This window comes from Phyllobates terribilis, unplaced genomic scaffold (genome assembly GCF_046119375.1).
Source record: "Phyllobates terribilis strain yellow unplaced genomic scaffold, ASM4611937v1 Scaffold_1__5_contigs__length_1240528914, whole genome shotgun sequence".
Classification (NCBI taxonomy): domain Eukaryota; kingdom Metazoa; phylum Chordata; class Amphibia; order Anura; family Dendrobatidae; genus Phyllobates; species Phyllobates terribilis.
In genome coordinates, this window is record NW_027362761.1 from 478,007,494 (window position 1) to 478,079,582 (window position 72,089).

At 47.2% G+C, this 72,089-nt stretch overlaps 1 protein-coding gene across 1 annotated transcript; it reads left to right on the forward strand.

Annotated features, from left to right (window-relative positions):
- The first annotated feature begins 8,326 nt into the window (after nucleotides 1–8,326).
- Nucleotides 8,327–39,065, forward strand: LOC141268638 (avidin-like). Its single transcript, XM_073680345.1, has 3 exons — nucleotides 8,327–8,436; nucleotides 38,540–38,750; nucleotides 38,941–39,065. Exons 1-3 carry the CDS (start codon nucleotides 8,374–8,376, stop codon nucleotides 39,063–39,065), a joined length of 399 nt encoding a protein of 132 aa, XP_073536446.1. The 5' UTR covers nucleotides 8,327–8,373.
- The last annotated feature ends 33,024 nt before the right edge of the window (nucleotides 39,066–72,089 follow it).

A 72,089-nucleotide genomic window follows, 5' to 3' on the forward strand; every position in this document is an offset into this window, starting at 1 on the left:
ACAAGTCCCACACACAGCTAGAAGCCCAAATATTTTTTCAGAGATAGATGCAGAAAAAAATTGTATTCAGTTTGCAACCTGATGGAGGTCAGTATAGATGGACTAATAGAACAAGTCCTACACACAGCTAGAAGCCCAAATATTTTTTCAGAGGTAGATGCAGAAAAAAATTATATTCAGTTTGCAACCTGATGGAGGTCAGTATAGATGGACAAATAGAACAAGTCCCACACACAGCTAGAAGGCCAAATATTTTTTCAGAGGTAGATGCAGATAAAAATTATTTTTAATTTGCAGCCTGATGGAGGTCAGTATAGATGGACTAATACAAAAAGTCCCACACACTGCTAGAAGGCCAAATATTTTTTCAGAGGTAGATGCAGAAAAAAAATATATTCAGTTTGCAACCTGATGGAGGTCAGTATAGATGGACTAATAGAGAAAGTCCCACACACTGCTAGAAGGCCAAATATTTTTTCAGAGCTAGATGCAGACAAAAAATTATTTTTAATTTGCAACCTGATGGAGGTCAGTATAGATGGACTAATAGAGAAAGTCCCACACACTACTAGAAGGTCAAATATTTTTTCAGAGCTAGATGCAGACAAAAAATTTTTTTTAATTTGCAACCTGATGGAGGTCAGTATAGATGGACTAATAGAGAAAGTCCCACACACTGCTAGAAGGCCAAATATTTTTTCAGAGCTAGATGCAGATAAAAATTATTTTTAATTTGCAACCTGATGGAGGTCAGTATAGATGGACTAATAGAGAAAGTCCCACACACTGCTAGAAGGCCAAATATTTTTTCAGAGCTAGATGCAGACAAAAAATAATTTTGAATTTGCAACCTGATGGAGGTCAGTATAGATGGACTAATAGAGAAAGTCCCACACACTGCTAGAAGGCCAAATATTTTTTCAGAGCTAGATGCAGATATAAATTATTTTTAATTTGCAACTGATGCAGGTCAGTATAGATGGACTAATAGAACAAGTCCCACACACTGCTAGTTTTATGTTCTGGTACCAGAGCTAAGGAAAGAGAGGAGATCTGTCCCTACGATAGAACTCAGCTTAATCCCTATGATGTAACAGGGGACCTGATCCTGCGATCAGACCTGCTAAAGTCCTAAGCTAGTCTGTACGGAGACCTATAGATGTGGGGAAGGAATCCCTACAAGTACTAAGGACTGGGAGGAATATGGGACACCTCCTAACAGAAATAGTAGCAGACAGACGAACAAACAAAATATATAGAACATAGAGGTCAGTAGACCAAGCAAACTAACAGAGCAAGACACAGAGCACAGGCTAGCTAGAAAGTAGATATACAATGAAGTCCAGCAAAGCCAGAAGGGCGGAGCAGGATTAAATAGGCCAACAAGGTCATGTGACCAGCAAAGGAAAAAAGACCTAAGAGCAAGGTTCTAACAGTACCCCCCCTTCTAAGAGGATCCTCTAGGACCAGGCTTATCAGGAAATCTCCTGTGAAACGCTCTGATAAGTCTGGATGCGGAAACATCATCCGACCTCACCCAAGAGTTATCCTCGGGACCGAAACCTTTCCAGGCCACAAGATACTGCAAACTACCTCTATACCGTCTAGAGTTAAGGATGCGAGAAATTTCATATTCCCCGTCCTCCACCACCGGAGGAACAGAGGCAGAGGCGTCACAATCCGATACAACAGCTTTTTTCAACAGAGAGACATGAAATACCGGATTAATTCTCCAGGAGGTAGGAACCTCCAACCTAACAGCAGATTGGTTGACAACCTGAAGCACCTTAAAGGGCCCTACAAACTTGGGACCCAATTTCTTTGAAGGAATCCTCAACCGCAGATTCCTAGAGGACAACCAAACCATGTCACCAACAGCGAACAAAACCTCCTGTCGTTTCCTATCAAAGTAGTCTTTAGATTTTCTGTTGGCCTCCTGAAGATTACCACGCACATCCGTCCAAACTCTCTCCAAATCACCGGAAAAATTCTCCTCCTCAGGCACGGCAGATCCCAACTTGGAGAACGACCCAAACGACGGATGTCTCCCAGAACAACAAAAAAAAGGCGAACAACCAGCAGAAGAAGATGTATGATTGTTCAGAGCAAATTCAGTAAGTGGCAGAAACTCAGACCACCCCTCTTGATTGTCTGCCACAAAACAACGCAAGAACTGCTCAACATCCTGGTTTTTCCTTTCTGTCTGGCCATTAGATTCAGGATGATATCCGGACGAGAACGACAAATGAACTCCCAACCTATCACAAAAGGCACGCCAAAAACGAGCCACGAACTGAGGACCCCTATCAGAAACAATGTCAGTAGGAACGCCATGAAGTCTGACAATTTCCTTGACAAAGGCCTTAGCGAGAGTTTTAGCGCAGGGCAGTTTGACGAAAGGAACCAAGTGACACATCTTGCTAAAACGGTCCACGACCACCCAGATGACAGTAAAACCCTCAGAGGGGGGAAGGTCAGTTATAAAGTCCATAGCCAAATGTGTCCAAGGAGCACTGGGAACCTCCAAAGGACAAAGCAACCCCGCAGCAGGAGTATGTGAGGACTTAGATCTAGCACATATAGTACATTGACGCACCCACTTAATGACTTCCTTCTGCCATCCAGGCCACCAAAAACTGCGACCCACCAGTCTCTTGGTCTCAGAGATTCCGGGATGACCTGCCAACCGAGATTCGTGACACTCAACAAACAAATCTCTCCTAAAGGTCCCAGGCACAAACAACCTCCCATGAGGAGTGTTAGAAGGGGCATTCTCCTGTGCTTTAAGAATCTCATTTTCCAAAACGGAGTCCAAAGCAGCTATCACAACACCTTCTTGTAAAATGTTCTCCTCTTTCTCAGCACCGACTATGGGAGAAAAACTGCGAGACAAGGCATCCGCCTTAACATTCTTAGTACCAGGGATGTAAGTAACGGAGAAATTAAACCGCGAGAAAAACAGTGCCCACCTAGCCTGACGGGCATTCAGGCGCTTGGCAGCTTCAAGATATATCAGATTTTTATGATCCGTAAGAACCTGAACGGGAAATTCCGCACCTTCCAAGAAGTGGCGCCAGTGTTCAAATGCGAGTTTAATAGCCAATAATTCCCGATTACCAATATCGTAATTCAGTTCAGTCTCCGAAAATTTTTTTGAAAAAAAGGCACAGGGATGTAATCCATCCCCGTTATCCTGAGACAATACTGCGCCAACCCCCACAGAGGAAGCATCAACCTCAACCAAAAACGGCCTAGTAACATCAGGCTGCATAAGGATGGGAGCAGAGGTGAACCTCTCCTTGAGATACACAAAAGCTTCAATGGCCTCAGAAGACCACTGAACCGCATCAGCACCTTTCCTGGTGAGATCAGTCAGAGGTTTGACAATACTAGAAAAATTTTTTATGAATTTTCTGTAGTAATTGGCGAAACCCAAAAACCTCTGTATTGATTTCAAACCAATAGGCCTAGGCCATTCCTGCACAGCCTGAACCTTAACCGGATCCATCTCAAAACCTTTGCTGGAGATAATGTAGCCCAAAAAACTAATTCTCTGTACAGCGAACTCACATTTCTCCAGCTTAGCAAAAAGCGAATTGTCCATTGATAACTGTAATACCTCACGCACGCTCCGCCAATGAGACTCCAGATCTGGCGAATAAATCAAAATGTCATCCAAATACACAACCACATTTTTACCGATCAAAGGTCTAAGGATGTCATTAATCAGATTCTGAAAAAATGCAGGAGCATTAGTAAGACCAAAAGGCATAACCAGATTCTCAAAATGACCCACAGGAGTGTTAAAAGCAGTCTTCCATTCATCACCCTCCTTCATGCGCAACAGATTGTATGCCCCCTTAAGGTCAATTTTAGAGAACCACTTGGCCCCCATTAACTGGTTAAACAGATCAGGAATCAATGGCAGTGGGTAAGGATTGCGTACAGTAATTTTGTTAATCTCACGAAAATCCAGACAAGGACGTAAACCGCCGTCCTTTTTTTTAACAAAAAAAAATCCAACCGCCACAGGAGACTTAGAGGGCCTAATGTGACCGGCGGCCAAACTTGTCTGTATGTATTCCTCCAAAGCCTTCCTCTCAGGAATAGTAAGGTTAAATAAACGACTTTTAGGAAGAGTCGCTCCAGGGACAAATTCAATAGAACAATCATAGTCTCTATGGGGAGGCAAAACCTGCGATTCCTTCTCAGAAAAAACTCTCCAAAAATCCTGAATAGGAACAGGCAATTCTCCCCTATCCAAAGCTGCAATACGCCCGTTACAACACTTGTCATAACATTTATGGCTCCAGGATTTAATTTCACTGGTAGACCAATCCAGTACAGGATTGTGAAATTTTAACCAGGGCAATCCCAATATTACTGGAGAAGGCAAGTTATTCAACACTACCAAATCCAATTTCTCATGGTGAACACCATTAATAGTGAGAGGAAATTCACAGACCTTGAGAGTAATATTCTTCAAAGGGGAACCATCCACAGAAACCACAGCAATGGGGGATGATAAAGGTTCAGGTTTTAAATTGAGTCTTTCCACGAATCCCCCATCAATTACATTCAGAGTAGACCCGCAATCAACAAACACCCGAAATTCCATTAATTTTTTCTGAGCAATCGTGGAAGCAGCTAAAAATATACCCTTGGAATTTAAACAGGCAATACGGGCGTGACTGACCATTTTTTTTTCTTTCTTCATACGAAGCTCACAGCCTTTAATCAAATGACCAGATTTTCCGCAATAGAAACACAAGCCTTCAGAAAATCGACGATCTTTTTCTTGAGAGCGAGGTGCCACCGATCCAATCTCCATCGGTTCACCACTGTTAGTACACACATTCTCATAACCAGAAACTGACATAGCAGAGGATTTGCTCTCATTAACCCTTGCACGCAGTCTTCTATCCACCCGTATAGCTAATTGCATAGCCTGTTGCAAATCTTCAGGTGTAGGATAAGCAATTAGCAGGTCTTTAACCCTTTCACTGAGCCCAGCAAGAAATAGACTTTTCAGAGCAGAATCGTTCCACCCTGTTTGAGTAGACCAACGACGGAAATGAGTACAATATTTTTCCACATTACCTGATCCTTGTTTTAAACGTCTCAACTCAGTCTCAGCTGATGCGACACGGTCAGGATCATCATATAATAGTCCCAAAGCAGAAAAAAAACTATCCACTGATCTGAAGCATGAATCACTAGGTTGCAAAGAAAAGGCCCACTCCTGAGGCTCTTTGCGCAAAAGTGACATTATGAACCCTACGCGCTGGGATTCATCCCCAGAGGACTTAGGTCTCAAACGAAAATACAATAAGCAAGCATTTTTAAATGAAAAAAATTCTCGGTGTTCACCAAAAAATAAATCCGGCAAACATACCTTAGGCTCCAAGAAATGTGCTCCAGGACAGTTACTCACGTGCTGACGGAGCTCGGCCACCTCCAGAGAGAGTCCCTGCAGGCGATGAACCAAATCCTGAACCGACACCATGATGGAACAGAAAAATCTTTCCTTAGAGAATTTGCGGGCTGGACTTACTGTTATGTTCTGCTACCAGAGCTAAGGAAAGAGAGGAGATCTGTCCCTACGATAGAACTCAGCTTAATCCCTACGATGTAACAGGGGACCTGATCCTGCGATCAGACCTGCTAAAGTCCTAAGCTAGTCTGTACAGAGACCTATAGATGTGGGGAAGGAATCCCTACAAGTACTAAGGACTGGGAGGAATATGGGACACCTCCTAACAGAAATAGTAGCAGACAGAAGAACAAACAAAATATATAGAACATAGAGGTCAGTAGACCAAGCAAACTAACAGAGCAAGACACAGAGCACAGGCTAGCTAGAAAGTAGATATACAATGAAGTCCAGCAAAGCCAGAAGGGCGGAGCAGGATTAAATAGGCCAACAAGGTCATGTGACCAGCAAAGGAAAAAAGACCTAAGAGCAAGGTTCTAACAGCTAGAAGGCCAAATATTTTTTCAGAGCTAGATGCAGATAAAAATTATTTTTAATTTGCAACCTGATGGAGGTCAGTATAGATGGACTAATAGAGAAAGTCCCACACACTGCTAGAAGGCCAAATATTTTTTTCAGAGCTAGATGCAGACAAAAAATTATTTTGAATTTGCAGCGTGATGGAGGTCAGTATAGATGGACTAATAGAACAAGTCTCACACACTGCTAGAAGGCCAAATATTTTTTCAGAGCTAGATGCAGAAAAAAATTATATTCAATTTGAAACCTGATGGAGGTCAGTATAGATGGACTAATAGAATGATGCTATGCCCAAAAGATTTTACTTCACTAGGTGCAGTAAAAAAATTGGTATTCTATACACAGGTGGTATATCTTGCAACACAGATAGGCTACTCCACTGACTAACACACTCTGCAATAGGCCAAAAAGGATTAGCTTTGCTAGATTCAGCCAAATGCTGTGAAAAAAACTTGCACAGCACTGACACAGACCTGCCTGGCAAAAACTGATAGGAACTGATGTAACCTAGTCCTGAAAAGGACTGCAATTACAATTAGTCTTTACTCCCACAATCTATCTATTTAAGAGCACAGACCTGCCTGATAAAAGTCGTAGGAAATGCTGTAACCTAGTCCTTAAAAGGACTGCAATCACAACTATTCCCTACTCCCAAGCTATCTGTAGATTTGTGCGAAAATTGGCTTGAAATTAACAAGGTATAGCGCACACAGCAACAGCGGTGCCGTCTAACACGCAGCTGCAGCAGTGAGAAAATGGTGGCGACGGGGAGAATGGCTTGGTCTTATAGGGCAAGGACATGTGACATACACTGCCAATGACACATGCCCTTGCTTGTGTGAAAAAAAGCACTTCGCTCCGTGTGTGCGCTGCTGATAGGCTGACAGATTGCACCTCCCCACTGTAAATGCGGGAAAGAGAAAAAAAAATAGAGATCTTCATTATTCCTGCAGAGATCCATCCCCTGCCCCTCCCCCCACCCCGCTGTACACTCAAACTGCGTATTAACATTAATTTTCATCATTACTGAGAAAAAATCCAGTTATGATTTTGGTGCACGAACAGTTATCGAACATAACCTCGAACAGCCGAATTTTTCTCAAATCATTCGTGTTCGCCGAACGGCTCGAACACCGCCCAAAACAGCTCGAATTTGAGATTGGCGAACAGTTCGAGTAGAACAACGCTCATCTCTACTCCCTATAGCCTTGTAGATTGTAAGCTTGCGAGCCGGACCCTCACTTTTAATGTAACTCTTTAAACTGTCTTACCTTGTATTGAATTTATTGTCTGTATATGCCCCCGCTTGATTGTAAAGTGCTGCGGAATATGTTGGCGGTATATAAATAAAAATTATTATTATTATATTATTAATATCTCCGTTTTGGCAATACAGATTGAGTAAATATAGAAGCACACTCAAACTAGATTGTTTTTAACTTATCCATAAGCACATAGGCAGTCAATGCTTTATGGTGAGCTGCTCTATATGCAAAAGTAGAAGCTCAAGTGTGTTAGCTTCCTGCTTAATAGTATAATTTACAATAAAAATTTGCAACAAGTAAAAATTTCAAACAGAAAAACATGGGCAGGATTTCCCTTGTCAACAAACGTTCTGATGACAACATTTATAAGAAAGCAGTGTGAATGTAATGGTGTCACACACTATAGAAAGACCCAGACGTTGGTGCCCCAGAAAATCATGGTGTCCCACAGTGGGGGTGACGGTTATGTTACTGTTATCGAGGGCGGTTGTCCACTCCGAGCTTCTATTCACATTCAATGAACAGTGTAACACACTGGGCTGTGGACAGCGACCTCATTAGCTGACCCATGTCTATCAATGAGGGGGGTTAATAATCCCCTACCACTTCTAAACCTACCAGAAGTAAGCGTCATTAAGGAGCGAGATGATGAGATTCCGATTCAACCCAGTTTTGTTCTACTGTTTTAAACAACTGAATTTACAAAACTGAGAACTAACCAAACATTACCCCTGAGTAATCTAAGGAAACATAATACTCTTGTATTATAGCTTTGGCTTATAAAACAATGTTAACGCCCTGTTTAGCTTTACAGTAGTGTATTTATATCCCCATATTTACTTTATGGCTTCATCATATAATTAACCATAATCTACAAGATGACTTTCCAAATGGCACATACATTCAGTTTTTGTTTAGCGATTAATTTCTTGACCGTTTCTCAGAAATGTTCCCTAAATTTAATCTCTTACAATAGTTGGGAATTTTGGCGACTTCCTGCCTTTTAGTTTCTGAGCTCAATAAATAGAGTAGCAGGACAGGCTCCAGTATATTGCAGGTAAATATTTTGCTGGATCCTGAAGAAGAGCTACAAGGATGGAGCAGATTTCGGTACTAGTCGGGCTTCTGTCCTGCTTGATGATGTCTACTGCTGTAGAGGTAAGAAAGATTATGCCAGGATTCAACCCTGGGCGCCTTCAAGTATAACAATGAGCGCATCTTGTCTGGTTAGATGCAATGCAAATTTATAGCTACTTAAAGGGATCTTCTCATTCTCCTTAAATAGTCATATTTGCATGAAGCTGACATTTATAAATGTTCTCTGACCATGTTACCAGTATTTATGAGTGAGTGTATTCGTTACTATTCGCACGGATAGTACGGTATTCGGGTTACTCGTTATTCTGCGAGTATTTGTGTACTCGCCTCGCTATATTCGGATGTCCTGCCCTGCAGTTTTGGCGCCTTCTTTGCAGCCACTAAACATGCTGGGCTTCTTAACCAATTACAGTAATGCCGCAGACATCTTGGTTGTGGCATTACTGTGATTGGCTGGCCGCCCAGAGTCATAGGGTCTATTTAATCCTTGCCACCGCCATTTTGTGCACATTGCATCTGGAGCCTGCGTTCTATAAGCATAGGGAGAGATCGTTGAGCTGCTAGGGAGAGTGTTTAGGCCTCTTGATAAAACAAAAGCCCTTTTAACCCCTTTACTCCCCAGGGTGGTTTGCACGTTAATGACCAGGCCAATTTTTACAATTCTGACCACTGTCACTTTATAAGATAAGATATACTTTATTTTATCCCGGAGGAAATTGCGGTATCACAGCAGCAGAACACAGATCTCGAACATGACACATATGATAACATAACATTTGGAATGCTTTAGACATTGCTTTTCAGACATTTGTTAAACACCCCCATAGCTGTTGGAACAAACGATTTCCTGTATTTTTCCTTTTTACACCTTAGTCGTATTAGGCGATTGCTGAATGTGCTCTTCCGTTTCGCAAACAGTTCATAAAGCGGGTGTGTGTTGTTGCCCATTATAGCTCTGCACTTCTTCTTAATCCTATCCTCTACCACCTCTTCAAAAGTCCCAAGCTGTAGGCCCACCGTCGCGCTAGCCTTCTTGATAAGTTTGTTGAGCTTGTTGGCGTCAGCAACACGCACACTGTTACCCAAGCATATTATTGCCGCAAAGGTGGCACTAGCCACAATGGATTGGTAGAACACCTCAAGCATTTTGCCACACACATTAAACGACCTTAACTTCCTTAGGAAGTACAATCTACTTATCCCCTTCTTGTAGACCTTCTCCATGTGGCACTTCTAGTCTAGCTTGCTATCCAGGTAAGCCCCCAAATATTTGAAACTGTCCACCATCTCCACATCCTGACCGTCAATGGTAACAGGTAGGCATACCTTCTTGCACCTTCCATAGCTCATCACCAACTCCCTGGTTTTCTTAACATTTAGTTCTAGATGGTTAGCCTGGCACCATACTACAAAGTCTGCAACCACCCTTCTATATTCCTCTTCATCCTGGTCCTTCCCAATACTGCCAACTATCACAGAGTCATCCGAGTACTTCTGGAGGTGACAACGGTCTGATTTATACTGAAAGTCAGCTGTGTACAATGTAAAGAGGAATGGCGACAGCACTGTTCCCTGCGGGGCTCCGACACTGCTCAGAACACTATCTGATGTAGCCGTCCCCCACCTAACAAACTGTGGCCTATCCGACAGGTAGTCAATTATCCAATTCACAAGTCCCTCATCCACCGCCATTTTAATCAACTTTCCACGCAGTAAGAGTGGCTGTAATGTGTTGAACGCACTAGAGAAATCAAAGAACAAAGCACGCACAGTGGTTCCATCATTGTCCAAAAAGGAATGTACTGTTTGTAGCAGAGACGCTACAGCATCGTCCACCCCCAGTCCCTGCCGGTACGCAAACTGAAGAGCATCAGTATGCGCCATCACCCTCAGACACAAGTGAGCAAGTACTGTTCTCTCCAAGGACTTCATCGCATGCGATGTTAAGGCCACCGGTCTATAGTCCCCCGGGGAAGCCGGGAAGGTAGTCTTGGGAACCGGCACCAGGCAGGAAGTCTTCCATAGCACTGGTACTCTCTTTGATTGTAAGCTCTGGTTAAAGAGATGCTGGAAGACAGTAGACAACTCATTTGCACACACTCTGAGGACACGTGGACTGAGACCGTCAGGCCCTGCTGTTTTGCCAATGGCCAGCTTACTAAACTGGTCCCTCACGTCATTTTTGGAGACCGAGAAATGATCTATTTCTCCCTCTGTTAATTTAGCTAGTTGTTCCCCGGCCTCCTCCCCCTTCCTTGCTGCTACCGCACCTTTATTGCTGAATCTATTGAAGAACTCATGAGGTAATTACTATTGAAGAACTTATGAGGTAATTACTCTGGAACGCTTAAACGGATCCCACTGATTCTGAGACTGTTTTTTCATGACATATTGTACTTCATGACTGTGGTAAAATTTCTTCCAAAACATTTGCGTTTATTTGTGAAAAAAATGGAAATTTGGCGAAAATTAAGAAAATTTCTCAACTTTCAAACTTTGAATTTCCATGCCTTTAAATCAGAGAGATATGTCACACAAAAAAGTTAATAAATAACATTTCCCACATGTCTACTTTGAATCAGCACAATTTTGGAACCAAATTTTTTTTTGATAGGGAGCTATAAGGGTTAAAAATTGACCAGCAATTTCTCATTTTTACAATAAAATTTACAAAACCATTTTTTAGGGACCACATCACATTTGAAGTGACTTTGAGGGGCCTTTATGACAGAAAATACCCAAAGGTGACATCATTCTAAAAACTGCACCTCTCAAAACCACATTCAAGAAGTTTATTAACCCTTCAGGTGCTTTACAGGAATTTTTGGAATGTGGAAGGAAAAAATGAACATTTATTTTTTTCACAAAAATGTTAATTTAGACCCCAATTTTTTATTTTTGGAAGGGTATCATTAAAAAGTGAACCCCAAAATTTATTGTGCAATTCCTCCTGAGCATGCTGATACCCCATATGTGGGGACAAACCACTGTTTGGGCGCACGACAGGGTTCAGAAGGGAAGGAGCGCCATTTGACCTTTTGAATGTAAAATTTGCTTGAATAATTAGCGGACGCCATGTTGCGTTTGGGGAGTCCCTGATGTACCTAAACAGTGGAAACCCCCCACAAGTGACCCCATTTTGGAAACTAGATCCCCCAGAGAACTTATCTAGATGTGTGGTGAGCACCCTGAACCCCCAGGTGCGTCACAAAAGTTTATAACATTGAGCCGTAAAAATACAATTTTCAGAATTTTCCAACAAAAATGTTTTTCAGCCCCCAATTTTGCATTTTCATAAGGATAACAGGAAAAATTGCACCATGCAATTTGTTGTGAAATTTCTCTTGAGTAAGCCGATACCCCATATGTGGGGGGAAAACACTGTTTGGGCGCACGGCAGCATTTGGAAGGGAAGGAGCGCCATTTGACTTTTTGAATGTAAAATTTGCGTGAATAATTATCGGACGCCATGTTGCGTTTGGAGAGCCCCTGATGTACCTAAACAGCGGAAACCCCCTCCAAGGGACTCCATTTTGGAAACTACACCCCTCAAGGATTTTATCAAGGGGTATAGTGAACATTTTGAACCCAGAGGTACAACACAGAATTTGATAACATTAGGTCATCATATTGAGTAAGTTGTCATTAGTCTTGAGTGCAAGTGCTCGCTACTTGAGTTTGCATCGGGTACTCGGGTATGCACCAAGTATCGCGGGTGCACAAGTGACATGCTCGAATCCCCGCCCCGCATGTTTTACGGTTATTAGACACCCAAAAAAACATGCGGGGATCGCTCGTGCACGGAAGGCAATCCTCACAAGGTTTTTTTGGCTGTATAACAGCTGCAAAACATTTGGGGCGGAGACTCGAGCATGTCACTCGAGCACCCGCTATACTCGGTGCCTATCCGAGCACCCGATGCAAACTCAAGTAGCGAGCACTTGCGCTCAACATTAGTCGCCATATCGTTGTCATTTTTTTTTCTTCACTTCTGAAAAAATCCCAACCCCAACACAAGTCTAACCCCAACCCTAATACAACCCAAACCCTAATACAACCCCAGCCCTAACCCAACCCCAACTCTAGTCCAACCCTAGCATAACCCTAACCCTAGCACAACCGTTACCCTAGCACAACCCTAACCCTAGCACAACCCTAACCCTAGCCTAACCCTAGCACAACCCTAATCCTAGCCCAACCATAATCCTAACCCAACCCTAACCTAAGCCTAACCCTAACCCTAGTCCAACCCTAACCCTAGCACAACCCTAACCCTAGCCTAGCCCTAACCCTAGAGTTTATTTTTTACACTGTTCCTCGTGCGGTATAAGTGATTAGACAACTTTATTCTTTGGGTCGGTGCAATAACAGCGATACTAGATACCCTAACCCTAGCACAACCGTTACCCTAGCACAACCCTAACCCTAGCCTAACCCTAGCACAACCCTAATCCTAGCCCAACCCTAACCCTAGCACAACCCTAACCCTAGCCCAACCCTAACCCTAGCCCAACCCTAACCCTAGCACAACCGTTACCCTAGCACAACCCTAACCCTAGCACAACCCTAACCCTAGCCTAACCCTAGCACAACCCTAATCCTAGCCCAACCCTAATCCTAACCCAACTCTAACCTTAGCTTAACCCTAACCCTAGTCCAACCCTAACCCTAGCACAACCCTAACCCTAGTCTAACCCTAACCCTAGAGTTTATTTTTTACACCGCACCCTGCACATAGCACCGGGTGTCAGCTGTGACAATCCGCTGACACCCGGCGGCGATCTCGTCCACACAGCTTGTGTGCGGGCGAAATTGCCAAGGCATATTAATACGTATCTGACCCATAAGGCCCAGGGCACAGATACGTATTAGTACTCCCTGGGCCAGAAAGGGGTTAAAGGCTACCTGCAGTGTATACTAGTTCTGTGTTTAAAGGAGCCGCTCACTAGCTCCATAATACTGACGCGCCACCAGGGCAGTGGGGTACTCGGTGTCCGGGCCTATGGATGCTGGGGGGAAATATGTCACAGTGGCTGGCCCGGTCCGTGGCCCAGGGAGGTCAACAAAAAGGGGATAGTTTATATGGGATTTGTAGTTTGATCGTGACGCCACCTGTGGTTTCTGGTAATTTGTACCAGTGCTGCTGTAGACCTCTGAGGCAGTTGATAGGCAGCTAGGATGGAACAGCTCCCCACAGGTGAAGCGGGCCTCAGAGCAGTGTAGAGTTTGATGGTGGGTGGTAATGCTGGGGCTTGTAGTGCAGTCGGGATGGCGCAGCAGGAGTAACTGACAGAGACAGGGGATTCGCTTCAATACCTTTACTGGTGCGGATGTCAGGTACGGTCCAGGGTACTCGGTAGGAAGGGTGCACTTCAGGACTTCTCCCCAGTGACCGGGTATAGGGCCTCCTGGTCCATGTCTCCCTCTCTCTAAGCTCCTGGCCAGCCTGCAACTGGGCCTAGCTTCTGTGTCGTGTTGCTCTCTTCACCTGTCGCTTGGTAGTAGGACCTTCCGCTGGCAACCACTATCCCTGGGCGCTGGGGCCTTCGTGGTTCCTGGTCCTGTAATGGGTTTAGCTTCAGGTCGGCCAGGGACTTGTAGTCCTCCTGGTATGCTGGGGATCACTACTGGGTATAAAGGGACCCTGTAGGCGCGGACCCGGTGTCCGGTTTGTATACTCGGGGGTGAGCCTATGATGCTCCTCTCCCTCTCAATTCCTCTCTCCTCTTCTCTTTGCCTCCGGCCACACTCGGGGCCCTCAATATAGCAGCAGACGTGCTGCATCTTCACTGGTCTCAGTGGCAGCACACTCTAAACTTCCTGACTGCCTGGCTCCACCCTCCATATATATATATATATATATATATATATATATATTCCTAACGGGCTCCCTCTGGTGGTATGAGGTGGAAGGGTAGAGGTGTTTGTATGTAATGAGGGCCTCTTGTGGAGAAGTCCATCCATGCACCCTTTTGGGTCCTGTGGTACCTGTGAACAGCAGGGTGCCACAATACCACCAAAAAATAGCTCTTTTCAGAGCTGAAGGCACACAACAAAATCAGAGTACAGGGAGGGAGAGATTTTGTATTAGGTAGGGAGTGTATTAGGTAGCGTTCTTCCAGTGTCCATCTCAAAACAGCTCTTGTCAGAGGCAAAGCAATATTTTTCCAGCACACAAAGAAGTAGCATATTGTGCTACCTTTTTTTTTAGCACCTCTCTATTTTCCCTGCTGTTTTAGGGGTCAAAGTCTGGCTTCTGCTGTCTGCATTAGTCCACTTAAAAAGGTGTTTGGTGCCCTACGCAAAGCAGTAGTCCAAACATTTCCTACTGCCTGCTACCAAGCACGCACCAGGCCATTTTAACCACTATTTTGGGGTGTCAGCCTGCCTTCTGTCCATATTAGTCCACTTTTAAAATCAGTGAGTGCCCTGCACAAAGCAGTAGTCCAAACATTTCCTACTGCCTGCTACAAAGCATGCATCAGCCCATTTTAACCACTATTTTGGGGTGTCAGCCTGCCTTCTGTCCATATTAGTCCACTTAAAAAATCATTGAGTGCCCTGCACAAAGCAGAAGTTCAAATATTTCCTACTGCCTGCTACAAAGCACGCACCAGCCCATTTTAACCACTATTTTGGGGTGTCAGCCTGCCTTCGGTCCATATTAGTCCACTTTTAAAATCATCGAGTGCCCTGCACAAACCAGTAGTCCAAATATTTCCTACTGCCTGCTACAAAGCTTGCATCAACCCATTTTAACCACTATTTTGGGGTGTCAGCCTGCCTTTTGTCCATATTTGTCCACTTAAAAAAGCGTTTTGTGCCCTACACAAAGCAGTAGTCCAAACATTTCTTACTGCCTGCTACAAAGCACGCACCAGCCCATTTTAAACACTATTTTGGCTGTCACAGCTAGCTTGGCTTGTGCCATCAACATCTGAAAATCTGTCAACAAAACCCAAAATGCTAAAAAAGCCTGTTGTTAAGGGACGTGGACGTGGTGCTGCCAGTGGTGGGCGAGAAGGCACTCAGTCTGTGTCAGGTCAAAATAAGCTTGATGCATCCGCTATGTTCCTGGAAAAATTAATCGGTCTGGAACGTAAACGTGTGTTGAAGCCAGAAGAGCAAGAGCAGATTCTATCTTGGATAGCAGACAAGGCCTCTACACATTTGTCAAGCAGGAATAAATCTTCCACAACCACAGAATCTACTGTGGATACACAGAAGGCTGGCCCATCCAATCCGGAAGCTGATTCTCCTTCATCACGCCATTATCAGTCACAGGAGACTTATGACCCCAAGCTCCCACTCCGTGGATCTGTTTGGTACATATCCTTTGGTTGGCTGTTGCCTATCACCTTGCAGCATTGAAGAGCGGCAAGAGGAGGTGGCGTGCATTGATGCTCAAGTATTTGAGGACCTATGGCCAGAACAAAGTCACTTGGCGGAAAGTCATTTACTGTCTCCAGAGGTGGAGGCTGATGATGAAGAGACACAGTTGCCATCAGGTCAGCCTACAATGTCAACTGGAAAGGAGCATGAGATGGAAGTCGAGGTGGTCGATGATGAGTCCACTGATCCGACCTGGACCGTTGGCATGCATAGCCATGACAGCAACACAGAGGAAGATGGATATGTAGCACTAACACAGGCACCAAGGGGTCGTGGTTTGCCCACAGTGAGAACTGGGTCAACTGTTCCCAAGAGCACCCCCACTGTGCACCAAGTCAGGGCAAGGGGGCGTTCAACTGCTGTGTGGAATTTTTTTTCTGAAAGTCCTTCAGAGAAAAACATTGTAGTTTGTACCATCTGCCATACCAAGTTGAGCAGAGGCCAGGGCAAAGGCAACCTAAGCACCACCAGTATGCAAAACCACATGACAGCCAAGCACCCCAGTAGGCGGGCGGAACACCAAATCTGCGTCTGCGGGTCAAACCAATGCCATGTCGCCTGGGCTATGTCCTTCTGCTGTTCAGGAAGCAGGCGCTCCTACCTTCTGCCCACAAGCTGCGGTTGCTCACACACAACAAACATCAACCAAATCCACTTCCTTGTCCCAGCAAAGCATCCAATTGTCCATGCCTGAGAGCTTGGAAAGAAAGTGTAAATACCCAGCCATGCACCCACAGGCACAAAAAATAAATTCGCAGCTTGCCAGATTGCTAGCTGTGGAGATGTTGCCGTTTAGGCTTGTGGGAACACAGTCTTTCTGTGATCTCTTGGCTGTGGCTGCCCCACGATACAGTGTTCCCAGCCACCACTATTTTGCCCGGTGTGCCGTCCCTGTGTTACACAAGCATGTGTTAAACAATCTGAACCATGCTCTCACCAACGCCGTAACAAGTTGTTGTGGACAGGGACGATACATTTCTGTCATGGCACACTGGTTGAACCTGGTGGAGGGTGGGACAAAGGCGCAAATGGGAACATCACACATCCTACCCACGCCAAGAATAGCGGGCTCAACTTCAGGGTTTCCGCCTCTTCATATTCCACTTCCTCTCTCCCCTCCTCCTGCTCCTCATCCTCTGCTGAATTAACCGCCCCATCACTGCCAAGCTGCGACCTGTGCAGCAGTGCATCAGCAAAGCGGTAACACGCTCTGCTGAAGATGATCTGTTTAGGTCAGAAAGCACACACTGCAGCAGAGCTGTGGCAAGCTTTAAAACAACAGACCAATCAGTGTCTCTCCCCCTGCACCTCCAATCCGGTCTGGTCGTCTGCGATAATGGGCGTAACCTGGTGACGGTTTTAAAGGTCGGCAAGCTGGTACACGTGGCATGCATGGCTCACGTGCTGAACCTAGTTGTTCAGAAATTTCTGAAAACTTACTGTGACTTGCCGTACCTACTTGAGAAGGTGGGCCGTATTAGCGCCCATTTCCGCCATTCCTCTACCGCTTTTGCTGCTCTTACAGCGCTGCAAAAGTGTTTGAATTTGCCAAGTCACCGACTCATTTGCAACCTGCCCACGCGGTGGTACTCCACCTATCATATGTTGGCGAGGATTAGTGAACAGCAGAGGGCAGTAGCTGAATACCAGCTTTAGCATGTCCATCAGACTGAGAGTCAGCCAGCACACATAACAACTGTCGAGTGGGTGTGGATCGCTGACATTTGTGAGGTTCTTGACAACTTTGAGTACTGCACCAACCTCATGAGCGGTGATCAGGCTATTATCAGCCTAACCATCCCGCTGCTGTGTCTCTTGAAACAATCACAGCATAATCTCAAAGAGGAAGCTTTGAGTTCCCAGTGCCAGATTTCCCAATGGGTGTTACTACCCAGCCCAGCCAATATTCTAAGGTAACAATGGATGATGAGGAGGAAGATGAGGAGGGAGAGAGCTTTTTTTTCTGCACTACTGAGGGGACTCATAATGCTACAGAGGGGACACCCAACCCAAGCTTCATGTCTGACCAGGCTGGAGAGGAGGACGAGGAGGTGGAGGAGGAGGCGACTCAGTGTAAAGAGAGGAGAGGATGGGTACTTTTTCTACTGTTGGGGACACAGAACATTTGCCTTTTTGCAGCTTGGCCCACATGGCGCAGTTCATGTGTAAGTGTCTGTGGCAAGACCCTCGCATGATACACATTTTATCCAACAACCTATACTGTTTGGCCACCTTTCTCCATACACGGTACAAGGAGACATTTCCTTCTCTCCTTTTTTAGTCACCAAAGAGTTTTACAATGGAATCATTCAAGAGAGCCGTTGTAGATCAGTTACTGAAAACATCACCCTCAGACAATGCTGGTGGCAGAGGTACCGGCTCTTTTCAACACCAAGGGATAATGGGGAGAGACCCAAACACCAGCTCCAACAGAGGTGGGGGGAAAATGTGCACAAATTGGGCAATTTTCAATAAACCAGCACAACAGCAAGGGCTATCTGTGCCTGTAGCAATGTCAAGTAGGGATAAGTTGCATAACATTGTCAAGGGGTACTTAAGTGACCAAATGTGGCACCCCTGAGGGTTCAGTCGCCACAGAGATACTGCACCTCACCCCGAGGAGTGGTGTCTCCCTTCTCTCAGGTAAGATGGGAGTGCCGCATGGAAACCCCAAAACACCTGCATCCATCACTACACTGCTCCAGGCCGGCTGGAGGGGCAACATGCAGAGCGCAGCTGCTGAGCCCTGTTCCTGGCTGGAGTGGGGGGAGCCCAAAGGTAGGGGGAACCAATAGTGGGTGTGGGTGGAGGAAGTAGATACAGTAAGCACTTATACAGTAGATATAAAAGGGAAGCCATTAGTGAGGGTCTGGAGTTTTTAGTGAGGGCTGTTCAGGGGAACAGTCCGGGAGCAGAGGCTCAGCAGGAGCTCTGCTCCACACGTTAGGGCCCAGGATAGAGGCCCCGGAGGGGAGCAGGGAGTAGGCTCTGTTCTAAGGAAAGGATCCCAGGGGGTACGGAGCGTGCAGGACGACACCCGTACGCCCCGCTCCTGCCAGGTGTCAGGAGGGATCGGTTGCTTCATTCTAATCTCCAGGGGGTCAGGTTGAACCCGGATCCGACGTACAGGAAGGACTTCAGCATACCTGAGCGGGATTGAGAGTGGGCAGCGTAGGGCAGAGGAGAGAAGGACCAAGTGTAAAGACGGTCAAAGTAGGAACACAAGAAAGTGGGGTTCCGCCAGGCATTCCTAAGCTGCTTGAAGAGGGATTGAACCCCTGTCCGGTGAACGAGGTGTGACGAGGGAGGCCTTCACCTGTAAAGTGCACTTGTGAATTGCCTAAGAACTGTAAGTAAAATCTTGGACGACTGCATCGAACGGCCTCTGACTGTTTCTTCACCGGCGCCATTCTTCCTCCCCGCACTGCAATGCCCAGTGCACCATTCATCTATTGTACACTGCCCTGAGGCCTGCTCCGCCTGTGGGGAGCCGTACCATCTTTAGCTGCCCTGACATCTGCCTCAGAGGACTGTTGCAGCGCTGGTGATCCTCACCAGACACCACAGGTGGCGTCACGAACTCTCTGAACTTTTTACTAATAAGTTTTGTGCTCTGACTGCCCTGGGCCAGCCACCGTGATTCCTCCCAAAGAGTACCCCACGGCCCTGGGGGCGAGTCACATACGTGCGTCATTTCTGACTCTTCAGTTCCCCTTAATTATTGGGTGTCTAAGTTGAACACTTGGCCCGACCTCTCCTTATATGTTTTGGAGGTGCTGGCCTGCCTTGCTGCTAGTGTGGTGTCTGAGAGTGTTTTCAGTTCTGCTCTGGCTATCATCACTGATAGGCGCACATGCCTCTCCATGGAAAATGCAGATAGACTTACTCTGATTAAATTCAACAAGGACTGGATATCTCCACAGTTTGTAATCCCTCCAGATGTCAGCAAGCCAACCTAAATTCACAAAAAATGCAGATTCATACTACTGCTGTTAACGTGACACCCTTCCCATAAAAACCCGTTTCCTTCCTTCGTCAACCATGACTCAGCCCATAGGGCTCATTTTTACAAACCCTATGTGTCTCGCCCAGGGGGAATATATGGGGGGGAGACTCGGTACCCGGGCCTTTACCTTCTTTGCAGGATATCACGGCGGTCAGCTCCCGGGCCCGTCCTCTGGGTCACTCTTTAAAAGGGGGGTTTTAGTGTTTTTAGTTTGTCTCGTGACGCCACTTGTGGTTTCCGGTAATAGTTACCAGTGCTGCTGCAGACCTCCGGGGGTGATGGAATGGCAGCCGGGATGTTTCTGCTCCCCACAGGCGGAGCGGGCCCCCGGGGCAGTGTAAGTGCAGATGGTGGTGATGCTGGGCGTTGTAGTGCAGGCGCGGTGGGGTGATGGAAATAACCAACAGAGACAGTGGAGTGCAGTCATCCGAGTTTACTCACAGTTCTTTTCAGGTTCCTCGGGTACACTGTCCAGGTGTCAGACCCCCACGTCGCGCTGCGTTTGCCAGGTAGGGGGTTCAGCACTCCTTCAGGTGTATCAGAAGCACTTTACGGGACTCCCTGTCTTTATGTTACTTCCTCGGGCGACTTCCCGCGCTGGGTCTCCTCCCTCCTGCCCTGCGCTCCCCACACACAGTCCTGATCGGGTACTCTGAAGTCCCTCTGGGCAACCTGGAGTTACCGGACCTACTTGATGCCCTTCACGGCGACAAGGGTGAGGCTGTGGCAACTGCACCATGGAAGTGCAGAAGCCTCCGGTTTTTCCAGCCGAGACCTGGAGTAACACGGCTGGTCCAGGGACCGGTTCCCTTCCTGCGGCCTGATCCCTCTGACGCCTGGCAGATTCGGGCGTACGGGTGCCGTCCTGCACTCACCATACCCCCTGGGATCCCTTCTGTTACCGGAGCCATCCTCCATGACTCCCCTCGCACTCCTGGGCCTCCATCTTACTAGGCCCCTTTCTGGAGCAGAGCTCCTGAAGAGACTCTGCTCCCCTCCTCTCCTTACTGCTCACTACACTGCACAGCACTGCACTGCCACCCTAAGATGGCTTCCCTTTATATATACCTCCTATAAAAGCACTCCCCTGTTCTGCGTCCTTCACCCACACCCACTACTGGTTCCCCCTCTCTTTGGTTCTCCCCACTACAGCCAGGGACAGGGCTCAGCAGTAACACAGTGCATCTTGCCCTTGCAGCCAGCTTGGAGTAGTGTAGTGTTGAATGCGGGTGTTGGGGTCCCGGGGAGTACTCCATCCTTACCTGAAAGAAGGAGATGCCACACCTCTGGGTGAGGTGCAGTACCTCTGTGGCAACTGAACCCTCAGGGGTGCCACATATGCACATTGTTCAGTGGACAAACTAGGACAGTGTTCCTACTCCAGCCTAACTACTATTTGTGATTGGAGGCCCTTGGGATGGTGGCTTCCTGCGTCAACCATGACTCAGCCCATAGGGCTAATTTTTACAAACCCTATGCACATTGTGCAGTGGACAAAAAAGGACAGTATTCCTACTCCAGCCTAACTACTATTTGTGATGGGAAGCCCTTGGGATAGTGGCTACCTACGTTAACCATGACTCAACCCATAGGGCTAATTTTTACAAAACCTATGCACATTGTGCAGTGGACAAACCAGGACAGTATTCCTACTCCAGCCTAACTACTATTTGTGATTGGAGGCCCTTGGGATGGTGGCTTCCTGCGTCAACCATGACTCAGCCCATAGGGCTAATTTTTACAAACCCTATGCACATTGTGCAGTGGACAAACCAGGATAGTATTCCTACTCCAGCCTAACTACTATTTGTGATTGCCAAAAGGAAGAACCAGGTGATGGTGCTATCTTTGCCACCAAGTGAGATCAAGGTGCAAGAACTTCAGGTTGCTCGTAAGTAAAAAAAAAATAACATTTTTATTAATCACACTAATATAAAACAATAAAACCTATATACACAACGCGTTTCGGCTGTTTACAGCCTTCTTCAGGTGTATGGAAAAAATTAACTTGACCCTTCTTTTGTAGCCTTTTGAGTGAGAGAGGGAGGGGTTACAAAAAGAGAAAGAGGAGGAGTGCTTCACCACTGGAACAAATCAATATAGAATCACTAAATAGAAAAAAGACATTGAATGCTAAAGAATCATTTTGGATTTTTAAATTGCAAAGTTTATCTCCGGATGGTCTGAACGATAAACTAGAACAAGTTTGATCATCATCACAATTACATTTTTATTATGGATCTTTGTTTTATTGTGCATCTCTGATTTTTATTTGTTGTTGTTGTTTCATTGTTTTTTTATTTAATACTTTTTATCACCAAAAGAACAGTTGTGTATTTTTATATTGAAGTGGTACTTTTTAGCTTTCTAGATAATGGGATGTTTCATTTTTTTATCCTAAGGAAAAGAAAAAAAAAAAAGCTGAGAACAATGCAGGATGAAGCACTCCTCCTCTTCCTCTTTTTGTAACCCCTCCCTCTCTCACTCTGGCAAAGGGCTACAAAAGAAGGGTCAAGTTAATTTTTTCCATACACCTGAAGAAGGCTGTAAACAGCCGAAACGCGTTGTGTATATAGGTTTTATTGTTTTATATTAGTGTGATTAATACAATTATTTTTTTTTTTTTTACTTACGAGCCACCTGAAGTTCTTGCACCTTGATCTCACTTGGTGGCAAAGATAGCACCATCACCTGGTTCTTCCTTTTGGCATTCTCTTTGTGGGATACTCCTGTCTCAGGATTCAATCCTTCCTCACCAGGTCGGCCACAGTCCTTTGCAATTTCATCCATACTACAAGCGGGAGTTGTGCCTCTGCTTGCACAACCGCATCAGGTGAGCAATTTCCTATAGATACTCACCCTTTTAATTGATCAAATCTTACTACGCTTAGATAGCGCCACGTTTTTTTTCTCCTTTAGGAAATCTATTATCGTTTACTATTTGTGATGGGAGGCCCTTGGGATGTTGGCTTCCTGCATCAACCATGACTCAGCACATAGTGCTAATTTTTACAAACCCTATGCTCATTGTGCAGTGGACAAACCAGGACAGTATTCCTACTCCATCCTAACTACTATTTGTGATTGGAGGCCCTTGGGATGGTGGCTACCTATGTCAACCATGACTCAGCCTATAGGGCTCATTTTTACAAACCCTATGCACATTGTGCAGTGGACAAATCTGGAATGTACAGTGGTCCTACTAAACTAATATTTGTCATTGGAGGCCCTTGTCACAGGTTGTGCCACATTGCGACTGAGATAGGGGGTACATATTCAATAGAAATGTACTGTCAGTCACCCTATTTGGCAAAAAACATGCCTGGCTTGTGCCACATTGTGACTGAGATAGGGGATACATATTCAATAGAAATTTACACTGACTGTTGATGACTGACTGATGGCCCTCAGAAAACTTCAATTGAGGGCCAAAACTACTACAGTACTCCATCGCAGATAATGTTTGACAAGGGAGGCCCTTGTCATGGCATCTCCCTGCATCTATGACACAGCCCCACAGGAGTAATTTTTGGAAATACAATGCACATTTTGCACTGGACCAAGAAGTACAGTATCAAGAAGTCTTGTCTTGCTATATAATCTGGGGAATATTGACAATCAAAATCTCTGAGCCATTTGGAGAAGCTTCTCCAACCCATCCTGGAGGGGGCACCACATATTCTTTGTCCTTTGACTTGCACAAATGATATATTTGAGCTCGTCATTCAGTTGACTAGTGTAGCTTTATTTTTCCGGTTCACAGAGTTCAGCCACACCTGAGGATCGCAGGCAGCACTCACTCCTACCTTCTAGTACTTCATGTCTCTTGGCCTTTTTCTCTGTAGTCTCTGCCCTTAAATGAGTTAAATAATAGAGTGAGGGCCCTACAATATGAATAAGTGAAGGCACTCTCAAATTTATTGTACACAAGAGGGACCTCCAAAATCTCTAGAGGAGGGCACTTCAAAATGTATGTTACAGGGTATTATGCTCACACCCGGACTGACTGGCGTGAGCGTGATTAGTGATCCCAATGTACCATGAACCGAGGAGTGCCTGGAGGGGCGTAACTAAGTATTAACCCGAGGTCGCACGGCGGCTGAGTCGACTCCGTGAACCAGGGAGGAACCGAGTAGAGGGAGAAGGTGCTACTCCAGGTCAGACCTCGGTCACAGCTGTTGACCCACACCGGGAAATGCAGGAATAGGCAGGTTAGCTGGTATGCAGACAGGTGGGTACTGGCAGGCATGGCTGGTATGACGGCAGGTGGGTACTTAGCAGGCATGGCTGGTATGAAGGCAGGAGGGTATTGGCAGGCGCGGCTGGTATGCAGACAGGCGGGTGCTGACATGCACGGCTGGAATGCAGACAGGCAGATACTGGCAGGTATGAACGCAGGCTGGATAGGGACCAGTACAGACTGGGATACAGGAACAGAGCCGCAGGTGCGGTGGACTAGCAGAGCAAAACTGCAGGAGCGGTGAACAAGCAGAGCGGAGCAAAAACGCAGGAGCGGTGAGCAAGCAGAGTGGAGCAAAACCGCAGGAGCGGTGAACAAGCAGAGCGCAGCAAAACTGCAGGTGCGGAGAACAAGCAGAGCGGAGCAAAACCGCAGGTGCGGAGAACAAGCAGAGCGGAGCAAAACCGCAGGTGCGGTGAACAAGCAGAGCGGAGCAAAACCGCAGGTGCGGTAAACAAGCGGAGCAGAGCGGAACCGCCGGAGCAGTGAACAAGCAGAGGAGAAGAGAACCGCAGGTGCGGTAAACAAGTGGAGCAGAGCAGAACCGCCAGAGCGGTGAACAAGCAGAGCAGAACAGAACCGCAGGTGCGGTAAACAAGCAGGAAGAGCGGAGCCGCCATTGCGATGAACAAGCAGAGCAGAACAGAGCAGAAGGAGAAGGCAGACAGGACAGGGCTCTGTTCACATGGAACAGACTGGAAAATACAGGAAGATGGTTAGAACACAGAAGGTAGATACGGAGGCAGGGAAAGGGGACAAGCAGAACCAGATACACACAAGGTACTTACAATGAAGTAGCGAGTGGACACAAAACTCACAAATAGAAGTACAGAGACAACGAGTTGGAGTTAGGTGCAGGTTCAGACACTGCAGGCAAAGGGAAGGTACGGACATAGAGAGAAACAAGTAACGGGCTAGGACACTGTTCAGACAGGAACTGAACCGGGAACAAGATACAGGAACGAGCCTGGGAACTCGGCCCACAGGGTGGCGGAAACAGACTAGAAGTCAGAAATACAGGTAGCGACCCTGGGTACTCGGCCCCCAGGGTGGCGGAAACAGACTAGAAGTCACAGGTACAGGAAAAGGCTCTGGGTACTCAGCCCCCAGGGTGGCGGAAATACTAGAGTCAAGACAGGACCTGGCACCTCAGTTGCAAAAGACAAACTGAGTGAAAGTGTTGCTCAGGCACCTCCTACTGGTTGGAGGGGGTTTAAGTATCCAGTGACTCACAGCAATAGGCTGGGGACACATTAGGACTGTGCACACAGTAGCTATAAGAAACAAGCAGAAAGCCGCGCCGACACCCTAAGCAATCAGCCAAGAGACATGGACACAGCAGGTACTGGAGCAAAGAGTGCAGCATGGACTGACAGGTAAGATCGCGGTCTTGCATGGTGGGAGGTGGTGCACCATGCAAGCATGCCGCCAAGGATGTTACACAGGGCTTTCACAAAACTCAGCTTTCCTGCCTACTGCAGGCCCTCTGAACATTTGAATTTAGGACCACAGTATCACATGATAGTGGAGAGGAAGGGGGAAGAGGAGGAGGAGGGTCAAGCCCAACGCTACAATGGGCACTGTAACGGGTCTGGGAGGTGGAACCTCTGAGCTATTATACAAAGGGGCAGTCTTTGTAAGGAGGCAGGTGGCTCCCAGGGAAGGCGGGAAGGTAGACACGGCAGGTGACAAGAACAGTCTCAGGGTAGAAGGACAGAACGGACACGGCAAGTGACGGGAACAGTCTCTTGACAGGCGGGTGGTCACGGCAAGTGACAGCAGAGCCTCCAGGTAGGATAGTAGGCAGGTAACAGGTGAGCGCTCCCAGGTGAGCGGGCAAGAGTCTCTGGACAGGCAGGTGATCACAGCAAGTGACGGCTGAGCCTCCAGGTAGGCTAGCAGGCAGGTAGCAGGTGAGCGCTCCCAGGTGAGCGGGCAAGAGTCTCTGGAAAGGCAGGTGGTCACAGCAAGTGGCGGCTAAGCCTCCAGGTAGGCTAGCAGGCGGGAAGCAGGTGAGCGCTCCCAAGTGAGCGGGCAGACTGATCTATAGACAGACTGGCAGGTGCTGGTAGGCAGACTGTCGGACCGCAGGAAAGCAAGCAGATAGACAGGTATCAGGCAGGAATCAAGCAGGAATCTGGCAGGTAACTGGCAGGTATCTGGTAACGGGACCTGAGGGCTGAAGCAGAGTTGAGAGGCTTTGCAACAACATTGCTCGGGCACCTCCATTTTGGAGGAGGTGCCTTATATATGGAGAGATCCTCCGGCCATTGGCCGGGGACTCCTTAGGACGGCACACGCGGCCCCTTTAAGAGAGGGGGAGCACGCGCGTGCGCCCTAAGCACAGTGGCCGGGAAGCAGCACGCACTGCCAGCAGAGCGGGAGGAAGACGCCGGGCACGGAGCGGAGAGGTGAGGGGAACGGCATCCCTGCCTAAAGGGGGGGTACTGTAGCATCGGCGTCCCTGCTTCCTGCTAGGCAGGGACGCCGACGCTGCAGTACCCCCCCCTTTAGGCCCCCCCTTTGTTAGGCCAGAGAGAAACTTATCAAGGATGAGAGGGGCATGGATGTTCTCCCGGGGCTCCCATGTTCTCTCCTCAGGACCAAACCCTTTCCAATCCGCTAGAAAAAAGGTCTTTCCTCTTACCCTTTTGGTGGCTAGAATGTTCTCTACCTCAAACTCGTCTTCAGCGGAAACCGGAGCAGGAGGCGTACCTGTCGACTTGGAAAAAGAGTTAAGTACCACGGGTTTGAGTAGCGATACATGGAAGGAGTTAGGGATCCGCAAGTTGGCCGGGAGTTTCAATTTATAGGCCACCGGGCTGATTTGCTTGATAACTTCCAGTGGGCCGATGAACCGAGGCCCTAACTTGTAAGAAGGAATCTTGAGCCGGACATATTTGGACGAGAGCCAGACTTTATCTCCAGGACGGAATTGCGGTGGATCCAGACGTCTTTTGTCAGCCTGTTTTTTCATCCGCTCGGAAGACTGAAGAAGTGCGGATCTGGTACTCTCCCAAATGGAGGAAAATTCGCTAACAAAAGATTCCGAAGCCGGGTTGTCCACCGAGGTGGAGACGGGCAACGGGATCCGAGGATGCTGACCGTAGACTACAAAAAACGGAGATTTGGAGGAAGATTCGCTCTCGTGATTATTGTAGGAAAATTCGGCCCACGGTAAAAGATCCACCCAGTCGGAATGGTGAGCATTAATAAAGTGCCGGAGGTAACTGGTTAAATTTTGGTTGATCCATTCTACTTGACCGTTGGACTGTGAGTGATAAGCAGAAGAAAAGTCCAAGGTGACTCCCAGCAATTTACACATGGCTCGCCAAAAGCGAGAGGTGAACTGAACCCCTCGGTCGGATACAATGTGGAGAGGAAGACCATGAAGACGGAAAATATGATGTATAAAGTCTTTAGCCAACTCGGATGCAGACGGGAGGCCCAGCAGGGGAACGAAGTGAGCCATCTTAGAAAAGCGGTCAGCGACCACCCAAATGACCGTACAATCGGCAGAGACAGGGAGGTCCGTTATAAAGTCCATAGCTATATGTTGCCACGGGGCAGCAGGTACAGGAAGAGGAAGGAGGCGGCCGGCTGGCAGGTGTCTCGGAACTTTGTTGAGGGCGCAGGACACACAGGCAGAAACAAAATCTATTACGTCCTTGTGCAGGGTAGGCCACCAGTAATGCCGGGTAATAAGCTGGAGGGTCTTCTTCTGACCAGCGTGGCCAGCTAGCTTAGATGAGTGTCCCCAGTGTAGGACCTTCTCACGATCAGATACTGTTACGAACGTCTTTCCGGGTGGAAGACGATTTAGATTCACGAGGGCCACCTGCATTACTCTGGCGGGGTCGATGATGTGCTTAGGCTCCTCCTCAAGATCAGAGACCAAAAAGGATCGGGACAAGGCATCAGCTTTGATGTTTTTGTCTGCCGGGCGAAAATGAAGAATGAAATCAAAGCGGGCGAAGAACAAGGACCACCGGGCTTGGCGCGGGTTAAGTCTCTGGGCGCTCTGGAGGTAAGTCAAGTTCTTGTGGTCCATGTAAATTATTACCGGGTGAAGAGCCCACTCGAGCAGGTAACGCCAATCCTCCAGTGCCAGCCTAATGGCCAATAATTCTCGGTCTCCTATAGAATAATTGCGCTCAGAAGAGGAGAAGAGTTTGGAGAAGAAGCCGCAGGTTACCATTCTTCCGGAAGACGATTTTTGGGTAAGTACCGCTCCGGCTCCGGAGGAGGAAGTGTCAACCTCTAGGAAGAATTGTTTGTTGCCGTCCGGACGATGCAGCACAGAAGCGAAGGAGAAAGCTTGTTTTAAGGAAAGGAAGGCCTCCTCTGCTTCGGGCGGCCATTCTCTGGGATTAGCGCCCTTATGGGTGAGCGCAGAGATAGGGGCAGTCCGGGAAGAGAAGTGCAGAATGAAGAGGCGGTAGTAGTTGGCGAAGCCCAGGAACCGCTGAATAGCCTTCAACCCCTCTGGTCGGGGCCACTTCTGGATGGCAGACAGTTTCTCAGGATCCATTCGTAGGCCGGTCTGAGAGATTATGTAGCCCAGAAACGGAAGCGAGGTCTGCTCAAAGAGGCACTTCTCATATTTAGCGTAGAGGTGGTTCTGCCTGAGCCTGAGCAGGACCTGACGAACGTCCCTCCGGTGAGTGAGAAGGTCCGGAGAGAAGACCAAGATGTCGTCCAGGTACACCACCACGCAGGAGTAGAGAAGGTCATGGAAGATGTCATTGACCAACTCTTGAAAGACGGCGGGAGCGTTACAGAGACCGAAGGGCATTACAAGGTATTCATAGTGGCCGTCACGGGTGTTGAATGCCGTCTTCCATTCATCCCCCTGACGGATACGGACCAGATTATACGCCCCACGGAGGTCCAGTTTGGTGAAGATTCTAGCCCCCCTCAGACGGTCAAATAATTCAGGAATGAGCGGAAGGGGGTATTTATTTTTCACTGTGATCTGGTTAAGGCTGCTATAGTCTATACAGGGACGGAGTGAGCCGTCCTTCTTTATGACGAAGAAGAAGCCTGCTCCCGCCGGGGAGGTAGATTTCCGGATAAATCCCCGGGCCAGTTTCTCCTCAATATATTCAGACATGGACCGGGTCTCAGCAGCGGACAAAGGGTAAATACGCCCATGGGGAGGAGTAGCGCCGGGCATCAGGTCGATTGGGCAGTCGTATAGTCTATGAGGGGGTAATGTCTCTGCTTCTCTTATATTAAAGACGTCCGCAAAAGACCAATAGGGAACCGGTAGGCTGGGTAGATTGGCTGGGGTAGGAGAAGGACGAGCAGGATGAACAGGAACTAAACAAGTCTTATGGCAGTCCTGTCCCCAGCGAAGAACTTCTCCGGTCTGCCAATCAAACACGGGTGCATGTCTCTGGAGCCAAGGTAGGCCTAGCAAGAGGGCGTGAGAGAGTCCAGGCAGAACATGGAAGAAGATGCTCTCAGAGTGCAGCATTCCCACCTGCAGAGTTATGGATTCGGTGATGAGTTGGATGGGATGTGGTAAGAGGCCCCCATCCACGGCGGCGACAGATAAGGGTACAGCCAAAGGTTTGGTGGGAAGGCGGTATTTCTCTACCAGGGACTGAGAAATGAGATTTCCGGCAGCTCCAGAGTCAAGTTGAGCCAGTTCAAAATAGCGGTTCTCCCCGCAGATGATAGAGACCGACAGCATCAGAGATGGAGAGGGTTTACTTTTGTCTAGGGCGATCCTAGACACAGGCGTTTCCCGACCTCTCCGGGCAGGAACGGATCCGGTGCTCCTTACTGCCACAGTAGAAGCAGCTCCCCTCGGCACGGCATAATTCTTGACGGGTCTTGACCATCTTGGTCTGGTCGACCTGCATAGGCTCGGGTGAGTGCGCCTGGGGAGTAACGGAGGAAGTGACAGGTCTCTGGAAGGTAGGGGCAAGGAGTGGAAACCTCCTCTCACGGGTGGCCTCTTTGGTGCGCTCCTGGAACCGGATGTCAATCCGGGTGGCAAGTGTAACTAAGTCGTCGAGAGTGGTAGGAATGTTCGGACCGGCGAGTTCATCTTTAATACGACCGAACAGACCCTCCCAGAAGACGGACACCAGGGCGTCGTTATCCCAGGCAAGCTCCAAAGCAAGGATACGGAACCGTATGGCATATTGGCCCATGGTGAGACTTCCTTGGTGGAGGCGTAGCAGAGATGAGGCGGATGAGGTCTTCCGTCCTGGTTCGTCGAAGACTTTCCGGAAAGCCGTGAGAAAGGCTGGCAGGTTGGACACCAGGGGGTCTCCTCTCTCCCATAGAGGATTTAGCCAAGCCAGCGCCTCCCCCGTGAGATGGGACATGATGAAGGCTACTTTGGCTCGGTCGGTGGAAAACTGGTGTGCCAACAGTTCGAAGTGCAGAGTGCACTGGTTAATGAAGCCCCGTGCCTGACCGGGATCTCCGCCAAAACGAGGCAGGGCGGAGAGGCGGGGACCGGGAAGAGATGCCATGGTATTGATGGGCAGCGACGCTGCCGGGGTAGGAGTCGTGCGACTGGAAGCAGGTCCCGAAGAGGTAGTCAGTGTGTCCAGGCGGGAGTTAACACTACGCAGGTGGCTCAGAATGGACTCCTGTTGGGACCTCTGACGGGACAATTCATGGCATAGGTCCGAGAGCGAGGGAGTTTGGGTGCCATCGGGTTCCATGGCCCGAGCAAACTGTAACGGGTCTGGGAGGTGGAACCTCTGAGCTATTATACAAAGGGGCAGTCTTTGTAAGGAGCCAGGTGGCTCCCAGGGAAGGCGGGAAGGTAGACACGGCAGGTGACAAGAACAATCTCAGGGTAGAAGGACAGAACGGACACGGCAAGTGACGGGAACAGTCTCTTGACAGGCGGGTGGTCACGGCAAGTGACAGCAGAGCCTCCAGGTAGGCTAGCAGGCAGGTAACAGGTGAGCACTCCCAGGTGAGCTGTCACGGGTGTGTCGCCACGAAGATCGTCACGATTACACAGCCTGACTTCTCGCAGCTGAGTTTTTGGTGCTTTGTGTTTTTCGGCAGTGAGGGAGTTAACTCTCTCTCTCTGTGCTAGACAGGTCCAGCCTCGCCCAGCTGCAATCAATGCTGCTGTAGTGGGACTCCTTCAAATGCCTGCCGGTCTGTTAGGGAAGCGTCGGTGAAAGCATTTCATACAGACAAACAGAGCGGATCGTGGTGTTTTGGAGTTCTGAGCTAAGTGTATTTGGTGTGATTTTTCCCTTCCTCGCTTTATCATTTATCTCCTTTCCCGTTGGTGTTCCCTCTGTTGTTGTGAGTAGTTTTTGTATGCAAGGTGGTTTTTGGTTTGTCCCTTGTACTGTCTCGTTCGTCTAAGTACTGAGTGTTGGCATATTATTTCCTGTCCCCTATTGTTGTGATCGGGGTCCTTCTCAGGACTAGATTACTGAGGTGCAGGGATCCTCAGGAGGTAGGGGTTACGCTGGCGGCCTGGACCTCTGTACCTTTAACAGTACCTCCAGGTAGAGGGATTAGTCAGGGCCCCAGCTTAGGGTCAGCTTAGGCCCCTGACCTCCTGTACGCAGAGACAGCGTGACATGAGCGGGCAAGAGTCTCTGGACAGGCAGGTGGTCACAGCAAGTGACGGCTGAGCCTCCAGGTAGGCTAGCAGGCAGGTAGCAGGTGGGCGCTCCCAGGTGAGCGGGCAAGAGTCTCTGGACAGGCAGATGGTCACAGCAAGTGACGGCTAAGCCTCCAGGTAGGCTAGCAGGCGGGTAGCAGGTGAGCGCTCCCAGGTGAGCGGGCAAGAATCTCTGGACAGGCAGGTGGTCACAGCAAGTGACGGCAGAGCCTCCAGGTAGGCTAGCAGGCAGGTAGCAGGTGGGCGCTCCCAGGTGAGCGGGCAAGAGTCTCTGGACAGGCAGGTGGTCACAGCAAGTGACGGCTAAGCCTCCAGGTAGGCTAGCAGACGGGAAGCAGGTGAGCGCTCCCAGGTGAGCGGGTAAGAGTCTCACGGCTGGCTGGCAGGTGGTCACGGCAAGTGACGGCAGAGCCTCCAGGTAGGCTAGCAGGCAGGTAGCAGGTGGGCGCTCCCAGGTGAGCGGGCAGACTGATCCATAGACAGACTGGCAGGTGCTGGTAGGCAGACTGTCGGACCGCAGGAAAGCAAGCAGATAGACAGGTATCAGGCAGGAATCAAGCAGGAATCTGGCAGGTAACTGGCAGGTATCTGGTAACGGGACCTGAGGGCTGAAGCAGAGTTGAGAGGCTTTGCAACAACATTGCTCGGGCACCTCCATTTTGGAGGAGGTGCCTTATATATGGTGAGATCCTCCGGCCATTGGCTGGGGACTCCTTAGGACGGCGCGCGCGGCCCCTTTACAACCCTACAATTTCAGCACAGCTACAGCTAGTGACGCGCCCTGGGCCTATGTGATGCAGCGTTGCGCACGCAGGGACTACCCGGAGCCGGATCTGATAGGGGTAGTAGTCTCGTGGCGGTGACCCGGTCCGTGCCCAGGGAGTCAGACTAAGTGGCGGTATATTAGCAGTAGATGTAGGACGACTATGCCACCCGTTGAATGCAGCTATGGAGCTGCCGCTGCAGGGCAGACCGCTGAGGCCGGTGGTAGGATAGTGCAGCGTAGATGGTATAACCCCCAACGGGAGGGGTATGGTCTCAGGGCAGCAGACGTGGATGATGGGGGTAGCAGGAACCACTCAGAGACGATGCGGTGTAGTTCAGGGTCTTTACTGGTGACAAAGATAGACCCTCCCGGAGTACTGGCTAGCGGTCGGGGCCTGGTCAGTCCTTGAGCAGATGGGATCTCCCCTGGCCAGGCGGAGTTGTAGGCCTCCCAAACTAACGATACTCTTCTGGCTACCTTGCTAGAAGCGAGTATAAGTAGCCCACGTCCCTGAGTGTACCGTGTGGTGCTCACCCGTATGGCCGGTGACTCGGGGCCTTCTAGTAGCTTCCGCTCCACGACGGCGGTGCTGGTCCCATGCGTGTGACCATGCCTTCGGGTTTCTTGGCCAGAGGACCTGAAATCCCCTGCCTGACGGATTCTGCTGCTGGGTAGGAGTTAGTCCCCACAGCCTCGGACTCCGGGTCCGGTAAGAAATCTTCTCAGTCAGGGCGAGCTCTGCAGCTGCCAGCCCCTGACTCTTTGTAACACTGCTCCCACAGAGCTCCTGTTGTTTCTTCCTATGCTGCTTCTCTTCTCTACTTCTGGCATGGCCCAGGAGCTGGGCCCAGCCGGAGCCACAGCTCCCTGTCAGCCCTCCTGGCTGAACTCTCCCTCTCCACTCTCTAACCCTGCCTCAGCCCCAGGTTTATACAGGGGAAGTTCTTCCCCTCCCAGGACTGGGCAGGAGGTGTGGCATGCATAGGATTCCTGACCAAGAGACCTCCCACCTGCTCTCAGACATAACATTGCCGTTACTGTGGAAACCAGACCCCTGGGGTGCCACATTCCCCCCTAGTGAAATTTAGTACTCCGGGACTAAACATATTTTTAGAAAAACATAACAAGGTATAAACAATAATAATACAATAAGAAAAACACATAAAGATGGTTACGGCGTGTCCGCAACCGGGTGCAGTTTTTGAAGAAAAGCAAGGTATCCATTTCACCAAAACAGGGAGACGTAACCAGGTAGGGGTCTGTCCTGCCCCGAGTCCTTAACAGTCTTTAGTCAGTCCTGGGTTACGCTCCAACTATGTACAAAGGATTCCCGGCAAATCCACCAAAGACTCCCATAAATTACTAGAAACACATAATTATTTACAGGATATGGCCGCTCTCAGTCCTCGGCCAGTGGGGATAAGGAATGGCTGCTCACAGTCCTCAGCCTGGTTTAAGATAGGGGCACATGGGGAACAATTCACTAATCCCAACGGGGACCATATTTTAATTAGCAGCAGTCCTTGTACCCTTACGGGTAACTATTTACAGCTCTTTATTCACGCTACTTCCCTTCAGTAGCTATGTCCTCTTTGTGCTCCCTCCTGAGGGTAGTCCTCAGACCCGTCCGGGTCCTCTTGGCTTTCCTCGTATTGGTAGTACTGCAGCTCCTCCTCGGTTAGCTGGGTTAGTATCTCTGCGACAGTCCTCCTCCCAGGTGGCCAGGACTTTACCTCCCTTTGGGCTGCCCCGGTTAATTGGGCCACCAGGATGCTCACTTTTTGCTCCTCTGTGAGGGGGTACACCTGGAAGAGGCTATCCAGCTTTTCTCTAAAGTCATGCAGGGTATGTGACTCCCCTGAGTACTGGGGTAGCCAGGCTGCCCCCGGGATATAGGGCATGGTGAAAGGCATGACCGCAACAGCGGTGGCGCTGGCGGGGGTTGAAGCGGTGAAGCTCTCCTCCGTATCCGACATCCTTCTCCCCCCTAGTGGACCGTGGCCTACCTTGCGATGATCCTCTTCCGTAGGCCGCGGCTCCGCAGTGGATCGTCAGGGTTGAGGACCTTCCGTCGCGCTCCTGTGACGTCGGCGTCTGCTGGGCTCCTTCCAGGACCTTACGCAACGTCCGGACGTGAGGCGGGGCTTCAGTTCTCGCGCGCTTTCGGAGTCCACGCCCCTCTTCTTCCCGCGCGGCGTCTTCAAGATGGCGTCCAAAGGCGGGAAAACTCCACGGATGGCGGGAAGAAGGCAGAAGATGGCGCCGGATGGCGGGAAAACTTTGCGGATGGCGGGAAGAAGGTAGAAGATGGCGCCGGATGGCGGGAATCTTCACCACTGGTAAGTTTGAACAGTCTTTTTCAGGCACGCAGTACCCGGTGGTTGCGGGCACGAGATCCTGCCGACTACGCCAAAAGTTGACGCGCCCCTGGGCCTGTGTCGCGCTGCGTTGCGCACGCGGGAGCTTACCCGGAGCCGGATCTCTTGAGGGTTGTAGTCTCGTGGCGGTGACCCGGTCTGTGCCCAGGGAGTCAGACTAACTGGCGGTATATTAGCAGTAGATGTAGGACGACTACGCCACCCGTTGAATGCAGCTATGGAGCTGCCGCTGCAGGGCAGACCGCTGAGGCCGGTGGTAGGATAGTGCAGCGTAGATGGTATAACCCCCAACGGGAGGGGTATGGCCTCAGGGCAGCAGACGTGGATGATGGGGGTAGCAGGAACCACTCAGAGACGATGCGGTGTAGTTCAGGGTCTTTACTGGTGACAAAGATAGACCCTCCCGGAGTACTGGCTAGCGGTCGGGGCCTGGTCAGTCCTTGAGCAGATGGGATCTCCCCTGGCCAGGCGGAGTTGTAGGCCTCCCAAACTAACGATACTCTTCTGGCTACCTTGCTAGAAGCAAGTATAAGTAGCCCACGTCCCTGAGTGTACCGTGTGGTGCTCACCCGTATGGCCGGTGACTCGGGGCCTTCTAGTAGCTTCCGCTCCACGACGGCGGTGCTGGTCCCATGCGTGTGACCATGCCTTCGGGTTTCTTGGCCAGAGGACCTGAAATCCCCTGCCTGACGGATTCTGCTGCTGGGTAGGAGTTAGTCCCCACAGCCTCGGACTCCGGGTCCGGTAAGAAATCTTCTCAGTCAGGGCGAGCTCTGCAGCTGCCAGCCCCTGACTCTTTGTAACACTGCTCCCACAGAGCTCCTGTTGTTTCTTCCTATGCTGCTTCTCTTCTCTACTTCTGGCATGGCCCAGGAGCTGGGCCCAGCCGGAGCCACAGCTCCCTGTCAGCCCTCCTGGCTGAGCTCTCCCTCTCCACTCTCTAACCCTGCCTCAGCCCCAGGTTTATACAGGGGAAGTTCTTCCCCTCCCAGGACTGGGCAGGAGGTGTGGCATGCATAGGATTCCTGACCAAGAGACCTCCCACCTGCTCTCAGACATAACATTGCCGTTACTGTGGAAACCAGACCCCTGGGGTGCCACACTAGTCCTATCTGACACAGACTTGTCAGCCAGAGCTTCCTGCTGCACCCCCCTCTGAAATCTACACCAAGACAGGTACCTAGCCAATACTATACAGCCAGCCAATAGTGACCACTGACCACTCCGTCTATAATAATACAACTACCACCTTAGCTTACAGAAGCCGACCCTCTGGCATAGCCTGAGCGTCCTGCTGCAGCCAGAGCCTCGTATTGCATCCACCTAACGGGTACTACTATCAGAAACCCTAACTATCCTGAGACATCCCTGAGACCTCTCTGGACCACCCCTGCAAACCTACCTGGCAGGTAACTCTAGGCACCTAGTGTGCCAACCCTGTTACTACTGTGCTAACCTTGATATTAGTCCCCACTACTGCTACTATTATTAATTTTTCTCCCAGAACCGCTCTGGACAAGCATCCAGATCCTCCTGGTGCATCTACTTAAAATAGGACAAAACCAAAATCTGTAACACCTACCACGGAGCCTACCTTCTAACTACTGGACCCTCACAGGTACCCCCTATAGCTTACCTACAGGTAGCCAATTATCCTCCATCGCTCCTACAACTGGGCATTATCCCACTTGACTCTCCTAGACTAATCTCTGTAAAGAGCCATACAGAACCACTATCCAAGCAAGACACCGTTTACATCATCCACCACCTGCTGATTGCCACACCAATAGCAGGTAAGTCGCAAACCAATATACAGTTCGGCCAACATCTTAACACCGAACACTCAATCCCACAACCTTAATTACCTTTTCCCGTAGATACTACCAAAGGTGAGCGTCTACCTACTGCAAGGACGACATCACCACTGGACCTACAGCCTGCTGATTGCCTTATCAATAGCAGGTAACTCCATTGGAATATCACTGACCACTGGTCACCCACTCACCCACCCCCAAAAAAACCTAACCAGCTTGTCTTCATCCCAGGTACCACTACCTTTAACCTCACTCCGCCTACCACAAGGAGCCACCAATCAAGTATAGCGGATCTACGAACCTCTGTCTCCTAAAGTCAACCACTCATATTGAGCACCTTGACAACCTGAGAAGCAAGACACTATCCAACTATCCATTTACTTATTTTTTATTTATTATTTATTAATACCTTTTTATCCATTGTGTGTATTTAGCTTGGTGATACTTAACACCAATATTGAGCTTGGTGATACTAAACACCAATTTTTAAACTACTCCCTTATTTTACGCGCAATTTTATATTGCTATGGGATATGTATTCCACTATTTGAGTGTCAATGACGGAGGGACCGCCCAAATGTCTAAGTAACAGCTGTCCCTCCAAAACGCATGTTACAGAGCCACCTGAAGCCTCTCAGGTCAAAGGTCAACATACCTACTAGTACGTTCTAGATGTGCTTTTAAAGTGCTGGGGAATAGCGAACTAATAATGATGTACGGCAGAGGGACCTGCAAAATGTATAAGTCAGGGCCCTCCCAATTGTAAAAGGTGAAAAAAAGCCACAACAGTATGTGAGAACAAAGGCTTAAAGGGATATTTTTGGGTTTCTCTGGTTTATTAGCCTTATATACAAGTGATTGTGCAGGAACAACTGTTTCTTAACCTTTTTGGCCTGTTAAATGCAATTTAGGTTAGGTTTGGTAGTTGTTCTTGTGTGTCTGTAAAAGTGGCATAATACTGCAACAAACTTATTCCCAGAAACCATATGTGAGTCAGAAATTAATGCAGGAACATTCTCCAGGCTCTTCCCATTCTATTTCATCACTTTCCCATCCATTTCAACCTTTTCCTCAGGCCCCCAGACCCCTTTGTAGGGTCCAGCAGAAAATTACTCGCATTTCCTATTGACTTACAGTGTACTCGCTATTCGGAACGAATACGTGATTATTACAAAGTACTCGTTACGAGTATAGCGATTACGAATATTACGGTACTCGCTCATCACTAGTTACCAGTGCTCACCAAAGCAGCTCTGCTGAGAATATCAGACCCAATGCCTGGACGAGAGCTGCAAATCTATTGGCGCATGTTTGCAATCACTTAAGAAGAAAGAAGTAAACTTAGTAAAGTAAACGGTTTCAGCAATGAAATGTTAGTTTTACTTTAATTCTGTATCAATTTCTCACAATTTTCATGATTTGTGCTGGCAATCATCCAACATTTACTATCAGGGAATAAAAATCTGTTCTGGCCATGGGATAAACCTTTTTCAAGATTTGGTGTAAATCTGACCATACACATGTCTTAGCCGAACACTGGTTCAATCGACCGCTATTTCTCATGATTCCCCTATGCACATGAACGCATGGCCAAGTGCTTGTTTGTTTCCATTTGGGAGAAAGCTGCTGCCAAAACAGCTATGGCAGTGGCTTATTTCATTGAGAACAAATGTGTCGGGTGTTTCCACACCAATTCAAACACCATGTGTCAGGGGATAGTCAGACAATGCCTTAAATCAGTGAGGTGAGGTGTATATGGGGGCCTTAACTTTAAGGAGCTATGCACCTGTATCTTCATCACATGACCAGGACAAATTATAATCGCAGCTGCGTCACTGCTGCCCCGTCTGGTCTTACCATGTAGTCTGATGAGAAGGTATTTATTTTTTATAGTTTGTCTTGATACTAAGACTTCATCAATAATATTATTATTTCTCTCTATTGTGTAGTCTGCGCAGTGCAATCTGCAGGGTCAGTGGATGAGTGACCTGGGCTCTAGGATGACCCTATCTGTTGTCACTGGCAGTGGACTATTTACAGGATCCTACGAAACAGCTGTATCAACTACTAATAATACCACTGTGGAATCCCCTCTTATTGGATTTCAGCAACTAAATGATTCTCCTACATTCGGCTTTACCGTGAAGTGGGCATTTACAAGTAAGGTATTTTCTCTCTTGATCTCTAAATTAAATATTGTATGCAATGTATGCAAGCCATGTATGATCATCCATCAACATTTATAGAGATTTCTTCTAACATAGCATAATACTAAAATATTGTATCAAAACAGTAGAAAAATTTAATATTCAGTGATATATGAAAGATACTTATGTTTTTCTTTCTGTAGCTTTCATCTCCGTGTACACTGGTCAGTGTTTCCTCAGTAATACAGGAAAGCCTATTCTACAAACCAATTGGCTGCTAAGATCACAAAGTGATGGTATTAAAGGTAACTGGAGGAAAACAAGGTAAACTAATATATATATATATATGTATATATATATATGTATATATATATACATGGTATGTTTAACTTTCTGATCTATAGCCAATGCATTTCTCTAATCAACACTTTTCTCCATAATACACCTTGCACTCCGCCTATACACACTGTTTATCCGCCTTCCTAATATCATCTTTCCAATAAGTGTCATGCACTTGAACGATGCCACTCTACTGTGTGTGTGGAATTACTATGGCTCTCGAGTACAAGGCCACATGGTCTTCCCTAGAAGCTGTGCTAGACACGTAGGTTCAGATTCATCAAGACGGCCTTGATGAGGGAGTGTGTTGGAGTCCGATGCTCCTGATTCATTAAGAGGCACATGTATTTTAATCAAGAGTAGAGATGAGCGGTGTTCGACTAGAACTGTTCGCCAATCTCAAATTCGAGCTGTTTTGGGCGGTGTTCGAGTTGTTCGACGAACCCGAACGATTTGCAAAAAATTCGGCTGTTCGAGGTTATGTTCGATAACTGTTCGTGCACCAAAAGCGTGTCCTGCATGTCTGGCGCTATTTAGAGCACCAATCATGCAGGGATTGTCTGCCACTCACTGTAATGCCACAGCCATGGTGGTTGTGGCATTACAGTGATTGCCCAAATCGATGGGAACAGTGCCAACAGTGAAACATGAAAAGCCGGCAATTCAGCAGCGGCATACACCGGTACCCGACAATTTAGAACCGAAAGAATAGAGCTTCACACATAGATTAGATAGATAGAAACATGTCAGCCACATATATATGAAGTACAGTGACAGTGTTGCTTACTGTACTTGTCATTTAGTGTAAAGGATTTATCCAAAAAAATAATAGTGTTTTCATGCACTGTCTCTTTAAAAAGCCGGCCGGCAATTCAGCAGCGGTACCCGACAATTTGGAATAGAAAGAATAGAGAATCACACATAGATTAGATAGATAGAAACATGTCAGTCACATATATATGAAGTACAGTGACAGTGTTGCTTACTGTACTTGTCATTTAGTGTAAAGGATTTATTAAAAAAAATAATAGTGTTTTCATGCACTGTCTCTTTAGAAAAGCCGGCCGGCATTTCAGCATCTGTACCCGACAATTTAGAATAGAAGGAATAGAGCATCACACATAGATTAGATAGATAGAAACATGTCAGTCACATATATATGAAGTACAGTGACAGTGTTGATTACTGTACTTGTCATTTAGTGTTAAAATAAAGGATTTATTTAAAAAAAAATTGGCGTGGGGTTCCCCGTAATTTTAGGCTCTAGCGGATGTTAAGCAGACAGCTGGGGCAGATGTTTGAAGCCTGGAAAGGAGGTAATACCCACGGAGCTTCCCAGGCTACTAATATCAGCCCCCAGCTGAATACCTAGCCTTTACTAGCTATTAAAATGGGGGACCACCCCCCAAAAAAATGACGTGGGGTCCCCCCTATTTTAATAGCTAGCAAAGGCTAGGCAGACAGCTGGGGGCTGATATTAATAGCCCAGGAAGGATGCCATGGATATTGGCCCCCTCCCAGGCTAGAAAGACCAGCCGTCAGCCGCCCCAGAAATGGCGCATTCATAGGATGCGCCAATTCTGGCACTTAGCCTCGCTCTTCCCACTGCCCTGTAGCGGTGGCAGTGGGGTAATAGGGCTGGGGTTGATGTCAGCTTATAATGCCAGCTGACATCAAGCCCAGGTTAGTAATGGAGAGGCGTCTATAAGACACCCCCATTACTAACCCCATAGTCAAAGTTAAAAGAAAACACAAACACCCAGAATAAAGTCCTTTAATTGAAATAAAGACACAATCCTTTATTGTTCTAAATTAAACCATACTTACCACCACGCCCATTCCAGCTGAAGCCAACGATCTCCTGCAATAAAAGTAAAATAATAAAGCAACATCATCCTTACCTTTCCATGATTCCCACGACAGCTTCAGCTCTGCTACATCGAGATGACAGGCTGGACCGCAGCAGAACGCTGCCATCCAGCCTGTCATCCCGCAGACACTGAGAAGCGCAGGCATGCTTGCGCTCCTCAGTGTCTCGCTGTGACGGCATCCAGATGAGCCGAGGTCATGTCCAATGAACTCGGCTCACCTCATGCACGTCACTGACAGCGTGGGAGAATTCTCCTGCACTCAGCGCTTCAGCGTGAGAATTCTCCCACGCTGTCAGTGACGTACATGAGGTCAGCTGAGTTCAATGGACATGAATGAGCTCACCTCATGCACGTCACTGACAGCGTGGGAAAATTCTCACGTTGAAGCGCTGAGTGCAGGAGAATTTTCCCACGCTGTCAGTGACGTGCATGAGGTGAGCTCATTCATGTCCATTGAACTCAGCTGACCTCATGTATGTCACTGACAGCGTGGGAGAATTCTCACGCTGAAGCGCTGAGTGCAGGAGAATTCTCCCAAGCTGTCAGTGACGTGCATGAGGTGAGCCGAGTTCATTGGACATGAACTCGGCTCATCTTTATGCCGTCACAGAGAGACACTGAGGAGTGCAAGCATGCCTGCGCTTCTCAGTGTCTGCGGGATGACAGGCTGGATGGCAGCGTTCTCCTGCGGTCCAGCCTGTCATCTCGATGTAGCAGAGCTGAAGCTGTCGTGGGATCCATGGAAAGGTAAGGATGATGTTGCTTTATTATTTTTCTTTTATTGCAGGAGATCGTTGGCTTCAGCTGGAATGGGCGTGATGGTAAGTATGGTTTAATTTAGAACAATAAAGAATTGTGTGTTTATTTCAATTAAAGGACTTTTTTCTGGGTGTTGTGTTTTTTTTTTTTAATACTTTACTAGAAATTCATAGTGGTCATGTCTAATATTGGCGTGACCCCATGAATTTCGGGCTTAGGGCCAGCTGATAATGCCAAGCTGGCCCTAACCCCTTTATTACCCAGTGAGCCACCGCACCAGGGCCCTGGATGAGTTGGGTACAGCGCCAGAAGATGGCGCTTCTATGAACGCGCCATTTTCCGGGGTGGCTGCGGACTGCAATTTGCAGCTGGGGTGACCCAGAAAGCTTGGGCCTCCCTGCGCTGCAGATTCCAGCCCCCAGCTGCCTAGTTGTACCTGGCTGGACACAAAAATAGGGCGAAGCCCCACGTATTTTTTTTTTAATTATTTCATGAAATTCATGAAATAATTAAGGAAAAAAGGGCTTCCCTATATTGTTGTGTCCAGCCAGGTACAAATAGGCAGCTGGTGGTTGGGGGCAGCCCGTTCCTGCCTGCTGTACCTGGCTGGACACAAATATAGTGCGAAGCCCCACGTCAATTTTTTTTTTAATTATTTCATGAAACTAGATGGTGGCCCGATTCTAAAGCATCGGGTATTCTAGAATATGTATGCGGCAGACCCGGCGCAATCAGCAGAGCGGTGTTTAAATTTGGCGCCAAAATCGCTGACTGGTCGCGGCCAGCAACCGCGACCAATCAGCAAAGCGGTGTTGAAATTTGGCGACTATATCACTGATTGGTCACGGCCGGCGGTCGCGACTAATCAGCAGAGCGGGGTTTAAATTTTGCGCCAATAATGCTGATAGGTTGTGGTCGCGACCAATCAGCAAAGCGGTGTTTAAATTTGGCGCCAATAATGGTGATTGGTCACGACCTCGACCATTCAGCAGAGCGGTGTTTAAATTTGGCGGCAACAATGTTGATTAGTCGCGGCCGGCGGTCGCGACCAATCAGCAGAGCGGGGTTTAAATTTGTCGCCAATAATGCTGATTGGTCGCAATCGCCGGCCGCGACCAATCAGCAGAGCGGTGTTTAAATTTGGCGTCAAAATCGCTGATTGGTCGCGGAAGGCAACTGTGACCAATCAGCCGAGCAGGGTTTAAATTTGGCGCCAATACTACTGATTGGTCGCGGACGGCGACCGCGATCAATCAGCAGAGCGGGGTTTAAATTTGGCGCCAATCTCGCTGATTGGTCGTGGCTGGAGTCCGCGACCAATCAGCAGAGCGTTGTTTAAATTTGGCGCCAATCTCACTGATTGGACGCGTCTGGCGTCCGCGACCAATCAGCAGAGCGTTGTTTAAATTTGGCGCCAAGCTCGCTGATTGGTCGCGGCCGCTATTTAAATGTGGCGCCCAAATCGGTGATTGGTCGCGGGCAGTTTCCGCGACCAATCAGCAGAGCGGTATTTAACTTTAGCGCCAAGATCACTGATTGGTCGGGTGCGGAGAGCGCGACCAATCAGCTAATCGTATTGGTGAGGACCGGGGAGCGCCGCTGCCTGGTCGGATACTTCCGTTGCGAGAAGCCGGGAGATGAGCGACTGCTCGCAGCAGAAGTATCCCGACCCGCAGCGCCGCTCCCCGGTCCTCCCTTGACACCCTAGCCGCTGATGTCCCCACAGTATCTGCATGGTGTTACAAAGATCCGGACATTTGTGTTAAAAATCGCTGATTGGTCGCTGGCGCTGCCCGCGACCAATCACCGATTTGGGCGCCAAATTTAAATATCGGCCGCAACCAATCACCAATCTTGGCTCCACATTTAAACTCCGCTGTGCTGATTGGTCGCCGACGCTGGGCGCGACCAATCACCGATTTTGGCGCCACATTTAAATAGCGTCCGCGACCAATCAGTACAGCGGTGTTTAAATGTGGAGCCAAGATGGGTGATTGGTCGCGGAGGATATTTAAATTTGGCGCCCAAATCTGTGATTGGTCGCGGCTGATATTTAAATTTGGCGCCCAAATCGGTGATTGGTCGCGGGCAGCGCCAGCGACCAATCAGCGATTTTTAACACAAATGTCCGGATCTTTGTAACACCATGCAGATACTGTGGGGACATCAGCGGCTAGGGTGTCAAGGGAGGACCGGGGAGCGGCGCTGCGGGTCGGGATACTTCTGCTGTGAGCAGACGCTCATGTCCCGGGTTCTCGCAGCGGAAGTATCCGCACAGGCAGCGCCGCTGACATCCATGCGGCTAGGGTGTCAAGGGAGGATCGGGGAGCGGCGCTGACATCCAATTGGTCGCAGCCGCTATTTAAATGTGCCGCACAAATCGGTGATTGGTCGCCGTCTTGACCGCGACCAATCACTGATCTTGCCGCCAAAGTTAAACACTACTGTGCTGATTGGTCGCGGACGCTGCCCGCGTCCAATCACAGATTTGTGCGCCAAATTTAAATATCGGCCGCGACCAATCACCGATCTTGGATCCACATTTAAACAACGCTGTGCTGATTGGTCGCGGCCGATATTTAAATGTGGCGCCCAAATCGGTGATTGGTCGCGGACGCTGCCCGCGACCAATCACCGATTTGTGCGCCAAATTTAAATATCAGCCTCATGCACGTCACTGACAGCTCCTGCACTCAGCGCTTCAGCGTGAGAATTCTCCCACGCTGTCAGTGACGTGCATGAGGTGAGCCGAGTTCATTGTCGGCTCATCTGGATGCCGTCACAGCGAGACACTGAGGAGCGCAAGCATGCCTGCGCTTCTCAGTCTCTGCGGCATGGCAAGCTGGATGGCAGCGTTCTGCTGCGGTCCAGCCTGTCATCTCGATGTAGCAGAGCTGGAGCTGTCCTGGGAACCATGGAAAGGTAAGGATGATGTTGGCATTATAAGCTGACATCAACCCCAGCCCTATTACCCCCTGCCACCGCTACAGGGCAGTGGGAAGAGCGAGGCTAAGTGCCATCCTATGGATGCGCCATTTCTGGGGCGGCTGACGGCTGGTGTTTCTAGCCTGGGAGGGGGCCAATATTCATGGCTCCCTTCCTGAGCTATTAATATCAGCCCCCAGCTGTCTGCCTAGCCTTTGCTAGCTATTAAAATAGGGGGGACCCCACGTCATTTTTTGGGGGGGGGTCCCCCATTTTAATAGTCAGTAAAGGCTAGGTATTCCGCTGGGGGCTGATATTAGTAGCCTGGGAAGCTCCGTGGGTATTACCCCCTTCCCAGGCTTCAAACATCTGCCCCAGCTGTCTGCTTAACCTCCGCTAGAGACTAAAATTAAGGGGAACCCCACGCCAATTTTTTTTTTAATAAATTCTTTATTTTAACACTAAATGACAAGTACAGTAACCAACACTGTCGCTGTACTTCTTATATATGTGACTGACATGTTTCTATCTATCTAATCTATGTGTGATGCTCTATCTTTCTGTTATAAATTGTCGGGTACAGATGCTGAATTGCCGGCCGGCTTTTTTAAAGAGACGGTGCATGAAAACACTAATATTTTTTTTAATAAATCCTTTACACTAAATGACAAGTACAGTAAGCAACACTGTCACTGTACTTCATATATATGTGACTGACATGTTTCTATCTATCTAATCTATGTGTGATTCTTTATTCTTTCTATTCTAAATTGTCGGGTACTGAATTGCCGGCCGGCTTTTTTAAAGAGATGGTGCATGAAAACACTATTATTTTTTTTAATAAATCCTTTACACTAAATGACAAGTACAGTAACCAACACTATCACTGTACTTATTATATATGTGATTGGCATGTTTATATCTATCTATGTGTGAAGCTCTATTCTTTCTGTTATAAATTGTCGGGTACCGCTGCTGAATTGCCGGCCGGCTTTTTTAAAGAGACGGTGCATGAAAACACTATTATTTTTTTTAATAAATCCTTTACACTAAATGACAAGTACAGTAACCAACACTATCACTGTACTTATTATATATGTGATTGGCATATTTATATCTATCTATGTGTGAAGCTCTATTCTTTCTGTTATAAATTGTCGGGTACCGCTGCTGAATTGCCAGCCGGCTTTTTTAAAGAGACGGTGCACGAAAACAGTATTATTTTTTTTAATAAATCCTTTACACTAAATGACAAGTACAGTAAGCAACACTGTCACTGTACTTCATATATATGTGACTGACATGTTTCTATCTATCTAATCTATGTGTGATGCTCTATTCCTTCTTGTCTAAATTGTCGGGTACCGGTGTATGCCGCTGCTGAATTGCCGGCCGGCTTTTTTAAAGAGAGTGTCTTCTGAGCAGTTTGTCAGCTTTTGGACACCTTTGAAGGTGTTTTCTATGTGTTTCTATGTGTTTTTGTTTGCCTGCCATTGGTTTTAACGGTGTTCGACGGTGTTCTAAGGTGTTCGACGAACAGTTCGACGAACAGTTCCTCGAACATCCCGGTGTTCGACGAACCGAACCCGAACACTACGGGGGTGGCTCAACACTAATCAAGAGTGGGCAATTAATTTTACCGAGGGGCCACATGAGAGACTGTGACTGTTGTGGAGGCCGAACCAATAGGCTGAAATTAATTCTGCTCAATATTAATATAAATATATTAATTATAATTACATTTATTTATAATAATATTAATTGTATCACTTAACCCTAGAACGCATGACCATAAAAATCTACTTTTTCACATACCTGGGGCCTTTTAGGCCCGTGTGCAAATAACATGGAATAACTCAAACAAAAATGACAAACAACTATATACCTGAGGAATACCTAGAGTTTCAAAATTCTAACTAAAGTAATCTTACAGAAAATAGAAAACAATTAACAGGGCGGGCCTGCGAGGCCCCAGGTATGCGTTCTAGGGTTAATATTGAGCAGAATTAAGCATGCTGACATCCCCTTATATACCATATCAGCCCACACACAGCCTCTATATACCGTATCAGCCCACAATCCCTGTATGCCATAAGATCCCTCACATAGCCATTCTATATACAAAGTGATCCCCCACATGGCCTCCTATATACAGCATGATCTCCACATCACCTCCCTATACATAGTATGAGTTCCACATAGTCTCCCTATATACAGCGTGTGCCCCACATAGCCTCCTACACCTCTATTCAAGTATGCTAATAATGTGCCTGAGGCACTCTGAGAGTGGCTGAGCAGTTCAGTATACCTTCCTACCTACTTGTTTTGCATCTATTTCCACCCTCTGACTCCTGTAAAGCCAAAGCTGTCAGTCAAATTGTGAGGAGAAATAGATGGAAAATAAGTAGGTAGGAAGGTGCAGTGAACTGCTTGAACATGCCCAGGGTGGACTGAGCGCCTCTTAATGAGTTCAGCACATCTTACCCCACCATGGCCCTTCATTAAGTCTGGCATGTACAGCTCCAGTCTTAATGAATCAGCCCATAAAGGTCCCCTCCAAATGACTGTGTTTGGTTTGAAAAGTCATTTTGTGCTGACAGACACCCTTTAAAGGGAACTTGACAGGTCACCCATGCCCTCCAACCCATCAGCATTAGACTATTGGTTGCTAAATACCTTGCCTAACCAGCCCTCTTTAGTGTTTAACACCAAGACCCATGTTTAAAAAAAGTCTTTATAAACTGGGCACTTCATATACTAATTAGGCATTTGACTAGTCGATGGGGCGTTGTTTTCCCAAGACAAGTCGGCCCTCACAGCATGTTATCATGTCATCATGACTCGCCCAGGGGGATATGGGGGAAACTCGGTACCCGGGCCTTTACCTTCTGTGGGATGTCACGGCAGTCGGCTCCTGGGCCCGTACCCTGGGGTCACTCTTTAAAAGGGAGTTTGTTACTTGGGGGGATGAATAACAGTCTTGTCTCGTGACGCCACTTGTGGTTCCCGGTAATGGGTACCGGCGCTGCTGCAGACCTCTGGAGCAGATGTTAGGGCAGCTGGGTTGGTGCGGCTCTCCACAGGCAGAGCACAGCTCCAGGGCAGTGTAGGTGCAGATGGTGATGCTGGGCGTTGTAGTGCAGGAGCGATAGCGTGGTGGAAATAACTGACAGAAACAGTGGGGTGCAGTCATCTGAGTTTACTCACAGTTCTTTAGGTTCCTCAGGTGCACTGAACAGGTGTCAACCTCCCATGTCGCGCTGCCTTTAACAGGCAGGGGTTCAGCACTCCCTCAAGTATCTCAAGAGCACTTAACGGGACCCCCTTTCTGTATGTTCCTTTCTTAGCCGACTTCCCGCGCTGGGTCTTCTCCCTCCTGCCCTGCGCCCCACCACACAAAGTCCCGATCAGATACCTTGAGATCCCTCTGGGCAACTTGAAGTTCCCGGACCTGACTTGGTGCCCTTTTCGGCGGCTTAGGTGAGGATGTGGCAACTGCACCTTGAAAGTGCAGAAGCCTCCGGTTTTCTAGCTGAGACCTGAAGTAACTCGGCTAGTCCAGGGACCGGTTCCCTTTTTGAGGCCTGATCCCTCTGACGCCTGGCAGATTTGGGCGTACGGGTGCCGTCCTGCACTCACCGTACCCCCTGGGATCCCTTCAGTTCCTGGAGCCTTCCTCCCTAGCTCCCACTCCTCTCTCGGTCCTGGGCATGACAGGCCGAGCCTGCCTCCTGAGCAGAGCTCCTGCAGAGCCCCTGCTCCTCTCACTTCTCCTCCTCTCTTACTGACTGACTGACTTCTCTAAGATGGCTCCCTATATATATGTATCTTCTACAAGTGCTCCCCTGGTCTGCGTCCTCCACCCACACTCACTACTTGGTTCCCCCTCACTTTTGGTTCCCCCCACTCCAGCCAGGGACGGGGCAGCAAAAGAAGTGCATAATGCCCTTCCAGCCGGCCTGGAGTAGTGTAGTGTTGAGTGCAGGTGTTAGGGTCCCGGGCAGTACTCCATCCTTACCTGAGAGAAGGAGATGCCACACCTCTGGGTGAGGTGCAGTACCTCTGTGGCGACTGAACCCTCAGGGGCGCCACAATCACCAGCTATCTGCAAACCTCAAGCATGCACGGGACTTAATTTGCCCACAATACTGCTCTTATGAAGTTGGGTGTATTCTTCCCAGGCTTCAGAGGTGCATATCCTAAAGTGTATTGTTCACCTCTGAAGCCAGGTAGCGTACACCCAGTCTTAGAGGAGCAATGAGAGAAAAGGTGCGAGCGTGCGCAGGCTTTGCAGAGGGCTGGCGATGGACACCACCGGGACAGATGCCATATGGAGTCCAAAGTGTCTCCATCTGCCTCATTATGGTGGGTGATTCCATCTGGGGTTTCATCTGAAACTTATTTTTAATTTGCATGGAAACCTAAACGTAAGTGTTCAGCGTACAACACAAGATTGTGATCTCAGCCTTATATTGAAAGCGATCAAAAATATTATGTACCCCAAAATGTTAGCAATAAAAATCTTAATATATCCTGCACGAAACCAACTCACACTCAGGTACGTCATCTGTCACTGGAAATATAGGGGGTTCTCACGTTACTGGTAGAACAACGACTCTGGAAAAGCGACAGCTCCCAGCTCCTCAAATAAAACCCAGTGATTGCTGCGCTCAGGACTGGCCTTGGGCAAAATTGCCTTTAGTGCCCCCTACTTCATTGTTTTTTCTACTCAGTTTGCCCAGGACACCTGCATATCTTTTATACCCTAAGAAAATTGATTAAAGCTTTCTTCATACATAAGCTCCTAATAATTAAGACTGGAATTTTGTACATTTTGTATGCCAGTTTTAAAGGGGTTGTCCACTACTTAGACAACTCCTTCTCACGTGCTAGAAAACCAGCCAATACTCACTTGTGGTGCCAGCGCTGTTCCAGAGATGACGGCACCTGTTCTCCTGTGGCTTACATGATGTTCTTATGACCCCTGGCTGCAGCCGGCTCTGACATCCACTGATGCCTCGTCAAGTTCCGGCTGCAGCTCCATGCTGTGCTCCATGGTGAGTAATGTGCTGTGGGTGAGGTTACCCCACGCGTCACACCCAGCATCCACCACGAGCTTTCCCTCTCCTAATTCATTGGAAAAGCATGCAGAGGATGCTGGGTGTGACGCGTGGGGTAACTCCACCCACAGCCCAGCATCCACCGCGGGAACTACGTCACTGATGTCACGCCTCACTTGACGTGACATCAGCGGAAGAAAGAGCCAGCTGCCACTGGGGGTCACGTGATACCTGTGAGTGGCCAGCAATAGTGCCGCTCACAGGCAATAAAGACTACCAAAGGTAATTACAAAAAGTCTTATAATTACAGGATAAATACATTGGGGCAATCATAAAAAGTAGTGAACATCTTCTTTAAGAAAGAGTTTCAGACACGCTGTCTATTTGCATGGCAAGACACATAGCCCAAGTAAATTGGGAGCATTAATTTACTATATATCAATTTCCAAGTGACTGTACGTTTACATAATTTCTTAGGAAAAGGTCTAATGATCAATCTTCTTTATTGTAAATTTTTCTTTCTGACTCGCCCCCTGGGCCGTGGCGTACCCGGAGCCGGGCCTTCTGGTGTACGGTGCTGATGGGGGTAGTAGTGGCAACCCGGTCCCATGGCTCAGGGCGGTCAGACCAATGTTGTGGCAGTCTATTTATAGATTTCTGAATGTACGACTACGCCACCCGTGGATTGCCGTCAGAGATAACCGCCGCTGCGAGGCAGACCGCTGAGGCTGGTGTTGGTGTGCAGCACAGGGTAGGATAACTCTCCACGGTAAGAGTGTAGCCTCAGGGCAGTGTAAGTGGATGCTGGGGGTGATGGTGCAGGCGCAGCAGAAATCACACAGAGTCCAATGATGCAGTCCAGGGTCTTTTACTCATAGTTGTTATCCAAGTCACTTCTGTCAGCAAGGACTGCCCGAGCCGTGCTACGTCCACCAGGTGAGGAGCTCGGTCAACCCCCAGGCAATTCAGGAGTATGGCACAGGACCCCCTTCTGTCCTTTCTCTGGCCTCTCGTGCCCCACCAGTGTCCTGACCTCTGTCCGGCTACCGCGGACCGTGTCGGGTAAGCGTTGGCCTTCACTTCCCGCTATCCTATATGGTGCCTTCCTAGCAGGTTTAGCGGGGGGTCGCACCAATAAATGGTCACAACCTCCGGTTCTTGGCTGAGGGTAGATTCGCCTCCACCAACTTAGGGATCCGGTACCTTTCCACAGCCTGACCCTTCCACCCGGTATAATGGGGTATGCAACGGTTGCTGACCGTTCTGCACTCTTAGGGTCCCTTCTGCCTTCTTGTTTCTGGAGCCCTTCCACTCCTCTGTCTCTTCTCCTTCCTTCCTTCTCCTTCTCCTCTTCTCATCTCTGGCCCTGGCCTTCTATCTAGGCCTGCCTCGTGGAGCTGAGCTCAGCCTGAGCCTCTGCTCCCTGTCAGCTCTCTCTCCCTTCAGCTCTGACTGAACTACCATGCGACTTAAGATGGCTCCCACCTTTTATCTGCTTCACTGTGCCTGAGTTCAGGTGACCTGCACCCAATGAGCTCCTTCCTGTGCTCCAGAAACCACCCCTTTCTGCTCCTACACCACTGGGTTCTCTCCCCCCTCCCCACTCCAGTCATGGACATGGTCAGTTGTGCCCGCAGCTGGGAGCACCGTCGAGCTGTCCCCCGGAAATGGGGTGTGTGTGTGTGTACAACTAACTGAGCCCTGGTCCACACTCCATCCTTACCTGGGAGTGGAATATCACACCTCTGGATGAGGTGCAATTCCCCTGTAGCAACTGAGCCCTCGGGGCGCTACATTTCCATCCACCCTGTTTTTGCTACTCGAGAAGGACCATGCCTAGCAGGCAGTGGACTAGTGAGACCCCCTAGTGGTCTGGAGTTTTCAACCAGTTTTTGGGTGGATGGAAAGAAAAATTTACAACTGATAATAATAAAAAAAAATTCACTTTTCACTGATGGGACTTGAACCCAAAACTCTATGTCTAGAAGCCAGTGTACTTACCATTGAGGTATACACTTGGTTGAAGAAACCTAGGCGTTCTATTTGGTTATGTGATTTTCAGTGCAAACCTGTCTGAAACTCATTGTGACTTTCACACATACCTCCTCCAAGTCAAATTCAAATGATGTGTGACTTTGATATGTGAGTCTGATATCTGACTTTCTTCAAACATCAGAATCACAATGACTTTTAGACAACGTGTGTATTTTCATGGTTGATCTCATAAGTAGTGTTGAGCCACCCCCGTAGTGTTCGAGTTCGAGTTCGGTTCGTCGAACACCCGTATGTTCGCCGAACTGTTCGTCGAACACCCTCGAACACCGTTAAAACCAATGGCAGGCAAACAAAAACACATAGAAACACATAGAAAACACCTTCAAAGGTGTCCAAAAGCTGACAAACTGCTCAGAAGACACAACTAACACATGGAAAAGTGACAAGTACATATAGTCATGCGAAAAGAAAAGAGGCGGAGGAGTAAAAGGAGGGGGAGACACAGATATAGGCATGTCATGCCCTTCTAAAACCAAAAAAGTGCGAAGCCAACACGGCCAGTCTGTTCCTGCCCGTGCTACCTCCGTGTCGCCGGCTTTGTGCCAGAGCCGCGGTGGACCCTGACGGCCAGCCGCCCTTTCCCAATACTGGTGCCTGTCTGCTGGTGGGTCGAGCGAGCCCCCCTGCGGTGGAGGCAGGTCTAATCATTTTAATTTAAATTGTATCTCTAATTTGAATGAGTACACTTTAAATCCTTTTACAAGGAGCTGTTGGAGGGCAATTCTCATGCCAGCAGCCGCGTAATTCCAGCTCCAATGGCGTCAACTAAAGCTGCTGCAGTTAAAAAGCTTTTATAAGGATCGAGCTTGGCTGTCCACCGCAAGGCATCCCACCGCCAGTCCCAGCCCCCATGCTTTGGGGTGCCTCCCCGATGCTCTTCACTGAGTGTCCCGGGGGCCCGAACCATTTCCTTTGAAAAAATTAAGTGTCCAAACTACAGGTGGTGTAGCTTGCTTAACAGCTGGGATAATGCGCTGACTAGCAGACACTGCTACTAGGCACAAAGTATTTCCTGGGCTAGATGCAGTTAAAAATTTGTAATTAGATACTCTCGTTGGATGCTGAGAAAGCATTCCATAGAGTCTCCTGGCACGCCATATATTATTCTTTTAAAAAGCTTGGGGTAGGGGTCTAGGGGACCCTTTTATAGCCAAAATCACGGCCCTGTATCGCAATACGTCACCTAGGCTGAAGATAAATGGAACATTTTCATCACCTTTCATAATCACCAATGGGACAAGGCAGGGATGTCCTCTGTCCCCTCTCTTATACATCCTAGTGACAGAGCACCTGCTCTCATCAATTCGCCATAACCCCAATATTAGGTGGATTGAGGTGGGAGGCACCGAGTACAAGTGCTCTGCATTTGCTGATGATGTCCTAGTATATATCACTCAATCACATATATCCATCCCTGCTGTTATGGCTGAAATAGATCACTGTGTTACATGGTCAAATTTTAAAATCAATGCAGCGAAGTCTGAGGCCCTCGATGTCTCCCTTCCCAAATCCATACAGGATTCCATCCAGTCCAACTTTCCCTTTGCCTAGCCCTCACAGGGTATCAAATACTTAGGAATTCGTATTCATAGAGACCTCTCCCGTCTATGTTATCTTAATTTTGGGCCCTTTATTGAACAACTCCATACAGACCACGGTTGGCAAGTTAGAACTGTAAGATTCACTACGTGAACCACTGGTGTTTTGTGGAAAAGCACATGTACACTGTGTTCCAAATTATTATGCAAAAAGTATTTAGGAGTGATAAGGTAAGAATTTTTTTGTTTGTCAGTTAAACTCATTGATGGTGATGTGTGTCAGGGCTCTTTATATCACTGTAAGCAATTGCAGACACCTGTGCTAATTAGTTTGGCAGGTGTGTCCAATGAAAGGCAAGACTACTTAAGAAGGCTGTCCCACATTATTAAGCAGCCTACATTTTGTGCCAAAATGGGAAAGAAAAAGGATGTGTCGGCTGCTGAGAAGCAACAAATTGTGGAGTGTTTAGGTCAAGGCATGAGTACAATCAACATTGCCAAGACTCTTCATCCTGATCATCGCACAATCAAGAAGTATGTAGCTGATTCACAGTACACACATGTGCGTGCGTGTTGATAAGGGAAAATTGAGGACTCTTTCCTACAGGCAATTACGTCAGGTTAAAAGGGCAGCGGCAAAAAAGCCTTGTCATAGCAGCAGACAAGTTTTTGAAGCTGCTGGTGCCTCCAACGTCCCCCGAACAACAAGATGCAGAGTCCTTCAGAGGTTTGCAGCTGTGCGTAAGCCATCCTGTCGACCTCCTCTATCCACTGCACATGAGCAGAAATGGCTCCAGTGGGCCAAACAATACATGAAGACTGACTTCAAAACTGTTTTGTTCACCGTTGAGTGCCGTGCAATGCTCGATGGTCCAGATGGATGGAGTGGAGGATGGCTGGTTGATGGACACCCCATGCAAACACGGCTACAGCGCCAACAAGGAGGAGGTGGAGTAATGTTTTGGGCTGGAATCATGGGGAGAGAGATTGTCGGCCCCTTTAGGATCCCCGAAGGGGTAAAGATGAACTCCATAATGTATGTGGAGTTTCTCAAACAGCACTTCCTGCCATGGTTCAAGAAGAAGAACCGTGTATTCCCCAGCAAGATCATTTTGATGCATGATAATGCACCGTCTCATGCTGCACATAACACATCTGCATCTCTGGCTGATATGGGCATAAAAGGGGACAAACTTATGGTGTGACCCCCATGCTCCCCTGACCTCAACCCCATTGAGAACCTCTGGAGCATCATCAAAAGGAGTGTCTATGATGGCAGGAGGCAGTTCAAATCTAAGCAACAGCTCTGGGAGGGTATTCTGTCCTCATGCAAAACAATTGAAGCAGAAACCATCCAAAACCTGACAAACTCAATGGACGAGAGAGTTCAGAAGCTCCTTTCGAACAAGGGGTCCTATGTGCAAATGTAACATCACCTAGAATAAAGTTTTGAGTTGAAAACTGTTTGATTTCAGTTTCCAATAACCTGCTAATGCTTATAATTTCAAAAATGACCATTTTTTTGTTCTTTATTAAAATGAAAAGGTTGATCGAAGAGTGTGGGGGATCTAAGAGTGTGGCAACCCAGTAGTCAGGATTACTTCGAATAATGACACTCATGTGTCTTGCGCATCTAGGAGCCCCAAAATTATTTTCCGGGCTAGATGCAGCTAAAAATTATTATTAATTTGAAAGTTGGTGGAGCTTAGTATAGATGACCTAATAGAATCAGTACTGCAACCTGCTACAAAGCCAAATTATTTTCCAGCCAAGATACAGATGAACATGATTAGTAATTTTAAATCTGGTGGAGTTTAGTATAGATGGCCTAATAGAATCAGTACTGCACACTGCTACAAGGCCCAAATTATTTTCCAGCCAAGATACAGATAAACATGATTAGTAATTTTAAATCTGGTGGAGTTTAGTATAGATGGCCTAATAGAATCAGTACTGCACACTGCTACAAGGCCCAAATTATTTTTGAGCCAAGATACAGAGAAACATGATTAGTAATTTGAAAGCTTAAAACGGTTGGTGAGGTGATTTTAACAAATCATCAAGCTTTTACTCGCCCCAGGATGACACAGGGGTAGAAAAGTCATTTCGGATCCATGATTTGTTCATCTTTATGAACGTGAGTCTGTCTACATTATCAGTGGAGAGTCGCGTGCGCTTATCTGTCAGCACACCACCAGCAGCGCTGAACACACATTCAGACAGAACGCTGGCTGCGGGGCATGACAAGATCTCCAAGGTGTAAGTGGCGAGCTCCGGCCATTTATCCAGATTGGAAGCCCAAAAAGAGCAAGGGTCCAGTGACACAGTCATGGCTTCAATGTTTACTTGGAGATACTCCTGTACCATCGGCTCTAGGCGTTGACTAGTGTTGAGCCACCCCCGTAGTGTTCGGGTTCGGTTCGGTTCGTCGAACACCGGGATGTTCGAGGAACTGTTCGTGGAACTGTTCGTCGAACACCTTAGAACACCGTCGAACACCGTTAAAACCAATGGCAGGCAAACAAAAACACATAGGAACACATAGAAAACACCTTCAAAGGTGTCCAAAAGCTGACAAACTGCTCAGAAGACGCTTTCTTTAAAAAAGCCGGCCGGCAATTCAGCAGCGGCATACACCGGTACCCGACAATTTAGACATGAAGGAATAGAGCATCACACATAGATTAGATAGATAGACACATGTCAGTCACATATATATGAAGTACAGTGACAGTGTTGCTTACTGTACTTGTCATTTAGTGTAAAGGATTTATTAAAAAATATAATAGTGTTTTCGTGCACCGTCTCTTTAAAAAAGCCGGCCGGCAATTCAGCAGCGGTATCCGACAATTTATAACAGACAGAATACAGCTTCACACATAGATTAGATAGATAGAAACATGTCAGTCACATATATATGAAGTACTGTGACAGTGTTGCTTACTGTACTTGTCATTTACTGCAAAGGATTTATTAAAAAAAATAATAGTGTTTTCATGCACCGTCTCTTTAAAAAAGCCGGCCGGCAATTCAGCATCTGTACCCGACAATTTATAACAGACAGAATAGAGCTTCACACATAGATTAGATAGATAGAAACATGTCAGTCACATATATAATAAGTACAGTGACAGTGTTGGTTACTGTACTTGTCATTTAGTATTAAAATAAAGGATTTATTATTAAAAAAAATTGGCGTGGGGTTCCCCGTACTTTTAGTCTCTAGCGGAGGTTAAGCAGACAGCTGGGGCAGATGTTTGAAGCCTGTGAAGGGGGTAATACCTACGGAGCTTCCCAGGCTACTAATATCAGCCCCCAGCTGAATACCTAGCCTTTACTAGCTATTAAAATGGAGGACCCCCCCAAAAAAATGACGTGGGGTCCCCCTAATTTAATAGCTAGCAAAGGCTAGGCAGACAGCTGGGGGCTGATATTAATAGCCCAGGAAGGGAGCCATGAATATTGGCCCCCTCCCAGGCTAGAAACACCAGCCCTCAGCCGCTCCTGAAATGGCGCATCCATAGGATGCGCCAATTCTGGCACTTAGCCTCGCTCTTCCACGCTGCCCTGGTGCGGTGGCAGGGGGTAATAGGGTTGGGGTTGATGTCAGCTTATAATGCCAGCTGACATCAAGCCCAGGTTAGTAATGGAGAGGCGTCTATAAGACACCCCCATTACTAACCCCATAGTCAAAGTTAAAAAAAAAACACAAACACCCAGAATAAAGTCCTTTAATTGAAATAAAGAAACAATTCTTTATTGTTCTAAATTAAACCATACTTACCATCACGCTCATTCCAGCTGAAGCCAACGATCTCCTGCAATAAAAGAAAAATAATAAAGCAACCTCATCCTTACCTTTCCATGGTTCCCAGGACAGCCCAAGCTCTGCTACATCGAGATGACAGGCTGGACCGCAGCAGAACGCTGCCATCCAGCTTGCCATGCCGCACACACTGAGAAGCGCAGGCATGCTTGCGCTCCTCAGTGTCTGACTGTGACGGCATCCAGATGAGCCGACAATGAACTCGGCTCACCTCATGTACGTCACTGACAGCGTGGGAAAATTCTCCTGCACTCAGCGCTTCAGCGTGAGAATTTTCCCACGCTGTCAGTGACGTGCATGAGGTGAGCCGAGTTCATTGGACATGACCTCGGCTCATCTGGATGCCGTCACAGCCAGACACTGAGTAGCGCAAGCATGCCTGCGCTTCTCAGTGTCTGCGGGATGACAGGCTGGATGGCAGCGTTCTGCTGCGGTCCAGCCTGTCATCTCGATGTAGCAGAGCTGAAGCTGTCGTGGGAGCCATGGAAAGGTAAGTATGATGTTGCTTTATTATTTTACTTTTATTGCAGGAGATCATTGGCTTCAGCTGGAATGGGCGTGTCGGTAAGTATGGTTTAATTTAGAACAATAAAGAATTGTGTGTTTATTTCAATTAAAGGACTTTTTTCTGGGTGTTTGTGTTTTTTTTAAATACTTTACTAGAAATTCATGGTGGTCATGTCTAATATTGGCGTGACCCCATGAATTTCGGGCTTAGGGCCAGCTGATAATGCCAAGCTGGCCTTAACCCCTTTATTACCCAGTGAGCCACCGCACCAGGGCCCTGGATGAGTTGGGTACAGCGCCAGAAGATGGCGCTTCTATGAACGCGCCATTTTCCGGGGCGGCTGCGGACTGCAATTTGCAGCGGGTGGGGCCCAGAAAGCTTGGGCCTCCCTGCGCTGCAGATTCCAGCCCCAAGCTGCCTAGTTGTACCTGGCTGGACACAAAAATAGGGCGAAGCTCCACGTATTTTTTTTTTAAATTCATGAAATTCATGGAATAATTAAGAAAAAAAGGGCTTCCCTATATTGTTGTGTCCGGCTAGGTACAAATAGGCAGCTGGTGGTTGGGAGCAGCCCGTTCCTGCCTGCTGTACCTGACTGGACACAAATATAGGGCGAAGCCCCACATCAATTTTTTTTTCATTATTTCATGAATTTCCTGAAATAATTAAAAAAAAATTGACGTGGGGCTTCGCCCTATATTTGTGTCCAGTCAGGTACAGCAGGCAGGAACGGGCTGCCCCCAACCACCAGCTGCCTATTTGTACCTGGCCAGACACAACAATATAGGGAAGCCCTTTTTTAAAAAAATTATTTCATGAAATAATTAAAAAAAAATTGACGTGGGGCTTCGCACTATATTTGTGTCCAGCCAGGTACAGCAGGCAGGAACGGGCTGCTCCCAACCACCAGCTGCCTATTTGTACCTAGCCGGACACAACAATATAGGGAAGCCCTTTTTTTCTTAATTATTCCATGAATTTCATGAATTTAAAAAAAAAATACGTGGAGCTTCGCCCTATTTTTGTGCCCAGCCAGGTACAACTAGGCAGCTGGGGGCTGGAATCTGCAGCGCAGGGAGGCCCAAGCTTTCTGGACCCCACCCGCTGCATATTGCAGTCCGCAGCCGCCCCAGAAAATGGCCCGTTCATAGAAGCGCCATCTTCTGGCGCTGTACCCAACTCATCCAGGGCCCTGGTGCGGTGGCTCACTGGGTAATAAAGGGGTTAAGGCCAGCTTGGCATTATCAGCTGGCCCTAAGCCCGAAATTCATGGGGTCACGCCAATATTAGACATGACCACCATGAATTTCTAGTAAAGTATTTAAAAAAACACAACACCCAGAATAAAGTCCTTTAATTGAAATAAACACACAATTCTTTATTGTTCTAAATTAAACCATACTTACCATCACGCCCATTCCAGCTGAAGCCAATGTCTTCTGCAATAAAAGTAAAATAATAAAGCAACCTCATCCTTACCTTTCCATGGTTCCCACGACAGCTTCAGCTCTGCTACATCGAGATGACAGGCTGGACCGCAGCAGAACGCTGCCATCCAGCCTGTCATCCCGCGGACACTCAGAAGCGCAGGCATGCTTGCGCTCCTCAGTGTCTCGCTGTGACGGCATAAAGATGAGACAAGCTCATGTCCAATGAACTCGGCGCACCTCATGCACATCACTGACAGCGTGGGAGAATTCTCCTGCACTCAGCACTTCAGCGTGAAAATTCTCCCACGCTGTCAGTGACGTACATGAGGTCAGCTGAGTTCATTGGACATGAATGAGCTCACCTCATGCACGTCACTGACAGCGTGGGAAAATTCTCACGCTGAAGCGCTGAGTGCAGGAGAATTTTCCCACGCTGTCAGTGACGTGCATGAGGTGAGCTCATTCATGTCCAATGATCTCAGCTCACCTCATGCACGTCACTGACAGCGTGGGAAAATTCTCCTGCACTCAGCGCTACAGCGTGAGAATTCTCCCACGCTGTCAGTGACGTGCATGAGGTGAGCTCATTCATGTCCAATGAACTCAGCTGACCTCATGCACGTCACTGACAGCGTGGGAGAATTCTCACGCTGAAGTGCTGAGTGCAGGAGAATTCTCCCACGCTGTCAGTGACGTGCATGAGGTGCGCCGAGTTCATTGGACATGAACTCGTCTCATCTTTATGCCGTCACAGCCAGACACTGCAGAGCGCAAGCATGCCTGCGCTTCTCAGTGTCTGCGGCATGACAGGCTGGATAGCAGCGTTCTGCTGCGGTCCAGCCTGTTATCTCGATGTAGCAGAGCTGAAGCTGTCGTGGGAACCATGGAAAGGTAAGGATGAGGTTGCTTTATTATTTTTCTTTTATTGCAGGAGATCGTTGGCTTCAGCTGGAATGGGCGTGACGGTAAGTATGGTTTAATTTAGAACAATAAAGGAATGTGTCTTTATTTCAATTAAAGGACTTTATTCTGGGTGTTTGTGTTTTCTTTTAACTTTGACTATGGGGTTAGTAATGGGGTGTCTTATAGACGCCTCTCCATTACTAACCTGGGCTTGATGTCAGCTGGCATTATAAGCTGACATCAACCCCAACCCTATTACCCCCTGCCACCGCACCAGGGCAGCGTGGAAGAGCGAGGCTAAGTGCCAGAATTGGCGCATCCTATGGATGCGCCATTTCTGGGGCGGCTGACGGCTGGTGTTTCTAGCCTGGGAGGGGGCCAATATTCATGGTTCCCTTCCTGGGCTATTAATATCAGCCCCCAGCTGTCTGCCTAGCCTTTGCTAGCTATTAAATTAGGGGGGACCCCCACGTCATTTTTTTTGGGGGGGTCCTCCATTTTAATAGCTAGTAAAGGCTAGGTATTCAGCTGGGGGCTGATATTAGTAGCCTGGGAAGCTCCGTGGGTATTACCCCCTTCCCAGGCTTCAAACATCTGCCCCAGCTGTCTGCTTAACCTCCGCTAGAGACTAAAATTACGGGGAACCCCACGCCAATTTTTTTTAATAATAAATCCTTTATTTTAATACTAAATGACAAGTACAGTAACCAACACTGTCACTGTACTTATTATATATGTGACTGACATGTTTCTATCTATCTAATCTATGTGTGAAGCTCTATTCTGTCTGTTATAAATTGTTGGGTACAGATGCTGAATTGCCGGCCGGCTTTTTTAAAGAGACGGTGCACGAAAACACTATTATATTTTTTAATAAATCCTTTACACTAAATGACAAGTACAGTAAGCAACACTGTCACTGTACTTCGTATATATGTGGCTGACATGTTTCTATCTATCTAATCTATGTGTGATTCTCTATTCCTTCTATTCTAAATTGTCGGGTACAGATGCTGAATTGCCGGCCGGCTTTTTTAAAGAGACGGTGCATGAAAACACTATTATTTTTTTTGATAAATCCTTTACACTAAATGACAAGTACAGTAAGCAACACTGTCACTGTGCTTCTTATATGTGTGACTGACATGTTTCTATCTATCTAATCTATGTGTGATTCTCTATTCTTTCTGTTCTAAATTGTCGGGTACCGGTGTATGCCGCTGCTGAATTGCCGGCTTTTCATGTTTCACTGTTCCCATCGATTTGGGCAATCACTGTAATGCCACAACCACCATGGCTGTGGCATTACAGTGAGTGGCAGACAATCCCTGCATGATTGGTGCTCTAAATAGCGCCAGACATGCAGGACACGCTTTTGGTGCACGAACAGTTATCGAACATAACCTCGAACAGCCGAATTTTTTGTAAATCGTTCGGGTTCGTCGAACAACTCGAACACCGCCCAAAACAGCTCGAATTTGAGATTGGCGAACAGTTCTAGTCGAACACCGCTCATCTCTAGCGTTGACTATGTGTCAGACTTCTTGTCTCCTGTGGCCTTGCAAAGGATGGGCTAAAAAAGTGGTGAAATGATTCAGCAAAATTGATGTTACCAGCAGATACTGTGTTTCTGTTACGTTTTGAGTGCTGAACACTCGACGGTCCCACGGTTGGCAAGTTGGAACTGTGAGATTCACTATGTGCACCACTAGTGTTTTGGGGAAAAGCACATGTAAGATTCTGCAACAGTCTCTGCTGATACTCCTGCATGCGTGCATCTCTTTCTATGGCAGAAATAATTTCTGCAAATTTACTTTTGTACCGGGGATCTAACAGTGTGGCAACCCAGTAGTCAGGATTATTTCTAATTCTCACAATTCGAGGGTCATGTTGCAGGTAGTGCAGCAAGAAGGCACTCATGTGTCTTGCGCATCCTGGAGCACCATGTCCCTGCTGTGTTGGTGGCGAGGTAACAATCATGCTTCCTTCCTCTGCCCTCTCCCCGCAACCTCGCAAAACAGAAATGTGATCAAGGTCTCCCTCATCTGATGAGTCTTCCATCAGTTCGTCCTCCACTTCTTCCTGGGCTCCTGCACCTTCCTCACTAGTTTGGCTGCTACCATGCGCCCTGGTAAAACCATCTCCCCCACCCTCCCATGCCTGCCGCCTTGGTGCTGCCGACCGTCTGGACCTTGCAGATGTTAGCCCTTCCACATACAACTCCTCCTCCTCTACTTCCTCCACCTCCTCTTGTGCCACCACCTGACTCCAAATTCTGTTTAACATGTGCTCCAGCATGTAAATCACCGGAATAGTCATGCTGATAATGGCATCGTCAGCACTAAACATCTTCGTCGCCATTTCAAAACTGTGCAGAAGGGTGCATAGGTCCCTGATCTGAGACCACTCCTCCAGCGTGATTTGCCCCACCTCTGGATCTCGTTGGCCCAGGCTATACGTTACAACGTATTGCACCAGGGCTTGTCGGTGCTGCCACAGTCGCTGCAACATGTGCAGAGTTGAATTCCACCGGGTAGGCACATCGAATTTTAGCCGGTGAAGTGGCAGACCCAACGACTTCTGTAGAGATGTAAGTCGCTGAGCTGCGGGATGCGAACGGCGGAAGTGAGCACACAGCGACCGTGCCCTCTGCAGAAGGCCATCTAGTCCGGGATAGTGGGCTAAAAATTGCTGGACAACCAGGTTCAACACGTGAGCCATACAAGGCACGTGTGTGACATTGCCCCGGCGAAGGGCCACACCGAGGTTTGCAGCACTGTCGCACACACGGCCTTCCCTGGTTTCAGGTCCAGTGGAGACAACTATTCATAAAACTGGTTCTCCAGAGCTGACCACAACTCCTCAGCTGTGTGACTCACATTTCCCAGACATTTCAAAGTAAAAACCGCCTGATGACGTTGAGCCCTGCTGCCAGCATAGTAAGGAGGTGTGCAGGATCCCTTCTGCGCAGTTAGAAAGCTTGTGGCATGACCAGACAGGCTTTGGGTGCAGGTGGAGGACAGAGAGGAGGTTGAGGAGGCAGAAGCAGTGGAGGAACTTTGAGATAAAGAGGATTGACGCACAACTCGTGGGGACGGCAAGACTTGGACAGCAGCCCCTTGTCCTGCTGTCACCATAGTTACCCAGTGCCCAGTCAGCGACATGTAATGCCCCTGTCCATGCCTACTCGTCCAAATGTCTGTGGTGAAATGCACCCTGTCACACACAGAGTTTCTCAAAGAAGCGGTGATGTTGTGTGCGACATGCTGGTGGAGCGCAGGCACACCTTTCCTTGAGAAGTAGTGCCGACTGGTCATCTGGTACTGGGGCACTGCAACGGACATAAGGTCTCGAAAATCCTCTGTGTCCACCAGGCGGAAAGGAAGCATTTCTGTAGCCAAGAGCTTGCAGATGGTGAAATTCAACCTCTTAGCTTTCTCATGGCTAGGAGGAAATGGTCTTTTACTTGTCCACATCTGAGGGACCGAGGGCTGGCTGTTGTGCTTAGACGGGGTTGAGAAGGGTGTCCCTGGCAAAATGTCGGTCTGTGAGGAAGATGCAGGCGGACATGTTAGGTTGCCTTGATCCAAAGGTGGTGCTATCGATGTCGGACAGCGCTCAACACCAGCTGGTGTTTCCACCTCCAAAGAAAATGATGACCTACCAATCACGCTGGCTGTTGCAGGTAAAGAGGTGGCAGGTCTGCGTCCCAAAACATGTGTGACTGCTGTCCCCCCAGTCACAGAGGATGAAGAGGCCGCGGATGCACAAGATGTGGCAGACGGTGGTTGGCCCGGCCGGGTAGGCCGCATTGTAGGACAGTGAGCTTCCCACTGCAACTTATGCTTCATATCCATTTGCCGATTCATGCATGAAGTACTCAAACTATGTATTTTTTGGCCTCTACTTAGATTTTGCTGACAAATGTTACAGATAACACGAGTTGGGTCATCTTTATCGATCTGAAAAAATGCCCAGGCTATGCAAGGCTTAGCACCCATGTGACCTGAAGAGCCACCACGATTTGTGGTCAGAGGCAGAGTAGTGTTTGAGGATGCAGTTGTTGACATGCTTCCAGTACTACGTCTCTGTCCAGGAAGGCGCAACCTGACCTCGTCGTCACTAGCATCCTCCTCCACCTCCTCTGCTGACCTCATCTCTTGGCTGACTGTGGGTTGACAGTAAGTGGGATCTCCAACCTCGTCATCATCACCCTGTTTGTTATCACACTCGTAGTCCTCAGAGCCAACCTCTTCCTACCCTGACAAAAAACTAAAGTTGTTGCTCCAATCAGGTATTTGAGTCTCATCATCATCTTCCTCATTGTCTCCACCAACAGGAGTTACAGTTTGGGAACGAGGGTCTACATTATGGTCAGAACCTTCTGCGTCTGGTCCTGGATCCAACTCATAAAGATTCTGGGCATCAGTGCAGATCATTTCCTCGTCTGGATTCACAGAAGCTCTGGAGCCGACCTCTGATTCCCAGGCTATAGTATGAGTAAACAGCTATGCAGACTCAACTATCTGTTCTACCCCATACTCAGACGGGCAGCTGGAGACTTGGGAGCTGTGAGGAAGGAAGTGCGATTGGGATGACACCTCTGAGGACTGGAGTATTTGTGATGTTGAAGTTGAGGTGGAGGAGAGCCCACTTAAAGGAGCACTTGATATCCGTTGAAGCACCTGCAGTTTTTGTGCCTCATCTGGAATTTGTAGCGATTGGCGTTACCGTAAGAAAGGGATCTTATCACAATGTCCGCTAAAAGAAGTAGACATCTTAGTTTGGCTGGAAGATGGTCTTTCTTCTGCAGATGTTACTGTTGCTTTAACACCTACCCCACGGACACAACCTTTTTTTCCCTTCCCAACACGCCTATTCCCCTTTCCAACAGCAGCAGGCCTTTTTCCACTCATTTTGGTGGTTAACTAATTCACAACTCTGGAGTTGTTTGCTCAAAAAACAATGGATGGGAACCGAGCAGAGCTGAGTGGCCAAACTGTAGTATTAGCCCAAAAGTATTGGCTGGGTTAGATGCAGATAAAAATTAAATTGAATTTGCAACCTGGTGGAGGTTAGTATAGATGGACTAATAGAACAAGTCACACACACTGCAACAAGCCGAAATATTTTTTCAGAGCTAGATGCAGAAAAAAATTATATTGAATTTGCAACCTGATGGAGGTTAGTATAGATGGACTAATAGAACAAGTTCCACACACTGCTACAAGCCGAAGCCAAATATTCTTTCAGAGCAAGATGCAGATAGAAATTATTTTGAATTTGAAACCTGCTGGAGGTTAGTATAGATGGACTAATAGAACAAGTCCCACACACTGCTACAAGCCGAAATATTTTTTCAGAGCTAGATGCAGAAAAAAATTATATTGAATTTGCAACCTGTTGGAGGTTAGTATAGATGGACTAATAGAACACGTCCCACAAACTGCTACAAGCCGAAGCCCAAAAATTTTTTCAGAGCTAGATGCAGAAAAAAATTATTTTGAATTTGCAACCTGCTGGAAGTTAGTATAGATGGACTAATAGAACAAATCCCACACACTGCTACAAGCCGAAATATTTGTTCAGAGCTAGATGCAGAAAAAAATTAGATTGAATTTGCAACCTGATGGAGGTTAGTATAGATGGACTAATAGAACAAGTCCCACGCAGTGCTACAAGCCGAAGCCCAAATATTTTTTCAGAGCTAAATGCAGATAAAAATTATTTTGAATTTGCAACCTGCTGGAGGTTAGTATAGATGGACTAATAGAACAAGTCCCACACACTGCTACAAGCCGAAATATTTTTTCAGAGCTAGATGCAGATAAAAATATTATATTGAATTTGCAACCTGATGGAGGTTAGTATAGATGGACTAATAGAACAAGTCCCACACACTGATACAAGCCGAAATATTTTTTCAAAGCTAGATGCAGATAAAAAAATTATATTGAATTTGCAACCTGATGGAGGTTAGTATAGATGGACTAATAGAACAAGTCCCACACACTGCTACAAGCCGAAGACCAAATATTTTTTCAGAGCAAGATGCAAATAAAAATTATTTTGAATTTGCAACCTACTGAAGGTTAGTATAGATGGACTAATAGAACAAGTCCCACACACTGCTACAAGCTGAAATATATTTTCAGAGCTAGATGCAGAAAAAAAATTAGATTGAATTTGCAACCCGGTGGAGGTTAGTATAGATGGACTAATAGAACTAGTCCCACACACTGCTACAAGCCGAAATATTTTTTCAGAACTAGATGTAGAAAAAAATTAGATTGAATTTGCAACCTGGTGGAGGTTAGTATAGATGGACTAATAGAACAAGTCCCACACACTGCTACAAGACGAATTATTTGTACAGAGCTAGATGCAGATAAAAAAATTATATTGAATTTGCAACCTGGTGAAGGTTAGTATAGATGGACTAATAGAACAAGTCCCACACACTGCTACAGGCCGAAATATTTTTTCAGAGCTAGATGCAGATAAAAAAAGGATATTGAATTTGCAACCTGCAGGAGGTTAGTATAGATGGACTAATAGAACAAGTCCCACACACTGCTACAAGCCGAAATATTTTTTCAGAGCTAGATGCAGAAAAAAATTAGATTGAATTTGCAACCTGATGGAGGTTAGTATAGATGGACTAATAGAACAAGTCCCATGCAGTGCTACAAGCCGAAGCCCAAATATTTTTTCAGAGCTAGATGCAGATAAAAATTATTTTGAATTTGCAACCTGATGGAGGTCGGTATAGATGGACTAATAGAACAAGTCCCACACACTGCTACAAGCCGAAATATTTTTTCAGAGCTAGATGCAGATATAAAATTATATTGAATTTGCAACCTGAAGGAGGTTAGTATAGATGGACTAATAGAACAAGTCCCAGACACTGATACAAGCCGAAATATTTTTTCAGAGCTAGATGCAGATAAAAAAATTATATTCTATTTGCAACCTGATGGAGGTTAGTATAGATGGACTAATAGAACAAGTACCACACACTGCTACAAGCCGAAGACCAAATATTTTTTCAGAGCAAGATGCAGATAAAAATTATTTTGAATTTGCAACCTGCTGAAGGTTAGTATAGATGGACTAATAGAACAAGTCCCACACACTGCTACAAGCCGAAATATATTTTCAGAGCAAAATGCAGAAAAAAATTTGATTGAATTTGCAATCTTGTGGAGGTTAGTATAGATGGACTAATAGAACTAGTCCCACACACTGCTACAAGCTGAAATATATTTTCAGAGCTAGATGCAGAAAAAGAATTAGATTGAATTTGCAACCTCGTGGAGGTTAGTATAGATGGACTAATAGAACAAGTCCCACACACTGCTACAAGCCGAAATATTTTTTCAGAGCCAGATGCAGAAAAAAATTATATTGAATTTGCAACCTGATGGAGGTTAGTATAGATGTACTAATAGAACAAGTTCCACACACTGCTACAAGCCGAAGCCCAAATATTTTTTCAGAGCTAGATGCAGATAAAAATTATTTTGAATTTGCAACCTGCTGGAGGTTAGTATAGATGGACTAATAGAACAAGTCCCACACACTGCTACTAGCCGAAATATTTTTTCAGAGCTAGATGCAGAAAAAAATTATATTGAATTTGCAACCTGATGGAGGTTAGTATAGATGGACTAATAGAACAAGTCCCACACACTACTACAAGCCGAAGCCCAAATATTTTTTCAGAGCTAGATGCAGATAAAAATTATTTTGAATTTGCAACCTGCTGGAGGTTAGTATAGATGGACTAATAGAACAAGTCCCACACACTGCTACAAGCCGAAATATTTTTTCAGAGCTAGATGCAGAAAAAAATTATATTGAATTTGCAACCTGCTGGTGGTTAGTATAGATGGACTAATAGAACAAGTCCCACACACTCCTACAAGCCGAAGCCCAAATATTTTTTCAGAGCTAAATGCAGATAAAAATTATTTTGAATTTGCAACCTGCTGGAGGTTAGTATAGCTGGAATAATAGAACAAGTCTCACACACTGCTACAAGCCGAAATATTTTTTCAGAGCTAGATGCAGAAAAAAATTATATTGAATTTGCAACCTGATGGAGGTTAGTATAGATGGATTAATAGAACAAGTCCAGCATACTGCTATAAGCCGAAGCCCAAATATTTTTTCAGAGCTAGATGCAGATAAATATTATTTTGAATTTCCAACCTGGTGGAGGTTAGTATAGATGGACTAATAGAACAAATCCCACACATTGCTACAAGCCGAAGCCCAAATATTTTTTCAGAGCTAGATGCAGAAAAAAAATATTTTGAATTTGCAACCTGCTGGAGGTTAGTATAGATGGACTAATAGAACAAATCCACACACTGCTACAAGCCGAAATATTTTTTCAGAGCTAGATGCAGAAAAAAATTAGATTGAATTTGCAACCTGATGGATGTTAGTATAGATGGATTAATAGAACAAGTCCCACATACTGCTATAAGCCGAAGCCCAAATATTTTTTCAGAGCTAGATGCAGATAAAAATTATTTTGAATTTGCAACCTGGTGGAGTTTAGTATAGATGGACTAATAGAACAAGTCCCACACACTGCTACAAGCCCAAATATTTTTTCAGAGCTAGATGCAGAAAAAAATTATATTGAATTTGCAACTTGCTGGAGGTTAGTATAGATGGACTAATAGAACAAGTCCCACACACTGCTACAAGCCGAAGCCCAAATATTTTTTCAGAGCTTTATGCAGATAAAAATTATTTTGAATTTGCAACCTGGTGGAGGTTAGTATAGATGGACTAATAGAATGATGCTATGCCCAAAAGGTTTTACTTCACTAGGTGCAGTAAAAAAAATTGTATTTTATACACAGGTGGTGTAGCTTGCAACACATATAGGCTTCTCCACTGACTAACACACTCTGCAAGAGGACAAAAGGGATTTGCTTTGCTAGATTTAGCCAAATGCTGTGAAAAAAACTTGCACATCACTGGCACAGACCTGCCTGGCAAAAAGTGATAGGAACTGATGTAACCTAGCCCTGAAAAGGACTGCAATTACAATTAGTCTTTACTCCCACCTATCTATTTAAGAGCACAGACCTGCCTGATAAAAGTGATAGGAACTGATGTAACCTAGTCCTGAAAAGGACTGCAATTACAATTAGTTTTTACTCCCAACCTATCTATTTAAGAGCACAGACTTGCCTGATAAAAGTCGTAGGAAATGATGTAACCTAGTCCTTAAAAGGACTGCAATCACAACTATTCCCTACTCCCAAGCTATCTGTAGATTTGTGCGAAAATTGGCTTGAAATTAACAAAGTATAGCGCACACAGCAACAGCGGCGCCGTCTAACACGCAGCTGCAGCAGTGAGAAAATGGTGGCGACGGGGAACATGGCTGGGTCTTATAGGGCAAGGACATGTGACATACACTGCCAATGACACATGCCCTTGCTTGTGTGAAAAAAAGCAGTTTGCTCCGTGTGTGCGCTGCTGATAGGCTGACAGATTGCACCTCCCCACTGTAAATGTGGGAAAGAGAAAAAAAATGGAGATCTTCATTATTTCTGCAGAGATCCATCCCCTGCCCCTCCCCCCGCCCCGCTGTACAGTTAAACTGCGTATTAACATTAATTTTCAGCATTACTGAGAAAAAATCCAGTTATGATTTCTGTGCGCGAACAGTTATCGAACATAACCTCGAACAGCCGAATTTTTTTCAAATCGTTCGGGTTTGCCGAACGGCTCAAACACGCCCAAAACAGCTCGAATTTGAGATTGGCGAACAGTTCAAGTCGAACACCGCTCATCTCTACTCATAAGCCAAGAAAAACTGCTTTTATCAATTGAGTGTATTGCTCAATGGTAAGTGCACTGGCTTCTAGACAGAGTTTTGGGTTCAAATCCCAGCAGCGAACAGTAATTTTTTTTTAATTATTATCACTTGTAAAAGTCACTCTTCAAAGTCAGTTCTCAGACAGGGTATTTAGCCTCAAACTGGCATTATTCTGGCTTTGATATCTGATCATGTCCTAAAATGGACACTGTACACGTGGCATAAGAACATCATGTAAGCACAGGAGAGCAGGTGCTGTCTTCGCTGGAATGACGCCAGCACCCGAGGGGAATACAGCTTGTTTATATTTCAAATATATAGCAATTGAGAAAGGGCAGTCCGAGTAGTGGAAAATCTCTTTAATGAAGACACTGTACTACGATGTGCCTAATTTATTAAAGAATTGCTCCACTACTTTTACATTGATGATCCATCCTAATGATATCAGAAGAGTGGTTTTCTCACACCTGACACCCCCACTTATCAGCTGTTCTCTGTGCCGACGCGGACGGATGTTAGCAGTTGCGGTAGGGGGTTACATAGAAATCATGGGGCCCAATAGCAAAAGTTCTAATTGGGTACCCACCCAAAAGAATAAAAAAATAAAATAATTGTTAAGGTCACAGAAGAGCATATCTCACAACTTTTCAGCATTTACATAATAATTTTCCTCCTGTTGAAGTCCTAGATTCCTCTTTCATTGCCCCCATAAAGTATGACATCAAAAATAGTGCCCCCCAAACACACTATGATACCCCCATGGTGAATTCCTCCACATTAGCCTCCACATGCACAGTATAATGACCCTACTGTACCCCACCTCAACTCTCGAGGCAAAATATGGTGACCTCCAACACAGTATGATCCCCCAACTGTGACCCACACAGCCCTCCATGTAGTATAATGGCCCTCCATACAATATAATGCACTCCCTATGGTTATCTATACAATATAATACACCACCATGGTCCTCTATACAATATAATGCAACCTCCATTGTCCTCCATACAATATAATGCACCCCATCATGGTCCTCCACATAATACAATGCACCCCTCATGGTCATTTATACAAAGTAATACACCCCACCATGGTCCTCCATACAGTATAATGCACCCCCATGTTCCTCCATACTCTATTATGGCCACAAGCCACTGATTTAAAAAAATAAATACAATACTCACCTCTGCTGGTTCCACCTGATGCGCCAGTCTGCTGAGCCTGTGGTGTAAAGCGCCGCACATGTCAGAAAAGCGGGGGCGCACTGTAATGACGTTATCATGCCGGCTGATCTGACCCGTCAGACGCCAAGGAAGAATGATGGGGGTGGAAGCATCTACTGACGCTCCCTCCTCCATTATCATAGCTAATGCTGACAGCCGGAGCCCCCCTCCGCAAGCAATGATGATGGAGAAGGGAGCGTCAGCAGATGCTTCCACCCCCATCATTCTGTACAGGTGGGCGGAATGGTTTCCGACGGACACAGAGGGGCCCAGTGTGGGTGCTGACACCAGGCTCACGGGCCTCATAGCAGTGGCGTGGACTGCCGCCATTGGCAGTACGCCACTGAGTTGCAGAGCAGCACAGCTCCGTCCACTGTATAGTAGCCATGGCTGAGTACTGCAGATTCACTCTAGTAATGAGTGAGCACTAAAATGCTCAGGTTCTTGTTGCTCGGGTCGAGAAAATTGGAATGCTCGGGTGCTCGACCCGAGCATCGAGCCCAATGTAAGTCTATGGTAAACTCAAGCATTTTTCCGGCGGCCCCTACCTCCAGAGGTCTGCAAGGGGCCTAAAAATTGCCCTAATCGATGGGAACAGTGCTCAAAAGGCATGGGAACAGCATGGAGAAGACCCCTGAAATCATCTCTGACTCCCGGGTCACTGCTGTGAACAATGTTGTCAGTGTATTACGCCACTTTTACGGGCTCACAATAAAACATCCAAAGACAAAATCAAAATGGATTTTACTGGGAAAAATGTTAAGGAACATCCTTTCCAGGGTAATGATTTGTATATAAGGTAAAATAAATAACCAAAAACAAAAATGATCCTCCACACCTGGGGCTATGTCCACACGTAGCGTTTTTGATGCATTTTTGCACTTTTGCATTGTTTTCAACGGTGAAAAATACATTTACGGGTAAATGTCATTTTAATATTTTACTATCTGTCCATGTGGTGTATGAGACATGATCAGACACATCCTGTTTCATTTAAGAAGGAGGGACTCAAAGTCACAAAGCCTATTTTTATAGGGCCATCAGTTGACCCTTACTATTGCTAGA

Coding starts and splice junctions, on each gene's coding strand:
- LOC141268638 (XM_073680345.1), top strand. CDS start 8,374: ATGGAGCAGATTTCGGTACTAGTCGGGCTTCTGTCCTGCTTGATGATG. Junction 8,437..38,539: donor TGATGTCTACTGCTGTAGAG/GTAAGAAAGATT, acceptor TCTATTGTGTAG/TCTGCGCAGTGCAATCTGCA. Junction 38,751..38,940: donor CGTGAAGTGGGCATTTACAA/GTAAGGTATTTT, acceptor TTCTTTCTGTAG/CTTTCATCTCCGTGTACACT.